The 72,089-nt window shown below is 42.6% G+C and overlaps 1 protein-coding gene across 3 annotated transcripts; it reads right to left on the bottom strand.

Moving 5' to 3' along the window:
* Window positions 1-28,405: 28,405 nt before the first annotated feature.
* ntn2 (netrin 2) lies at window positions 28,406-69,618 on the bottom strand. 3 transcript variants are annotated; one of them, XM_029528300.1, is made up of 7 exons: window positions 69,485-69,618; window positions 55,902-57,189; window positions 44,404-44,592; window positions 38,925-39,074; window positions 36,563-36,616; window positions 32,504-32,578; window positions 28,406-32,403 (listed from the first exon to the last, which is right to left on the bottom strand). In XM_029528300.1, the coding sequence occupies exons 2-7, from the start codon at window positions 56,950-56,952 to the stop codon at window positions 32,018-32,020; spliced, it is 1,905 nt and encodes a 634-aa protein (XP_029384160.1). In that variant the 5' UTR covers window positions 56,953-57,189; window positions 69,485-69,618; the 3' UTR covers window positions 28,406-32,017. The 3 variants fall into 3 exon arrangements, with proteins under 3 accessions (XP_029384160.1, XP_029384158.1, XP_029384161.1); XM_029528298.1 differs by lacking the exon at window positions 69,485-69,618 and adding an exon at window positions 66,963-67,240; XM_029528301.1 differs by lacking the exon at window positions 69,485-69,618 and adding an exon at window positions 65,952-66,076.
* Window positions 69,619-72,089: the final 2,471 nt, after the last annotated feature.

Here is a 72,089-nt window from a genome sequence, read left to right as displayed (position 1 = left end):
ATGGAGCAAATGTGTAAATGTGGACAAAGATTTTAGTGTTTAATAAAACTGCCTGCCGACCTCATGCTGTATGGAGCCATATATGAGTGCGAAAAGCTGTCACAATCTACCACATGTCTGTTAGAGTCACATTTGATGTTCTGTGTGACGAGCTTTAGGAAGACAGCGCTGTGGATAATCTGATGGTTCATTTAATTATCTGGGTTATGTGGTGTCACTGTAAAATTGGTCTCATGCCTTCTGTTCAGCTGCAAGGCTCGGGATAAGGAGGTTAAATGTCTTCCATCAGCCGTTTGCGTGCTGCAATTGACATAACCACAAACCATGTGTCATGCCATTATACCTAATGGTGTTTATTACAGGGAGGTTTTCCCAGCACAACGTGAATGCTATTTATGTGTGAAAATTTATAATCAGGATTTCAAGAAGGCAAGTATCTTGGCTGGCCACAAAAGGAATTTGTTCGCTGTGACATGAAGGGATTCTCATTACTTAGTGGGGTATCCAAAATGTTTGCATTTAATTAGCATTTCATTCTCAGGTTTCTTAAAAACAGCAAGCTGGAACAGAGGTCCCCAATGCTGCCTGAAAAGGTTCTGGGGTCTTTCTGTGTGGACTTTGAATGTTCCCCCTGTGTCTATGTGGTTTCCTTCTGGGTACTCCTTCCTCCTACAGTCCATGAAAATGGGTTAACTGGAGACTTTAAAGGGGCCATAATCCATTATTGTTTGTCTCTAGCTGTCAGCCATGTGATAGTAAGGCAACCTTTACAATATTGGTTGCACCCTGCTTTCACTAGATATGAGCTGGGGTTGCCCCCACCCCCCACAGGTGGAAGGAAGTTCATTACAAAAAGTAAGTGTATCAACACTGATGTTTTTAAATTTATTTTAAATGTCTGTTTGCTACAGGCACATACTTATTTCTACCTACGTAAAATAAGTAAATAAAAAAATGGTTAACATGTCTATGCTGAACTCAAACCAATGTTTCTGCTCACCTTGTGATGATGAAGAAAAGTGAGATAAAGGGATTGCATGAATGCCAATATATATATATATATAAAACAAAAACATGCTAGTATTATATTTATTTATTATTTCATTTGTGGCCTGACGAGCCGTCCGTAGAGCTGTGCTGCTGGTGAGGCTTAAAATTCTCCTTGTTTTGATATGAAAGTTCTTGAACGTGTCTGCTGCAGAGCAACTCTGCGTAGTGAAATTATGATTAGATGGTTTCAAAATAAAGGGATGATTGATAGAGGAAAAAATAAAAAACCAAGAGGAAACATGAACTTGTGCTGGGGTCAGCCAGACATGATGGAATGTTCCTGCTCCAGTCGAGGTTCAATAATGTTTATATGAGTGCTTTTTGATTTTACATGAGAAACGGGAACTCTTTGAGCCACACAGGGACTTTTCTCCTATACCTCTCAACTATGGAATGCAGTTGTAAATCAAACGTTGCTGCCAAGAAAAATGAGATCTTATAGGAGAAAGCAACAAGGTAGAGTTTTAGTTAAATTCAAAGATTCACTCCAATTCTCTACACTACTACAATAACTCAATGATGCAAGTCACCCATGTATTTTTCTTCTTGGGAGTTACTGGAAAATGTTGTATAACCACCAAGATTTGTAGCTGTTGCTGTATTATATTTGCTTGATTGTGTATTATGAATCACACTGTTTACACTGGATCCTCAAGTATTTCCTAATGCACTTGTCGTTTCCAGTCAAACACGACTGCAGATTGAACGAATCAACCTTCTTTTTCTAATTTAATTGGTTTACTGCTGGCCTCTTTTCAGCTCTTTTCCTCTCTTACTCCTCATGTCTAACTTTTCTTAACCCCATCTTTAGCCTGGTTAAAACCTTGTAATAATGATTTTGACATAATAAAGGACAGATCAGTCAGTTTTGTACTTAAAAGAGTTGGTGAAAGTGTTTGACAAAGTACCACTATAGATATTAATACAAGTGCAGATAAGGGTTAGGGTTAGGGTTAGGGTTAGGGTTAGGCTTAGCAACAGTAACTAGTTGGCACATAGGACATAGGAACACAGTTGTTTAATTAACTGCAAATAATTTTATTTGCTCCAGTTTCCACCATATTTTTATGTATTTATTTCTAAAATGCCACATTCCAAATGTTTTTTTATGAGATCATATCATGGTTCATGTACACCTCTACCCTCCTCTCCCCAGATCTGCAACAGCTAACTGCCGCCTGACGGGGGCAGTGTGGTCAAGCTAAAACAGCCAGCATCCCAAGTGACAGCACAGCAGTTGCAAACCTCAAAAATCTGCTCAGGGAAACCAGTGACAGATGAAAGCAAAAAAATATTTTTGAAAAGAAGGGAGTAATGATTTGCGCATGTTGGACAAGTGAGGGAAAAGGAGGGAGACAGAAATACTGCAGAGGTGTTAAAACACATGGAGACACCTTCTGTCCTCTCTCCAGGTAGCTTTCTGTTCACTCCAAACACACTTGTGAAAGGGTGGAGGGAAGAGTAACTTTACAACCAAAAGAAAGCAGCTGCTTTTATTGAAACCTGTTATTGGCGTGCCAAGATTACACTGAACAACAACAACCCTCCTCCATGGAAGCCAATAAAATGCTGACAACAAACACTTGGCTTGCCTACAGCGCTGTTAGAAGCCACAGAGGTTGGCCTTAATGATACTTGGTAACTATTACAGACTATTAAAATAAATGAAAGAAAGAGGAACAGAATGAGAGAATGAGAAAGAGAAGGAAAAGCAGAGCAAACTGATTCGTTCAGAAGTTATTTCCAGACATAATGTAGCTGACTCACTGGTCAACGGCCTCAAAGAGATGCACTACTTTGGTGTGTGTAGCTAAGTCGTTGGATGAAAAAGCATGTTTGTGTGTGTATACATGTTCATGTGTCAAGCAATGGCTGTAACAGAAAATGTGTGTTGCATCCATCAGCAACACAAACTGCAGACCAGAGAGCTGTTGTATATGCTTCAGTGGTTACTGCCTGACGCGAGCCTTTTCCTGATTTTCCCCAAACGCCTCATGTCAGTTTTCCAGGGAACTCACCACACCTGAGTAACTCAGGCAGATGGGATGAAGTTCACCTCACATGTGCCTTTGTGTTAGTGTGTGTGCTGCTATTCCCATTGTCTTTATGTATGTATGCCAGCGAAACCGCTTGGGGAGAGGAGAGGTCACATGAGCAGACAAAGATTGTTGCAAAAAGAGCTGCGATTGTTTAAAGTTCAGCAAGAATATGAAAGCATAGCGCAAAGGTACAACAGAAAAAAATGATTACATCATTTTGCTCTTAGTATATATCCATGTGGCCAAGGTTTTCATGACACTTTGCAGAAAAAATTGGGAGATCTTAAACCTTCTTGAACGTTCTGGTGGTCCTTAAATTCCAGACCATAGCTCAGAGGCAGCTAAAGAGAAAGTTGTGAAGAAACACAGAGCTACCAGCAAACGCCTGCTAACCCATGGAAAGCCCTTGTCATCTTTCATCCTACACCTCTGAATTGCCTTCATTTTCTTGGGGCCCATAAATTGGCTCTTATTGTCCCATAAATGGCTCCTTTAGGGGTGGGATTTATAGTGAGGGGTGGCAATGGGGTGTGCGGGGGGTATAAAACCCACCTTTTGATGTCCCCTCTGCTTAACAGGCAGAGCAGACGTGCTGGCCCATATGCTGCACGGTGCTTTTGCCACACATTGCTAGCGTGCGACTCCCACACACGTGCACACAGAGGCACATTAAAAGATATTAAACTGCATTTCTGCTTTCATTCACAGGCATGGGATGTAACAGCCAAGCGGGGTGGTACACTCTAAGCTATGCCACTTCCTTGGCTGTAATTAAAGCCACCCATGCAGGGGGGTCTCTAAAAGTCTTGTTTTGCTACACCTCTGATCCTGACCTTTTAAAAGAAGAGGGTAAAGCTTAATACAGGCTGGAGTTCATTCCTGGGTGGTGATGTGGTTTTCCTGTAGGTTTAATAGTAAATGTCCACTAAGCATTTGACAGGTTGTGATTAAATTCATCAGTTCTAAAAAAAAAACAGTGGAACTGTTTATTTTGTTTCTGATTTCACAGAATCAAAGTCTTTAGACTTTCTTTTCTTTGCTTTGCAGGTTGGTTTGAGCTTTAAAATTTTGGCCCACGGAAACCCAGAAACACTTTCAGTACTCATATATATGTTAGTATCTGTGCAGGTTAAATATGTAGTTAAGGTAGTAGCTCACTATTATGAAGTGTAACACACCTGTGTAACAAGGAGATCTGAATTCAAACTTCACATCCGTGGCTTGAATGTGTGAATAACAAAGTATGGCTTGTGTAATTTTTATACTAACCTCTGAAGTGGCCTCTGTGTTGCAGTATCTGAACTCAGTTTTTTTCAGGTGCTACCTTTAACATGTCGTATGATTGGCATCCTAACAGCCTGTGAGGAAGTGATCCATACTTAACCTCAATGTGATATTGAGGCTGACACCCAGAAGCTGCTGGCTGTGCAGTCAGAGGTTAGGATTCAGAAAAGCGATGAATCCCTCCTGTTTCCCTTTTCCCTTTATCGTTCTCTCCACCTCATCTCAACCACCTGCAGTCCTTTTAAATCTCACCTCTCTTCTTCCTCTGCTGAGCTCTCTCTCGCTCCCTCACTGTCTCAGAGGCAGATGAGTCAGGTGATAGTGACACAGCCAGCTGTATGTCAGTAACCACGGTGATGACAGCTGCCGGCCCAGGTGCACAGGCAGCTGGGAGGGCTGGGAATGTGAGTTTGTGTATAGGAGAGAGCGAGGTAGACGTCTGTGACACTGGTATCTGTGTGTGTGCATGCTGGGGTGTGTTCGAGGTTCAAGGTCAAGGCTGATTTACTCTCATTTGCATGTTTGGGCAGGAAATAATATCTCCACTCAAGTCCAGCAGAGTACAAGTAATACATAATAAGCCTAAAAATGATCTAAATATAATGTGTGTGTGTGACAGGTAAAAAGGGGAACAGGGGCATTGGGTGCTGGTGAGGACACAGGTATTGTAGCTATGAAGTGAGCATGACAGAAGGTTGGAAAAACAGAGCAGAGCAGAAGGGAGGTCGGGGAATCTGACCTTTCATCTCCCTGCATCGTCTGGGCCGTTCCCAAGATCCATCTGTGGCGACTCGGATGTATCTCGACATCAGCTCTTTGTCTAAACGCGTCTGTCATCCATTACTCGTCCTGGTGAACCTGATTGAGTCAAGACATGAAATCATAGCAGGAAAGATGAGGTGAGTCCAGTTAGAACTCAGGTGACATTAGAGTGTCTAATTGGAGCTTGCCAAATAAAAGTTTATGAGATGAACTAGTTAAGTGGAATCTGATGATTCCCACAGTGCTGGATGTTTTTTTCCTCTGCTGTTTCATTGATGGCTCATGAAGCATTGAGTCATCACAGTGAAGCACATTTCTCCCGCTATGCACCTGTGAGACAAGTGCAGATGATACAACTGCCTCTTTCTCGTCCTCTTTTTTCCGCTCGCTGTCCATTCTGGGAACATTCCAATCTACTCCTCTCCTGCACCTTCTCCTCGTCACCTCCCTCCCCCTCACTAACCCCTTTCCCTCTCCTGAGAGCGGGAGGCCGCGGTGCTATCACTCACCACTTGGTGATAACTGGCACAAAGGGGGCCTTGGTGGCCCTGGCTGAGGCCGCTCGGCATGCACCGCCGCTGGGGAGAAAGTAGAGGAAAGTCCCCCTCCTCTCCCAGTTCCCTCGAGTCCTCCGTCGTCCCCACCTCCTCATATGATGAAAACTCTGTCAGTGCGGATTAGGAAGGAGCAGTGTAAGGAATAACAATGATAAAAGCTGTGCCGCCGCACCTCTGCATGTCCATCCCGCTTTCAATTTACTCAGTGTTTGTCACTTTATACCAATTTTGGGATTCCAGGCCTCCTTATGCTGCTGTCAAGTTGCCAAACTGTTTTATGTGAAGTTTTAACAGGCTCCCCTTTCGCCTTGCTAGTGTATTTTGATGATTAAAGACAAGCTTTTAATAGTGTACCCAGGTTACGTCTTTGAATTCCCCTGACAGTAAAGTTGAATCTCACAGGTACTCCACACATACAGTTGGTAGTAAAACAGCAGGATGAAAATAAAACATAGCTTTTACTGAATGTGTGGTCTCAACACGTTGAAAAGATTGAATCATATTAACTTATGGGCCAAAATCGGACATATACAGAATAATATCAGTCCTCAAGAGCTACAGCAGGTGACAGGGAGGAGGGAAGACTGGCTACATGATGACGGTGGGCGATACAGGGGCACAGAACTGAAGGTTCTGCGATGGGGAAAGGGGCATTAGTTTAGGGGGGAGGGCAATTTTGTCCTCAGGCTGGCACAGCAACGGTCTCGCTTCATGGTGAGAGAAAATGGGCGCCGAAGAAGGGTGGTGGGAGGGTGCAGGCTCCGAAATTGATTTCATGCCGGAGTCAGACACAGCCCCAAGGATAGGAATAATGTGTGTGTGCGTCGTGTGTGTGTCTGTGTGTGTGAGGAATAGAGACAGAGCGAAGGAGTCCAGTGTGAATTCTGAGGAGTACACAATGGCAGAAGGAGAGAGCGAGAGACCAAATAAGAGAGGGGCCGACTTGCATCAAAGAGACAGAATCTGCATGAGAAAAAGCATGTAGCTATTTCTCTGTTGACATCAGCTGCAAGTTGCAACACAAAAAGCGAGTGTTTACAGATTCTTTCACTTCCACAGTCCATTCAGTGATATTTCCAGTGAGATTAGCACCATTATTTTCTCTAACATTTCAGCTCAAGCTAATTTGAGAAGTGATATGTCGTATATTTATCTATGAAATCAAAGTTCAAGTCGCTCTAAATTCAAATTTTCATTGAGGGAAGTGTCACTTTTGAAGGATCATTTTACCAAATTATCATATTTTGTCACAGGAAACGTGTCAGAATACATTGTCATTTATGTAAAACATATGCAGCCGACCAGCCCTGATCCCCATACACTGAAAATACTGTGACCTTGAGGAATGGATTAGAAAACTGAGTATACGTGCCATTAAACAGTCATTTGAAATTCAGACTGTTTCCGCCAGCAAATGTCTTTGCAATACACACACACACACACACGCACACGCGCACACACACACACTTCCCATGCAGTCTGAATCCATCTCATTTAAGTATTCTCACACATGCACATGAGAATACACACACGTACACAGACATGCTCACTAAGTGCATGTTTTCCTTCAGTCTGCTCCAGACCACAGACCTGAACTGCGACCTTTATTTCTGCTCATTACGTCTATCATGGACCCAACTCAACTGTTTTCTTTCGCTCTTCTCTCCCCTCTTTGAGTTTTGTCCTGTATAGATTGCCCCCACTTTTCGGTGCCCTCTTACTTTTAGTCCATCTTTCCCTTGATCTCCTTCCTTTCCTTCCTCAGCCTCTCTCCATTCCCTCTCTCTCCTGTGTCCTTTCCCCCCTTCTTGGCATCAGCGGCAGCATCTCTTTTAAGACACATGTCAAGGGAACTGTCTGCCGCTTTCAAAGGCCTTTGTGTCCGGCCTTTCTTCCCCTTAATTTGGTTTCCCCAAAACACTTTCCCATAGCATGGCTGTCTCGCCCCCTTTTCTCCCAGCTACCCCTCTCCCCCCATTGCCCCCTCTGTCTCATTCTTCCAACTGTCCTACATACGTTTTACTGGAGATGATATGTGTAACATCACGGTCTGTCAGATTTTTTTTTTTTTTTTTTTACTGACTTGATTTATGAATGTACGTTAACATATGTGGATGTAATCAGGAACTAAGTCATGCTAAATGTATTCAAAAGCATATATGGAGCTGCGTAAGTCAAAAATCAGTCACTTGTTAATTTTTTTAAATGTGTTTTTAGGAGAGATGAGAAACAAATGATTCAATTCCTAAAAGAAAGCCAGTGTTAGAAAAATTCCAAAGCATGGTAGACACACTTCGTAGTACCAGGCCCTCCATTGCGTCCTGGTCATCCGGTTTCATTGCTGCCCTCTTCCCATGACTTCTCTGACTGCATATGTTTCTTCAGGGAGCTTCTTGTCATGGCAACGCTCACCAAAGTATTGTTCTATTCGCAGGCTTTGTAAGAGGGAAGATGACCTTGGAACAGTAGACGGTATTTATTTTTTTGTTTTGTGAGACACATAAATGCTGTGATGTAGATGACATGCTCAAAGTTTCTGTAAGCAGCACAAAGTTGGTAGAAGAAATCAATTCTGGAAACAAGTGTGTCAAGCCTCTGGTGGGCGGATGTAATGGCATTCATTCTCCCTGTGTGTGTACAGTGTTGTGGTGTCCTCACCTCAGACAGACACATGTGGTTTTAATTCGCTGAATACGGACAGACTCCTTCACTCTATCTGCATCTCTTTCTCCTCCCATAAACCTCTCTTGTGTCTCTTCATCTATCCCATCAGTCCCGCCTTTGCTCCCATATCTGTGTCTTTGACAGCCGTCTTCCTTTCTTTCACAGTGCATATTTCCTTTTTGTTTTTCTCATGTCCCTTGCCAACATCTTTTCTACATTGTTTCACCTTTCTGCTACAGCCTTTCTTCCTTTTCCTCACTGTGTCTCTCCAGAGCACATCAGCTATTGCTATACTTGTCATCCACTCTGAAAACTTTGAACTATTTTCCTACAGGAGCATCACAACTGTGTCACTGCAGGATGTATTTCTTCCCTCTCACATCCCACTGCTTTGAGAGAGTCATGCCAAAAACATCTTTCTTCTCCAGAGATGTGCGAGTGTGTGTCAGTGTGTGTGTGTGATTATAGTTGTTTCCTAAACCCGGAAGAGCCAGAGAAACATACTGTGTGTTTTTATAACTGTCCAGGGACTTAAAAAAAAAAAAAAAAAAAAGCCAAGATCTGGAGCAGATAATCTTTTCTTTGAGGTGTTGCTCGTGTGTGGGAAAGTGGCTAAGCAGCTAACTGTCTTTCCAATAGACACTTTTAAAAGCCTAATTGTGACCAAGTGTGAAGGAGACATGGCCTCTTGGTGCTGAGAGCTTTAGCATGATTAAAGCATATGGCTGAAAAAGAGATGTCTTTGTTGACCTGTTCACCTTGTGGAATTTATTTCATCCCCTGCTGGAGTCTTGGTGTTTACAGAAATGCTGAATGTTTCCACAGTTCTGAAGGAAAACAATGAAATAATACATTTTAAAGTATGTCCAGTTTCAAGTTTGGTTTCAATTTTGACAGCCAGTAAAGGCGCCAATGCAAACTGTCTTTCTACCTCTTTGAAAGCTAAAGGGTGGGGGGGCTGTGGTTGAGTTGGACACTATTGCAGAATCAACAATGGGATGAAATTACCAAGACTATGGCAACCTTGTTAAAGCAATGAGAAATAAAATGCGTTTTTTAAAACAAACAAAAAAAAAGGTTTACCCAATTTTATGGCCTTTTCCAGATGGATGATGAATATTGGGAGTGATATGGCATGAGAGTGACAGAGCAGGGGTCAGACCGAGTCGTCTTGTGCAAAACAAAACATAAGAGAGGCGTGCCACAATGGAAGGATCGTGATGGAGGACATTTGCTTCTAATTGACCTCCACCCTCTAGACTGGGCCTCCCAGGCAGGCGTGGACTGTTGCCCTGAGTAACCCCACGCAGCATCTCCACATCCCTGACTGGTGAATTCTCCCACCTTCCATTGATACACACAGCCCTGTACCTTTGGCCTAAGAAGCTGGGGAGAGGTTGTTTTTGCTGCCAGAATTCAACCAACCATCAAACCACTCACAGCTGGGACTGAGTGTCATGACCTGGGACCAGAACGCTGAGGAAACTTTGCTTCCTCCAGAGTGACGTCAGATATGTTGGTAGTAACATATGTGATGTCGGACTTCACTAAAGGCTAGTAAAATGTTCTGAAAGGCTTCCTTTTCTGATGGCCAGAGACAGTTTAGATAACTTCCCAGAAAACAACTAGAGGCACTTGATATGATTATAGAGTACCTGGGATTATTAAACTGACATGAAAAATTTAAATCATAGTCCTATTTTCCACAATCAGTTAACCTGATGTCAAACAACTCAGTGAAATTGGCCATTTATTTGGTTTCCAAATGAGACAGGCTACCACTTCAAAGAGATTGATTACAGCTGCCAAGCATGCATGAAATCACGAGACATATTTCAGTTACAGTGAATGTTTCAAGCACTGTATAATGAAGGCTGATGTCTCCAGAGCACGCACAAACCTGCAAGCGCACACAGAACAATACAAGCAGCAACACACCTTCGACATGCTCAGACCGCCAGATCAGACTGCCCATACAAACCTCAACCCCCCCCCCCCTTCTTCGTCTGACTGTTTGTGCAAGCGAAAACTCAAAGTGGGGATTGTGGGGTTGGTGTGTGTGTGATAGGGTGAGTGAGGAGCGTATAAGGAGAAGAGCTGGTGATCTGACAGCCTTTTGCTGGCCGCAGGCTGGAAACAATTTTTGAGGAGGATGAGGAGGAGGGGGGTGAATTTAATACAAATTCCTCCCAGCGCTGCCCTGTGTCCCGGCCGACCTGAGCTGCCCCAGCACACCTCGGAAGAAACTCACACCCACCGCCTTCCCTCCCCCTTCCACCCAGCTCCACACTTTCCAGCATGTTTAGCTGTCACTCACAGCTGCCCGTCACAGTCTCCTCAAACTCGAAGTGTCCTTGTTTGTGTGCATAAGAAATGTGATGTTTGAAGAGAGGTATTTTGGGAGTCAATCATCTCACGGCTGAGAGTGACAGTTGATGGCCCTGCTGAGGGAATTTAGTTTCACAGTACCTGAAACTGGTTTGTTTCAGTAGACCTCACCATGTAGGACTTAGAACATACGGCTGTGGCGGCTCAGCTCCTGTCATAAGGTGCTGCGGCTGATCAAACGCTTTATTGACTTTAAACAGAGCTGTACTGTACGGGATTGGTTTACGGTGGAAAAATAAGACATCATTCTGGGGGAATTATGTAAGTTGTAGTTGACATTAAAAAAAGGCACGCTCATGTTGTCAAAACCTGTCTGACATTAGTGCATCATTTGTTCTCCTTTTGATCAAGTAGGTAATTTGTGGTGAGGATTAGACAAAGATTATACTTACCAGTCATTGTTCTAAAGAAGGGGGGCCTGCTCTGACTTCATCGTCCACTCTTCTTGTAAAGGGATACCCTACACTTTTCTGCACCATTGGCAAGCATGATTGACCACAATTAGGCCAATTACAGCCAATTTTAATGACTGGGACAAATTGATGACAGGGTTTATGAGAGCACCTGTCCTCATTTTAACCATATTACATTCATCAGGATGGACATCCCTGAACAAACTGGAGAGTCAGTAGAGGAGAGGAATGTACCGAACATGTGTCGAAGCGTAGGCGAGGGCCTGGAGGACTTCATCTGTGTGAATACAAGTGTTTGGGTGTGTGCGTCTATGTGTGCGTGTGCGTGTGTGTGTGCACCGTGCGTTCAGGTCGGTGTTGAGTCACGTCCAGGGCTGATCTGTAGTCACCGCTGTGCCAGAGCTGCAGGTGTCCCTGTGCCCCGTCGATTGCAAGCCGCCTCTTTTTCCCAGGAAAATGCTTTCAACTGGAGTTGGGTTACTGCAAAGCAGCACGGACATCTGAGAGACGCCAGGAATGTCCCTCCCCTTCAAAGGGCAGCATTTGGCCATTTTTATATCTGCAATTAAAAAGGGAACAATAAGAGGGAAGAGAGGGAATGAGGAGAGAGGATGGAGTGAGGAGAGAGTGAAAGAGGTTTGGAAGAGATTGAAGAAGCAGAGAAGGAATGTCAGCACCTGCTATGGCTGCATGAAGAAAAAAGAGTTGCAAAAAGAATGATGGAGTACCATTCTACCCCTCCCCTGTATTATTTTTAATAAACCCTTTAATAAAAAGGAACGACCTTTCTCCACCCCGTTTGCATCTGGTTGTAATGGTCGGGCGAGGCACATTGCCAACTTCAGGAACTGACACAAGGAAGTGGGGACTTGCGGAGGTAAACCAGTCTGCTAGACTGGTCTATGATCTGTCATGTTAGTGGCTCCTTTAGTTTGAAACAACCAAGTGCAGCGAATATGAATTCTCTATGGGAGAGACTGAATGTCAAAGCGTCTTTGTTTTTAGCTATTTTCCTTGTTTCCATGAATGAATTGCATTTTCTTTATGTCAGCCATCTGTGCACATTGGCTTAATTTTATCTTTTGGTTTTGGAAACACAAGATGGACATTTTGCACTAACAGCAACAAGGCTGCAGAGTAAGATTTTGATCCATTAAATGAATGTTTCACTCCTGGCAGTGGCAAAGTGGTGAACTTAGTTAACCCTTTGAGTTGGGTGTGACTGTGTTTGACAAAGCCAGTGTTCCCTTTTTTCCTCATATACTATATGAAACTCCAATGCAGATTCCCTCTGTTCTCACCACCTGCTTTGGCTTGCTCTCTCTCTCTGTGACTTGGGGATCTTGGTGTCGGCACATTGCGTGCGACAGTGGTGCTACAGTCTGTGGAGGCAGAGGCCAGGAGCAGTTAACTACAATTATGGTGTGTAGCTGTGTGTGAGCAGTATTGAAGCAGTAGGTACACCTGTAGTAAGGCAGAGTGGATTCAGATCTGCCAGTCTTTAATACATATGCGTGCTTAACTATCTGTCAAATGCCACTATTGGTCTGGCAACTTGTAGCTTCGCATGCAAAATGGACTTTCACCAGCTGCTCCAACGGGCAGCTGTGTTCTGGTGCCCCTGATTTTACAGTTCTTTCCTTTTCATCGTTCTCTTCAACTAAATGTGGACTAAGAATTAGGAGGGGTGAAGCCAGCCGTTAGGTTTAAGATGGACAGCATCCTGAGTCATCTGGTGATTCGTTCAGTATCACTTTGCAAATGAAACAACTGATCAATAACCAAACTGTTCCTGCTCAGTTCAGGCAGCAACTGAGCTAAACAATCCAAAAATGAGAGGGAGAAATATTCCAGCTTATGAAAACCATGTCATGAGAGCAGGTGATTGATCTATGACAGCTACTCCGTTTACACTCAAGGAACCACCATGTGAGCAGTCTGACGTGCACTACAGGTATATGACCTACTGTTATATTTTTCATGTATAAATTAGTTCTTATGAACCGAATGGACCCTTAAAATCCATAAAGTAAACACGGGATTCAGAAGGATATAGATTGGCTGTCCTGCTGCATGGCTTTTTATTGGAGGGTTTTTTTTGGGGGCGAAAGCAGGAAGTCCCTTCGGATGCTATAAAGCTTGCTCATATAAAAGAGTAATCCCCAGATAATTACAGGTGGGGTTCTCTGTATACTGAGGGGGAAGGCACCATTACCCGAGGTCAACTCCCCTAACCAAACTCCCCTACCTCAACGCATGGACAATAAACCACCAATAGGTTAAGGCTAACAGTTTATTTTCCTACTGTGGCAATATAAACTGAGCCCAGGATTTTTTTTTTAACCAACATTCTTTCATTAAATGCCCTCTAAATAAGACAAAACACAGCTCGTTTGATTTATCTTGTAGGTTTTGGGGTTAAGAAAAGGCTGCGCTATATTAGACAAAGACTTGATATTTGTGGTTTGACCCAGAAGCTGTACATACATTTTCCACAGCCAGTGGTTAACCCTCTTCCACAAGGGTTTCTCTTGCATCTCATCCCAGACATGCTGAAATCACGGTCACGGCTGGAATTACAAACCTTTTTGTGTAAAATACAAATTGATGGAAAAAAATGTTATAGTCCCTAATAAATGAATACACAATGTTGTTTATTTTACCATGTTGATCAAAATGAGAAAAAGGTCGATTTAATTAAGAACTTGAGTTTCCTCAGTTTCTTGAGCTGATCATGACAGAGAAGTATAAATACCAGAGTGAAGGAGGGAGAAGAAAAACAGACGGGCTCTCACACACAAGTTCTATGTTTTAATTACAGGCCTTCAGTGCTGCTGTGCATTAGCATTCAACAAGTTAATGCTCTCTGCCAGGGATTACTCATAATTTAAGGCCACTGTGTTGACATTTACTAAGGTGAAAATTCCTGATTGATTTGCTGGTTAAAGGCACAATTAGCAGTGGTCGATATAAATATACTTGCTTGGTAAATTATGAAATAATTATGATGTATTACAGTGCAAGGCCACATTTACAGGACAAGCAGATTTTAAGGCAGACTCTAAAACTATTATTCTTTTAAAGGAAGTATACACCATGCCAGTAGTTGTGACTGAGCGTTGACTGATTATGTGAGGACTAATTTGGTAAATAGCTTTCTCATTTTTCAGACACCAGAATCACTACTGTACATTCCCCTTCTTGCCTGAATTTTCTGCTGATGAAATGTCACTTTCTGCAGGTGGCGCTCTCCTCTGTATATAGGCTATCACCAGAAGACCTGCGTTCTGACCTGTTCTGTTTTCTCCAAAAACAACCTCTGCTGCTGTAGACAGAAAAATACAGAATACATCCCATCTAGGCAGTGAACTTTGCTTGGGAAAGATATGACTGCGCTTTTCAAATACAAACCATTATAATTTTAATTAACCTGCTACGTTGGCACTACGCGGCAGAAAAAGCGATACATTGTTATTTCAGAAATTTAGTGGATTACTACTTTCGAGGCTCCCACCCAGTCCCTGGACTCTAACCTGAATCTTAATCTTGTGAACTCCTATAACATAATCTTCTTAGGTTTTTTTTTTTTTGGTGTAGGGGAACTTCCCAACCACGTGCAGTTAAAAAGCCAAAAGCGCTGTATGCCTTTATTTACACTGAGCAGTAAGCTGAAAACTATATTAATTCATCCATAATTTTCTTTTTATGTGACATTGTTTGTTTTATATTTATTTGGGTGAAGGAGTGCCATCAAGTCTGGGGGCTGATGTGTAATTACATAGATTTTGCCCCTGTTTGAATGGCATGTTCATAATTAAAGTATGGATCTATGGATCTCTGTTTCTACAAGCTGATTTTCAGGTGATCGCAGTGTTGGTGTGAGTCTGCCACAGAGCACCAAGCTCTGATATAAGTAAACAGAATACATTTGATACATCATTTCAAATATCTGCATTTTGCTGCACTTGCTGCCAGGTGGAACGTCTTACTGTGTTATCAGTAACACCTGATACATATTTCCATGCTGGTTTTGCTTATAATCAGATAAAGTAGTCTTTGACATGTACCTTTTAGCAAGTTCAAATAGAAACCACCATGATGAGTGTAATCAGAGTGACTTCAGTATCCAGTTGACTGCACAATAACTGCTGCAGCGAAACCTTCCAGGAAAGCAAATGAAATTAATCTACTCGGTTTGGAAAAACAATATACAATATCAGTGGAGATATGATGTCCAGTGAGCAGCATGTTCCATATGCAAAAAAAAGAAAAAAAAGAAAAAGAAAAACACCGAGGAGGGTGGCAGTTGTGGGAGAACGGTATTCCCTAAAAACACTGGAGGCCAAGTGAAATTGAGCCTAATTCCCTGGAATGCCGCTTCCGTCTGGACATGTCGATAAAAATAAAGCTTTTGTGATAGTCGGGGTTCAGCCCCCAGGTAGAGTAATGAAAAGAAAACTGGCAGAACTCCCAATGGGAAAAGCTTACCTTCCACCCTGCTGGCCATAAGCTAGATATTCATATGGACGCATACCTGCAGGAGGAAGTGTGTGTGTTTCTGTGTGTGCTTTTTGGTGCATGTTTATGTGAGCACAAGCTGTTCAGAATGTTAAGCTGCACACAAACATACACTTATCCAGTATTGGTGGACAGAAAACCTTTGCAGGGAAAGTGAATGAAAGGTTTGGGACCACAAACAGCTATTTAACTGAGTGCGCAGGTGTTTGTTGTGGTGAACGGTGACAGAGCCTGAACGAGGATGAATTATGAAGTGAAACTGGACTTTGTTATGCAACACACATGAACCATACCAGAGATGGTCACTTGTTCAGCTACTGCGCATGACCAGAGCAGGTGATAACTTATCTGTCAAAGTGAGGGATGTGTAACAGGATGAGCCAGCGTTTACAAGCCTGAGGATGATTTTACACTGACTGCGTGTAAAAACCTCACACAACCCCATGACACATAAGCCGAACTATCTGCTTCAACCAAACCCCAAGCTAACCAGGGTCTGTTCCTCGGACCATTACTGTTTATTACTGTGACGATGACACCAAATGGCAGATACACCTGCTGCATATGCACACCCATGGATCACACCCGAGGGGTAGGGTTAGTTGACAAACAATCTAAATAGTTCTTTAGAATGGGGAACCCATCATTTAGTGGGATTATGCTAGTTATAAAACCTCAATTTCTATCGTGTGACATGATACAAAGCATCACTTAGATCAGTATAGAAAACAAAACTGTTGCGAAAACCTGTTGTGGACATTAACATGAGAAATGATTTGCGCCATCCAAAATCAAAACAAACCAAACTATCTGACAAAACAATCAATTTGATATTTGTTTCTGACGCTTTTGATCCCATGACACGATCTTTTCCAGTCGTTAGAATTCCCTTGTTTGTCATAAATTTCTTTTTTTTAGCCTAAAAAATATGTTGCAGCATTGTATGAAAACTGTATGAATGTTTTGTCTCTCTCCAATGCTTCATACGGCAATTTCGGGTTATACATGAGCCATATGAACTCAAGCCAGATTTTAATTCTGCAGCGTGCCTAAACACTCCCTTTGCTTTCAACATCATCTAATATTGTGCTAACATTGCCACACCATTATGGAAGCAAATCAACAGCCAGTCACTGATGCTAAGCAGGCAGACGGGGTGTATAGGAATGTGGGATTTCTGTATGTTTGTACTGCTGCAGCTGGGCTAGGCCACAGGTACAGTTGTGTTCAAAATAATAGCAGTCTGTTTAAAAAATTGAGTAAAGCCCAAAATCCTTATAATGGTTTTAATTTCCATGCATTGGGGACACTGCACATTATATTCTAAATCAAAACATGAAGAAAAAAGCAGAAATTCTTTACTCACTTTACAGAAAATGAAGAAAAATGAACATTGGGCTGTTCAAAAAAATAGCAGTGTCTGCATTTTACTTTACAAACTCAAATATTTACTGTATAAACTGAAAAATATCCAGGATTCAGCATTCCTATGAATCACTAAACTAATATTTAGTTGTATAGCCACTGTTTCTGAGAACCGCTTTACATCTGTGTTGCATGGAGTCGACCAACTTCTGGCATCTGTGAACAGGTATTCCAGCCCAGGATGATTTGACAACGTTCCATAATTCCTCTGTATTTCTTGGTTTTGCCTCAGAAACAGCATTTTTAATGTCACCCCACAAGTTTTCTATCGGATTAAGGTCCGGGGATTGGGCTGGCCACTCCATGACTTTAATTTTGTTGGTCTGGAACCAAGAAGCTGCTCGCTTACTGGTGTGTTTGGGGTCGTTGTCTTGTTGAAACACCCATTTCAAGGGCATTTCCTCTTCAGCATAAGGCAACATGACCTCTTCAAGTATTTTGATGTATCCAAACTGATCCATGATCCCTGGTATGCGATAAATAGGCCCGACACCATAGTAAGAGAAACATCCCCATATCATGATGCTTGCACCACCATGCTTCACTGTCTTCAGAGTGTACTGTGGCTTGAATTCAGTGTTTGGGGGTCGTCTGACAAACTGTCTGCGGCCCTTAGACCCAAAGAGAACAATCTTACTCTCATCCGTCCACAAAATGTTTCTCCATTTCTCTTTTGGCCAGCCAATGTGTTCTTTGGCAAATTGTATCCTCTTCAGCACATGTCTTTTTTTTAACAGTGGGACTTTGCGGGGGCTTCTTGCTGATAGATTAGCTTCACACAGGCGTCTTCTAATTGTCACAGTACTCACAGGTAACTTCAGACTGTCTTTGATCATCCTGGAGCTGATCATTGGCTGAGTTTTCACCATTCTGGCTATTCTTCGATCCATTCGAATGGTAGTCTTCCGTTTTCTTCCACGTCTCTCTGGTTTTGCTTTCCATTTTAAAGCATTGGAGATCATTTTAGCTGAGCAACCCATCATTTTCTGCACTTCTTTGTATGTTTTCCCTTCATTAATCAACATTTTAATCAAAGTACGTTTTTCTTCTGAACAATGTCTGGAACGACCCATTTTTCTCAGGTTTCCAGAGAGAAATGCATGAGCAACATGTGCTGGCTTCATCCTTAAATAAGGGCCACCTGATTGACACCTGTTTTTTCACAGATTGAATGACTTCACTAATTGAACTCCACACTGCTATTTTTTTGAACACGCAACTTCAATTCATTATTCAATTACACAGACTGAGGAGCATACATATCATGAATGTTGGCTCTGTTGGTTTTCTATGACCCTACTACAGCAACTGGTAAATTATTTGCCATGCAGTAATATAATTTCTACCAAAAACAGGTTATTCATGTTGGACTGCTATTATTTTGAACACAACTGTATGTATGGGACTGTGAGGTGGAACAGTGAGCTGGGGTGGAGGTTCATGCCATCTGCAGCCGAACTGCACACTTCACCATGGGGAAAAAAAAAGACGCAGCAGCAAGCACGGTGGTAAAAGATGTCAAGACAAATAAACAGAGGACGATAATAATCTTCGTGCTGGCCAGAGCAGAAGGAGTGGAGGTGAAGAGGCAGCTGTTGGCAGTAGAAACATAAAGGACAGAAATTCGCTGCTGACAATAACGGTACTAAAACTGCCGTCTGTGAAGCTACTAAAGCAAATTTACAATCTACAATCGCTGAGGTAAAATTTATTTCTTAAAGGAACTCTTGCTATGCAGCCAATTTTGGCATTTGCATCAGCTATTTATGTAAGAGTCTTGCCAAAAGCTTCAGTCATCATTAAGTTTACAATGCACAAGGTTTTAATGTGTTCTGTAAGCAGCTCTTCTTCAGGACAGACAACTGTGGATTAGAATAGGCAGGCGTTGGCAAGAAGCTAGCTCATTAGCATTCCAACTTAAATCAAAGAAAATAAATCATAGATTAAAAAATGGGTTGCTTTTCACACATTTCTTCTAACCTGCCAAGTAGCTTTTAAGGCTAATGTTGGATATGCTAAAATAACTTAACCACGTCCTTTAATTGATTTATTTGAAATAGCATCCTTACAAATTTGTTTTGAAAAGCACCTAGTCCAGGTCTGTAGATTTTCACCACATTGTGTTGCACCACTCAAACTCTTGAGCCTTCGACTCCGAATAAAAGACACCCAACCTAAATGTGCTCCCTTCTTACTGTTCATAACCTACCATCTTTAAACTCTCAGGTATAAAAGAGAGCACATGTGTAAGTCTCCATCTTTTGGGGGGGGTGGGGCGGAGGCGTATGAGGCGGGGGTATCCAGATGGCCCCTTAATTAAAACCAGATGTTGGCAGTTAAAAAAAAAAAGAATGGGGAAAATAAAAGGATGCATATATTACCCTGAGAAATAATAAAGACAGTCACCTGGGTAACGCTGTGTGTTTATACAACTCATTTTCTTCTTCTTTTTTTTTTTGAAGAATCACAACTAAGCACCAAAAAAGGGCAGTAAAACGTTGAACATTCAAGAAAGGGGTAAATAGATTGAATGATTAATTCCTTTGCAATGCTGTTTGATTGTGATAGAAGAAGATGAGTCATAAGGAAAGACTAGATGTCATGAAAGGGAGTTTATACTTAGTGTTGAACTTGTTTGCCCCGAGGGGTTTGGAAAAATATAAAGTTCTCTAAGATGATGGATGTAAGATTGTCAGAGTTTGAAAAACACATATTTTTGGTTTCTCTAAACACACCAAACCCATGTTTTGGCTAAAACCTCCCTACAAAACAAACATGCATGTCAGATAACACATCACAAATCTGCTTCAAATTATCAGACCTCAGGTCCTTTTATATCTGAGGTAACACAGTATTTGCTGCAAGTCAGTGTTAATTCACTCCAAAGTGCCTGACTTGATCAAACTCCACAGTAGGCTGCACTAACCACCGCTGAAAAGTCATAACCACAGTGGTTATTGTAGGGCTGGTGTTAGCCATATTGTAGCTCAACACCTTGTAATGACCGTCAACCTATAGCAGCTCACTTTAGATGTGTAATGTGATACTGCTGTTCACACCGCAAACCAACAGGTCTTCAGGGGCTCTTCAAAAAGGTGTCTTGTAATTGACTCCCACTAAAAGGCAGCCTTAAGTGACTACTGATTAGCAATACTTGATGAAAGATAAATAATGAACTAAGAGGAGTTCTGTGTGGGGAATAAATGAGGAGAGCTGCCAGAGGCCGATGGTCTTCTGTGCCTAAAACAAGCCGATTTTCTTTTATGAAAGCAAGTTTATTAGCTCTACTGTGATTATAATCTTGGCAATGTGTAAAGGTCAAATTCAACATTTTAAACAAGGAGAACATAAATAAAACCCTTCCTTCTTTCTTTTGTGTTTCTCTTTGTTCCATTCTGTTGTATTTTGAATTCCAGTTTTTAATTTTGTAATTGGTCGGGGGTGGAGCGGGGACTTCATGAGTCTGTTGCATTCCTCTGAGCTTATGAAGTCATTTCACCTGGTTGTTATTATGCATGCTTTTTGTGTGGTACGGCCACCACCCCCCACCCCCCTTTTCCCCAATAACCCTCTCTTCACCTCAGCCTTAAAATAATAAACTTTGCTTTGTCATGGCACCCTGGCACACAGTACCCCTCTGCGCGCCCTGACCAACAGATCTGAAGACCTGAGAGCTTGGACCCTAAAGATAACGGTCATTTGTAGGTTTTTTACTGCTGCACCAGAGGGGATGAAGTCGGATTTTGGAGTTAAGTGTTTCTTCATGATGCCACATTATGTTCTCCTGTGTTTTTGATTACGAGCAAAGCTGCTTCATCTCTCCGCAGAATGGTTTGCTTGTGTCAGTGGGCTGTGTAAACACACAGGCCATCGTATAAGAGCATCACTGTTGACTTTTCAAAGAACAGGCCTGAGAGCAAAAACATATAGAACCTAAAGGTGAAGCGAGACTGTGTGCTGGCTGAAGGAGGAGGGTGAAATACAAATCACTAAAAGAAGTGTTTTCACTGTTCCAAAAGAAAACAATGTGGGGAAAGATGAAGAATATTGATTCTATATCATCTGTGAGCTGGTTTCATTAAGCAGATAAAACTACATCAGGGTCTGCTGAAGTTCTTAAAAAATACAAGTTGCACATCTGGCTCTGTGACAATCCTGATTTGGTGTCTCCCCCCCCCATCTCTGGATAGTTGACAGGTGCACATTCAGGTGGAGCACAACTCAAAGATCCTCTCTGTTTTGCCTTACTGACAGTCACATAACTCAGAATATCATTGCTCTTTTATTGCCTGGTGAGATTTGAACACCTGCATTTCTCCTTTTATATGGCTGAGATGCTTGTTCTTTGTTTGCTTGAATTGTTGAAGCGTGTCCAAATAGTATGGAATTCACATTAAGAGCCTCACATCAACAGACATCAGAAACTCATTATCAGTTTTGCCCAGTGAAAATATGGAAAAATTACATTCTTTACACGTTGGAGATCATGAAGTCAGTATTATCTATGACTTTATAGTCTGTGTGTTCTTTAGCCTTTTGCACGCAATGCTGATGCGTCTCGTCTCTGTTTTATTCCTGGTTACATGTATTTAGCCAGTTGTTGTAGAGTTTCTGGTCTTTGCCACTGGTATGGGTTGTTTTTCCTTTTTCATTCGTGTTTATGTGATGAGGTACCTTTTCCTCCCTTTCCCAGTGAATGTTTGAAAGTAACAATTTGCCAACATGCTGCACAACTCCAAAGCCCATCAACTTCTTGGCAACAATGACTCTTATATTATGTCTGTCAGGAGGAAAAGGAAATAGGAATGGATCTTAGCTCTGTCTGAATGTCTAGTATGTCATGTGTGCATTTGAGCCACTGATGCTCTCCGTTGGGGCCGGTAATGCCGGCCTGAGGTTAGAGTGCCAAGGTAAATTGTGCAGGCTTTCTTATTTTGTGGCCTGGTCCTACCACTGGTTGTACTGCCTTGGCCATAGCTTGGCACCAGCAATTACCACTCAGGAAACAGGAGTAGAGGACAGGAAGTGTGGTTTCCTTTGGTTTTACAGCACCATGCCACCATGCACGGCTCTGCTAGCCACTGAACTGTGACATACACTCATAGGAATTTGCTTTTATTAAAAGTGACTGATTGCAGCCTCAAGGTTTTATTGTGTTTTGGTGTTTTGCAACTGCTTATGTTTTTCCTGACATGTCATGTCAAAGGGGGCAGCCACTACATGCTTGTTTTTCCATCCAGATCACTTCCTGCAGTTTAACAGTCATTCTTGTTTTGCTACCAGTGGCTCTCCGTTTTCTGCAGACCCGAGTCCGAATGCAGAAAATAAAACACAAATGAAGCCTCTATGCCATGATCTTGTCTCATTATACTGGCGAGGTGTTTTATTGGCCTATAGGCGCGGCTGTCGATTGGCATCTGTCATCAGAGCATGCCCTCACTTTGGGCCAAGGTGAGTTTATTTGGTTTGATACATGGTGTGCTGCCTATATTTTCACAGGTGCCTGTGTTGTTGAACCAAGAGCCTGATTCCTGCTTTCCCTGGCAGACACAAGGCCCTGGTTGTCCAGAACTTGCTCTGGTGGATGAGGGGGGAGGGCGTCCTTCTACATTCTCCTTCAAAATATCCTCTCTAAAATCTTACCCGTATAATTCCTTTTGGGGGGGTTGAATTTGTTTAAAGGAATCGTTTTTTGGTTTGATACCATCTCTATGATTCTGTGCTGAAACGACTGCGTGCTCATTGTCAGATACAGCAGCACAGTTTGACACCAGTTTTTAATAGCTACCAAGTCTGAAAATGACAAGATTTTATAAGGGGAGTGAGTGATTGGATGTCAAACACAACATGGATCAAGTCCTTTGCTCACCTACAATTTTATATATTACATCAACATATATAAAAGCAAGCATCCATGGCAGAATTTGACTGGTTGGAGGAGTAATGGTAATGGTCCAAATGCCAACAGTACGTCTCTCCATGGATGAGCAGCTGAGGCCAAGTCACACCAGCAGAGGCCTAATGGAGGGAGCTGAGTGCAGGCTGCTGCCTGTGGGGAACTTCACTCATCCTTTTTTATGACTATACGACACATGGGTCTTAGATTTGTTGATGCCAATGTACTGGGGAAATGCTGTCTATGCGTAGTATAATTCAACTTAAAGTGACACGAGTAATTTGCTTGACAAGTAAGTGCCTGACAGAATCTGAAAACCCATTCACACCCAGGAAATAGGAATTATTTAATGCTCCCATTACACTACTGGGTGAAATAGCATGGGATTTTCAGAGGATAGATTCTAATAACTTGTGAATATCCCTGATATTTCCTTTAGGAAATGAGTTTGTAAATTGCAGTTTTGAGTGTGTCTCAATAATTATTGATCGATTGCCAACTTGGGTAATGGACACTGGCACTGAGTACATTCAGGATGAATTATGATACGTGGTGATCCTCTAACTTTTCATCTGTTTCCATCAAATCACATTTTTACTTCGTCCAGTCAGCTGCATGCACAGCCTGGGCTAACTAATGAATGTTTGAATGTGATCATATTACAGATTATGCATGCTTTCCGTTGAGAATATGAAGTAAACCTACACTGTTGAGCTAAAATACAGATTCACAGAATTCCTGGCAGTGGAGTCCTGACTCAGGTTTCATGCAAAACCAAATCTAACAACAAAAATACTGATAGATACTGTCCATAATTTCCATTTGCATGCAATTACAGTCTCTTTTGAGAGCAGGCTCTCATCTATTTTTGGATTTGGTTAATCAAAGAAGAAATAAATTCCTTCTGCTCAAATTTATGGTTGGACAACATGTCACAAACATACCCCCTGCCTCAAGGAGCTAATATGAAACCAAATGAAGTCGAGCTTTTGGAAGACAATATGCTGCTCTTTATTTAATCTTGTTAGTTTACATGACTGTGCATGACTACTTACAAGATGTGCCCTGAAGCTTATCTGAGCACCAGTTTTCCACTTGTCTGAAACATGGCCACTATTCCCACTGGCATGGAAAGTGGCTTTAGAAATGTATTAAAGAAAAAAAAGGAGCAGCTTTTTCACTGGTCGGAGTGTGAGGGCAAAGGCCCCATTGAACTGTGGAGTCGGACGTCGCTTCAACTTGGACTCATTGCTGTCTAAGTTATCTCTGGAGGGAAATGTCTGTCTTCCCAAAACCACATGGGTGAGCTTTTACACATTCTTAACCGCTGCCCACGCTTCCCATCTTGTCTCCTGCTGTCATGTGGTCTTTATTCTTCATGTCATTCTCTAAATACTTTCCTTTCCCCTTTCTACCTCCTTATTTTCTCATACCCTAGTTGCCCTCCCTTGTTTTGACCTCCTCCTCTGTTTCTCTCCATCTCCACAGATAAGTAGACATCCCTCACTTTTCACATAGGATCACATGGTAGCAATCAGAGTGGGCTTTGGCAGACAAATTAGGGCAGTTAATGTAGACTGGATATCAGCGCAGGGGCAGGGGAAGTTGGTGATAAATGCCAGCAGATGGGGCCTAAAATGTATTGTAGAGTTTATTTATTGGCCCATGCTAATGCAGTATGGGACAGTATTGCTGGGGGTGTAATGCTGAAAGAGGACCTGAGCTTTGAGGATAAAGGAGTATTCTTACTAAATCCCCTTTTCATGGGAGACAAAGAGAGGACTGAAGAGAACAGAAAAGATGTAGCTATAAAAATATATACATTTTAAGCAGATTTTGATCCAAAAAGGAAGTCCAACTGCGTTTTGACTGGAAAAATTATTGAACCTGGGATTTATCTGAGATTAAACTCTGTCCAGATACATATTTTTTGAGAAAGGGTTAAAGACATATTGTCAGCACCATTCCTCTTTAGAGGACTACAAAAAAGCACTTTTCTCTATGTCCATTTATAAAGGAACTTTGTATACAACATATACTCCAAAAATGACTCAGATTTATTTTAAACACTGCCCCCTGGTTCACCACTGAATTATTCATATGTCATCAAATGTTTGGCAGAGACAACTACTGCAACTCAAAGCCAAATCCACACGATACTCCTCAAATGGCACATTTTCACCAATCAATCTGTCATCACTTGTAAAATATGAATGACTTGTGCTCCCTGAAATTATTTAATTCAGAACACATTTTTCCTGTAAAACTTAGGACTCATCGTGTGCTGCTCTTTGATTATTTTCTCATGATTACTTTCCAGATAATCTGGTTTGATGAAGTGCACGTTCTGTAGAGGTGATTCATCGACCCTCGATCATATATGTAGCCACTGACCAAAGTGAGTCCTCTCCATCCATCATTCAGCCCATCTGAATGATCTTTTTGACTTTTCTTTCTCCACTGGCTTTGGCAAAATCAAAGCGAAGAAACTCTCTGTATCCAATCTTTATCCCTAACCGAAATACTTGCCCCAGGCTTGATCCTGAGGTAGCCAACCTCGACAGATATAGTACTGGTCGCCAAAGACAACACTGTAACTTACTGAAAGGTTTTTTTTTATACATAATTAAAGTGAATGCATGTATGCTGAAGTAAAAGTTTAATAATTACTTGGGCCTAAAGCTATTAAAACATTGCATAATAAGCAAGACAACTCACAGAGAGCTTATGTGGAATTTACCAGTGTAATTTCTATTTGTCCATCTGCACACAATCCACTTTTTGTGATGACCTTAACATATAAACTGCACACACACACACACACATTCCTCTTATGTTACAAGCTTTGAAGAGGAAGACTCATCCCTATTTTCAACAGTACCCAATCAAAGACAAAGCTGAGGGGTGGATTAGGAGCAGGCTTGTGCTGCAAAATGCTCCTATCAGGGACCACACTGGTTTTAAATTACCCCCTACTTCTCATTCATTTTCAATCACTCAATGGCCCAATAAAGTTTGCTTCTCCAATAGAAAAGAGCAACAAAGGAACACTGAATCCCAGTTTTGTGCAACAGCAGCCCCCTACAATCCCCGACACTGTCTGTTTGTGTCTGGAAAATTGTCCATGAGTATCATGGATGTAATTGGCCCAATTGCAGGCTAAAAGATTGCATTGAATGAAAGAGCAAGTAGAAAATGTTTCCTTCGCCATAATGAACTGTGATTTTTTTTTTTTTAATGGAAAGATGGAGAGACTGAAAGATGACAGATGTGCAAGCAGAGGTGCGTTCATTGTCACGCATGCTGTCAGTTCCAGAGGGAGTGGTGTCTCTTCAGACGACAGCTGGTTTCACTCAGAGAAAAGACATGCAGCACAGAGACGGAGAGAGAGAAACAGATCAGACCTTCACCACTGAATATTTATGATCTTGGTCCACACAGATTTCTTGCCACATTTTTTGCGGTTTTCAAGGGGGTTAGTATTTGGTGACCCACACACATTCAAAAACTCCCAGACAAGCATACGTGAGTGTTCACAGATACATGCAGATATTCACACATACATTCATTGTCTCTGAGGGAAGAGAGGTGGGGAAAAAAGGAAAATAAGTCATAGAGATCATTATAATGGAAAGTCGTGAATGTGGCAAAAAGTAAAAAAAAAAAAAAAAAAAAGCACATTGGGGAAAAGAGTAGATTTACGCAACAGACTTGCACACGCGCGCACACACACACACACACACACACTATGCTGGAAAATGCCGTTGTTGAGCTTTGAGGTATGGTGGTAATGAGGCTCCGTTTAAAGCCAATGAAGCCGCTTTGGCAGCTTATGAAAGCATGACTGGTACCCCCCCCCCCCCCCCCCCACCCTCCCCACCCTCCCCACCACCACCCGCCCCTTGCCTGCCGCTGGGTGGTGTGTGCTTGTGTGGATGTGTGTGTGTATCAGATAGCTTCCTTAGGTAGTTGGGGTTGTGGGGGTTATTTGGCCAGATTCACTTTGCTCTTTTCCAGTACTTTAGGCAGCGGTTCTCTTACTAACCAGTCACTCTCCAGATTTCTTGACACACCATGAACGAGAGAAGTTAGTCGTACATTAACTTATGAAACTTTCTTGATCAAATTCAATATAGTTGAAACTAACAACTGGTCCAAAGACCTGCAAATCCTCCTACAGTACGTTACCACCAAAAATACTTTATCAAAGTGGAAAAGGGGGGTTCGAAATGTTCAAAACTGGTTGTTGATCTTCTAGTGCAGAAGTACACTTCCAACCAAAACAGTGGGTAGCCTGTCTTATATGTCTAATGATACATTTACGGTGGAAGAAGCATGAATGGAAATGTGGCTCCTTGGTTAGAGAGACTTTGGAAATAGAAAGACTTCAGTCCAGATTCAAACATTTATGAATTTGCATCGAGCGGTTGTACCACATAAGAGGACAGACACATGATGGTGTCACATATGTTATATTTAGGCATCACACGCAATCAACGCAAGAGCCAAAGTGTGTCAAGCCTGGAGCACAGACATGAAGAAAGCCCAAGTGATACTATTAGAGGATTAAAAAGGGAAATTGAGGTTTATATCAGCTTCAACCTGCATTACAACATCATGACTGGCAAAATCAAGAGCGCGTCTCTGATACGACAAATACACATTTTAATCAGTCTTGCAATCAACATAAAGGGGAGTGGGATCTCCAGACTGAGCTCTGTGGTGACTGTTTCTGAAGCTGAATCTCATGTAGGTCCATTAATCTGGATTTCTCCTGTCAGTTTTGGTTGCAGGCCATTAAACTCTCATGGTGCAGTGGGAACTGGACAGGAATGGCAAGCTGATGGGAGGCCAGGATGTCTTGGGTGGATGTGTTTCATGCAGACATATGTCATAGTGTGCGAGTGTGTTTGTGTGTGTGTGCAGTCAATCTTACCAATTTCTACTCTCAAAGCCTTGATGGTCTTGCCTGGGGAGAATGATGATAAATGGTCGCTTTCCTGTAATTTACCTTCAGGAGGATGGATGGAGCTGGCCTGTTTGGTTAGAGGGTGGGGAGACAAGGAGAGAGGAGACTGTAAGTGAGATGCAGGGGGAAGAGAGGAAGGAGTTTCCTGCGTTGGACCTGACTCTGTAGTTGGATTTCCTCAGAGGTAAGGTACACATGTGTGTGTGCCTCAGTGTTTATTTACAGAGCTCTGTTCATACAGGAGAGGAGCCGATATACCCACTAGCCCCTATGCCACCCCTCCAACCCCCCATCAAAGATAAGTGCAGGCTCTGTGAGTGGAAACACACCAGAGCTGCATGTCAGCATACTTTCCAATAAGTAACACACACACATTAGATATTTCTGCAGCTCAGGCTAATGACCGCAATTACACAGAGACGATCAACACAACACACAGCTCATTAACTAATAATTTATTTTTGATCATTTAGATTAAAAAGTCAGTGGTTCATTGCCTCAGAGGAAAATGTACAAATAAGATTCTGATATAACAGAAGTGAAGAGCAGGGCTGAACTAAGGGAAGAGCCCCTTTGGTGGGTCAGGTTGGTGGACAGTTTTGTGTGCGAGTGAACCATGATTCACAGCGCATTAAAATAACAGAAGGTGATGGGCTGTGGTGGACGTTCCTGTTTGTACCTCTATGGGGAAAGCAGAGTGTGAAATCAGCCCGTGTCACATTTTTTCGTTCCTTTTTTTAACTCCATTCTCCTCAGTCATTTACAGTTGGGCGGCTGTTGTCTGGAAACAACATAAAACCAAAAGGAATACATTCTGTGTAATATCTGAACCACATCTTCTGGTCGTGATCACAAAAGCATATGTTTCTGGTTTCTACATCCATATAACTTCATCTGGTTTGTACATCCATACACGTGAGCCATCCCGGGCCGAGTGAGACTTGACAAGAAGAACATAAATGGAAGAGGCAGTTCAGTTCATATTTACAACATTAAAATCGTGTCAAGGCCAGGTACAGACAGAAGTGAAACAGAAAAAAAACAAAACAAAACATGGGAACCAGATCAGAAAAATGGAAACGACACTTTATGATAGGCTATCCCCCCCAAAGCTTCACCTTTCAGAGGAGAGCTCTCTGCACTGACTGCTCTTTCAGGCCATGTATGTGTCACTTGTTTACACACCTAGGTTAATTAGACAGACACACCTGTGAATGCTATAAACACTGCAAAGGGAGGAAATAAAGCAAAGCAGTTATGGCCTCACTTCCACTTAGAAGCTGCTGGGTTTATTAACGTAAAACAACAGGGCAGCTCTTGCTATGAGGCTCGCTAAAAAGGCTATGTCCCCATGACAACAACAGGCTCACTCCGAATGCTTATCTTTATTACAACATCCAGAGTGGGCACTTAGGATGAGGAAAGCAGAGAGCCAATAGGAAGTTAAGAAGGCTTTTGTACATTTCTTTGTACATGAGATACAAAGTGGAGAGTCAATCAGGGATGCTATCACACTTGATGAGTGTGATGGGCGCTTAAGTTGAGCACTGCAGAGGCCTCATGGGCACGCAATTCGAACATCCATCATATTTTGTCACGCCATACTCACATACCAGAGCGCAGAGACTGGTGCTACTGACACCACCTGACAAAGCAGCCAGCACACTAATAATTGACTGTTTGGTTTTGCATTTTTGCAAAATACCATCGGTGGGAATTGCACCCTGTGCACAGAGCTGTCAAAACTACAGCACTTTTTTTCCTCTCTCTCTTTTCTTTTTTTGTGCACAACAGAAATCAGAGTAGGTGAAAACTCATTTTGGTTACATTTTGTTTTTGGACTGGATTATTAGGGCGTCAAAAGACACACAGATCATCTGAACAAAATCTAACTCATGGTTTCTAATAGCAACAGTTGTCATGGTGTCCAGATTCTTAGGCTTGGTGACATTATTTCATTAACACAATCAGACCATACACTTGTGTGAGTAAGTTTTTCACAGTTTGACATACATTCTTAAGACGTGAAAACAAGAACTACAGCGCAGTACAGTACAGCACTGAGGAGCTTTGCCAGCCTCAGTCTGTGCGGTCACTTATCTATGACACTCAATGCAAAACATGCAAAATGGGTTAAAATAAAAGGAGTGTGGGGAGGGTGGTGGCTGACACAGAGAAAAGAGCAGAGAGACACTTTTGGAGGAATGACAAACCAAACATACCACCGCAACCAGAGGAGCGTAACCACTAGCTAGCATGACATGCCTGTCGGCACACTCACTGCTACGCTTGCTTGATGTGCCCCTCAAAACTGTGTGTTTATCTTGTACTCTATTTAAATAAATTGTAATGCGCTTTACAGGCAGATAAAAAGCTTGAGAGCAACCAGACGGGTCTTTCTGTGGTTTTGGTTGGTCCCAACTTTCATAGTCTCTTAATTGAATTTAAAAACTGACTATGCTTATTTGGCACAGGATGACAGGGACTGTGTCTGTGTTAGTACGTTGAGGAAGATGAGTTGGGATGTTTTCCTTTGTATCTCAACGATCATAGTGGTTTAGTTCTTGCTCTGCTAACTGTAAGGTTTTGATGGACCAGCAAAAACCACAAACATGCAAACATAACAAAGCACATGAGGAATGAAATATGATCCTCTCATGTCATAATACAATCAGTGAGCAGAAAAACTTTCCAGCCTCATTCATTTAGTCAAAATATACTGGAGGAAAACACAACCATGTTGTTTATCTGGCTTTGTTTTCTTTTTACTGCATGAAAAGGAACTTGTGTATCAATCTCTTATTTTGGCAAACAAAAGTCTGCCAGTCGCTAGACATCAGAAAAATGTTCAGACATTTAAAGACAAAGAAATGACAGTGGCCACACAACATCTGGATGGCCACTACCCAGCGGAGCACATTACCCATAAAACAAAAAAAGTCTCCTTGGAAATATTGGTATTGTTCTGAAATTCCAGCCATTTGTCCACAATGCTCAATCTTTCTTCCAAAAAATTGACAATGAGTCATGATGATGATGCATGACTTTATAAACTACTCATGAGAGGGACTAGACGCACAGCTTGAGAGTCCTGGAATGTGACTCATACATGCCAGCAGGCTTTGTTCAGCACAAATGAAGCGACAGTATATATGGTACGTGTAATAAGGATATGGATGGATGAGATAACAAATAACCACGAGGAGTATGGACTCTTATGAGCAGTGGCATCAAATACTTGATATAAGAGCTTGCAAGAGCAGTTTATTCGGTTAGTGCTGTCTTGTGCAGCAGCAGTGATGGTGAGACTGGTGGCGAGGTTTGCTGTGCAAATGTCCCTGCAAATGGAGCCCTTGGTTCCTCACAGGACAAGAGTTTTTTTAGATACTGCCTGATGAAGTTACTGCAAAGACCTGAAGCAAGTAGGCCCATTTTTATGAACACTTTGCCAGTGAATGTTGAAAAGGTTTTCAGGTGCACTAGCTCATGCTGATCCAAGTTGAGTTTGTTTCAACAGTGAAACATGAGGCAGCCAAGCTGAGAGTGTGCAGCTTGTCTTGTTGCTGATATTAGTCAGTCTCTGAAGTAACAAACACTGTTGAATACAATCCTCAGAAGTGAATATATGAGCTGTGAGCACTGATAGTGTATGTGACAACTGAAACAAAGTGGTAGGAAGTGGTCAGTGTTGGCAGGAGGAGTCTGGGGGTTGGGGGATGAGTGGACATTACCGCTGTCGTCAGTGAAGTACGGGATGGCGTCTGCTTTTGTCTACACTTCATACCCTTTTTAATGGTCCCTTTTTAAGGCAAACCAATGGACAAAAAGACACGTGACAATGACAAATCATGAAAAATAAAAATGAAAATAATTATACAATATACACAAAATGTGGTCCTTAAAACAGGGAGGGTACATGCAGTCTTTTTAATGCGCAGTGTTCTTGCGATGAGGAGGAGCAAGGCTTCAGGGGAAGGGGAAGGGAGGGTCACAGGGCCAGGGTTCATGAAGGCTGGGAATGGAAAGAGGTAGGGATGAATACTGCTTTCCCATCATGCCTTGCTGCACTTCCCCTTCTTCTCTTTGCGCTGGAACTTCCTCAGACGTCTCGTCCAAACGTCCCTCCACTGGATCACCAGGCTGTTCTTATCAGCCACCAGGCCCACACGCTCCGCCCCTGGACTGCTGGCTCCACCTCCAGGCCCGACCCCTGGACCCGCCCCTGGGCCCGTTCCACCATCGCTACCACCCATCACCAAGAATCGTTTGCTCATCTGGATCTTTGGACATTTGCAGGCCAGGTCCTTCATGTGCACCCACAGGATGTTGTCACCTCGCTTCAAAGGCTCACCCCGGCTCTTGTACACAGACACCACATTAACTGAGAACTTGGCCCAGTCACCCACAGTCTCCATGTCAAGGACATTCACTTGGACCGCTGGGAAAACATTCATTAAAAATACACTCAGGTCAACACTTACAATACTGTATATTGAACAATTAGGATTAAACTAATTTAAAGTTATTTTTTTTATTACCATAATCTTTCTTGCAATATTTCTTCATGTTGATCTTCAGGTTGCCCTTCACAGGTTTACAATATGACTCACAATCTGTAAAAACAAGGACCAACATCTTTTAATGCTGAGGCTGTTACTCCATGAGCTTTTTAACTCTACAAAATGACTCTCACATTACACAGATAATGAGACACTTACACACTTGAAATTTGAATCTTTACACATTCAGGACTTTATCACACCATTTCATAGGGTATTATGTGACGCCCTTGTAGAGTATAAACAGACCAGACCAGAGCATGTGTGATACAAAGTTAGTGTGACTAACTAGTAAGTGTTGCGTACAGTACTGTGAAACCACCACGAACAACACTCAGCATAAATCAACATGCCATTGTACATGCACGCAGACCGAGGTTCTTCTCATCCATACCAACACACATATTGTGATGCAAGTATGCATTTTTGATAGCCGTATGGCAGGTATGCCCATTTTCACATCAATATTCATTCACTGACCAGGCCAAAGGCTCCAAGGGGAACTGGAGCAGGTTGGATAATGTTGCGCTTGGTTTAGTTTTTCTGTGCTAAAATACAACTTCTGACAAATTCCACATCAAACTCCTGCTACAGCCAGTGGTGGGAGGCAAGTGAAACATACCAGACGAGTTAAAGTGTTCAGTCTGACATGTTTTCTGCAGGCTTGAGAAAAAACAGAGCGTTGTGGAAGCAGGTCATGGTTGGATGGATGTGAATCAGCCTTGGCTGCCAGTGTGACGGCTTAGACCACACATCGGACCAATGACCTCTAATGACCATTTGCAGGTGGAGTTACCAGTGATGAGGTGTTACAATTATGACCATGACAGTTAAAATGGACTTCTCGGCTGAGTGATCAATCTCAGATATCTTCTTGAGTGGCTCTAAGACCAACCTTGATTCCACTTCGATGCCAAGTTACTACCACAGTTATTTTGCAAGTTGGGCTTTCTTTACTCAGAGTGACCCAGCAGCACCGGAAACAATGTTCCCCTCAACTTCCTGGTTAAGACGAAATTAAATCCTCTGCAGACTCTACGGCTCAACTTTTTACTCAGGTAGCAGGTAAACTTTATAATAACATTTTCTAGTGAATTTCATTTTAACATTGGTAGACTGTGATGATTGATTATCATCCTGACAGAGAACAGTTTGACAGGTGTGAGTACACATGCATGTGATTAAGTAACGATGTAATATAAATCATGTTCTCCATGAGCTGACATTAAAGACCCACGAAATTAAACAGATAAGATTTTCAAGGATGGATGAAAGTTCTCATGTATGAAAAATGTCCTTGATAAAATCAGCGTAGCATTATGTTTGGAAATTTTGCTGAAGGTAACAGCCAACGCTCACTGTTGATTATGAGTGAAGCTCTACTGTACCTCACTGAATGTCACTGAATTTTATGAAATGTGCAATTTGGGATGTACTTTTGAATTATGAAAGTGAGAAGGGGGGGAAAAAAAAATAATAAAAAAAAAAAAATTGTAGGGAATTCCATGAAGGTGGTTTCCAACATAGTTTTAATCAGTGGACACGAAAAGCTGACCATACTGCCTTGGTTGGAATGTCAGGGTGTGAAACTGAAAAACCACATGCTGGTAACTGGACAGGTATCTGTGGTCAGGCCTTTAACAGCCATCAAAATGAAACCCATTCAGTCATGTTGGTTTCCAAAGCAAACCAAATAAATTGCTGCATATGAATGTCCTAATCTGCCCCCCCCAAAAAAAATAAAAAAATAAAATAAATTATAAAGTTTGCTAGAGGGAGAAATTACAGTTTTTGGGTGGTGAGAGTAGGGGGTGTTGTGCTGTTCATTTTTTGGGGAAGGACGGATGGAGGAATGGAAGGAGTGGGGAAGGATGAAACAGGGGTCCAAGAAGCCCATAAAAATGTCCAGGAGGCTTGGCTGTATATCAGAGCACTGGAGATTTTATTAGCCAGAGAGAGGAGAGAAAAGAAAAGGGAGAAAGAGAGTGAGAGCTGACGGCAGCATCCAATAACCTTGAGACAGGATGACGTTAAAAAACTATGAGGTGTGTGTGTGTGTGTGTGTGCGCGCGCATATTTTACATTATTCACTTTTAATAAATGATCTTAAATATCTTTTTCATTATAAGTCAGCATGCAGTTTCATGTACAGATCATTATCATGCAAGTGTGTATGCAACTGTGACAGGCATGTGTTTGTATAAGATGTGTATGGATTGCATTACATCACTGCGGTTGTGTGTGTGGTAAACAGTGGCTTGCCTGAAGGTATCAGCGTGTGTTTTCCCATGAACAGCCTCTTACTGCTGGCTGTTCACCTGGAAAAGCTCTTGGTGAATCGGCCACTGACCCAGAAGACCAGCCCACTGAAACCATGCACAATTGGCTCCAGAACTTTCGATGCCCTCGTTCCCCTGAACCCTTTTCACTGCGCCATGACAAGGACAAATTGCATCCCCCGCCCCTTACACAAAAACATTTTGGGGCTTTAGGTTTCTGATGGTGACGTTGGCTCTATGGTAGTTTAGGAAGGAGAAAGATGGGGGAAATGATCTGGTCTGTTTCGTAGAGGCTGAGATGAATCGGCAATCAATGTCGCTTGTGTTCTCAGACCCTGTAACATTTTCCCAGGGAAGTATTAAACACAAGAATGAGCTAGACTGTGCATGTTTTTCCTCCTTTTTCCCCCCAAAAAGGCTCAAAGGCCCAAATAATGAGGGGAAAACAGACGAAACTTAACAAGAGGAAGAAAATATTATCAGTATCTAATCAACTTTAAAGGAATAGACAATCCACCTATTTACTTTCCTCTGAAAGATGGACGAGGAGATGCTATTATGGCTACATTTTAAGGAAATACTCTCCCATAACACTAATTTATATTAATGATCATCATATAAATGTGCAATAAAAGCAGATGACACATTGTAAGTGTGTAATGAGCTACCACATTTAATTTCATATTAAACACAGACTAAAGCAAAGTACATGTGAAGCAGGAGGTAGCAGCTGGTTAACTAATCAGATAGTCTTGCTCTGCCCAAAGATAGTAGAGTCTGCCTACCAAAGCTTACTACATTTGATGTAATGTCTGGTTTTTTTAATCTGTATAGTGAAAATTTGTGGTTCTATGTGATGGACAACTTGTTGGCCTGTATCTGTTTGCAGACTTTTTTGCTAAGCCAGCCAATTTAGCCGTATTTACTGTGCAGCCACAAGAGCGGTATAATTTTTCTCATCTAACAGCCAGAAAGCAAATAATGCTAGCCAGTTTTTCTCTGCAATGTTTATTGACTATGTAGAGCTTGAAACTTGCATCAGCCATTACAAACATTTTCAGTTCTGTTAATCAAAGCATAAAACTTACCATATTTAACCCTAGAAAGTCTATATACATATATATTATATTTCTGAATCTGAATTTGGATATAAATACCAAAAAATATTTGTTTTGAGTATTGTATGAGGGACAAAGTGGGGGTATAAACTGCAGCCTCAGCTATGATGTATGCTATAAACCAACTAATGATTCAGCATTTCCAATTGAACAGCGCCATTTAAAATCAAACAGCCGCAGAATGAAAAATGTGGGCAGAGTAATTGACCAAAGCCTAAATTGGAGAGTTCGAAGGAGAGACTGAACAAATTTCCCCCCAGTCACTTGCCAACACTCCCTTCACGCCTCAAAACTCTCCCTTCCACTATATCTCCCTGCTAAAGTGTAACTAATCACCTCTGCTGCCTATCTGCTGGCCTTGGCTTTAAGCTGCAGCTATACTTTAAACACAGCAAGGCTCTGCTAACTTGGGGCTAACAGGAAAGCGTGCCAAGGACACAGGTTTTGAAGACAATGGAAAAATTCTGCTGGCCGCAGTGCGCTCGTTTTCATTTTAGAACTTCAAACGAGGGAGACCCACTCTCCATTAATATTTATTCCACACCTTAAAATTCATGTCCAGCAATATTAAATACAATGTTTTTGTTCCTCTTGTAAAGCATTGAGTGCTTATGGGTGAGGTTCAGAGGGTGTACACTAACCTGCTGGTTCCTCTGTGCTGCTCACTACAGCTGTGGGATTGACCACTGGGATTTCTAAAACACACACAAGAAATACAAAGTTATTTGAATGGTTGAACATTGATCCTTGCATTTCAAGTACAGTTAGAGAACAGACTGGGTGGATTCTTACCAAAAGTGTCTGTGTGGTCAAATTAATGAAGTTTATCTCAATTCATTACAAGTCATTTAAAAGATTGTGTATAGGTCAGATCTGTATATAAATATAATATGACAAAACACATGGCACTGAAGAGAAATACGTGTCTTTGGTCACCAAGGCCAATAAGAGAAAATACCAGGCTCCTGCAGGAGATTTGATTTATGACATATGTCGACTCTGCGCATGAAAACATATTGAGCATTGCAGAGAGACATGCTAGATAAACACTGAGAGAGTGACAGGGATACTTATTGGTGGTGAGAGGGAAGACAGGCTTTACTTAATCATATGTTCCACGGACTAATGTGGTGGTTTCACTCTTTGTTGGAAGAACACATTAAAAGACCTTGAGACAATTTATGTCTCTGACTAACTAGATGCATCACATTTACACCAGTTAATTCACTTTAGATAAATTGATCCAGCAAAAGTTGGCAGACTTGACACATCAGAGAGAGAATTTGATTCTTTTGATTACCACTGATGATTCAAATTGAAAGGTGGCTGCAGTAGATTAGTCTCATCCTCCCATAACAGATGCGAGGCTAACACTGCTGTGCAATCTGCATGCATGCATGTATAGACAGATGGACAGATGGCAAGGGGGCAATTTTGGTTGGATCGTCTTAAGACAGATGCAACCATCCCTCACTGTGCCCGCTGGCTACACTAAAAAGTGCCTCATGGAATTCCTCCAGGACTGTTCTTCTAATCTTTTGCAACTTTACAATACAAATGCTAATGCTAACAACAGGCCCTCTGCTTTGACCGTAAGAGTTACTGGAACGCCAGCTTAGTATCCACCCAGAGGATCTGCTTTTGATTGGATTTGGAGATTGAGGGTTTGAACCAAGCGAGTGGGATTGTGTTGGTGGAAGGTGGGAGGGGTTCTTGGAAAGCTGTTTTGAGGCAAAAGCAGCAGTTGTCTCTGAAATTATGGACACCCCGCCAACAAAAACAAATGAGGGCACAAGCTTTGTGAAGGCAGGCGCAGCTGCTAGAAGCCACTTTTAATCTGTGTGCCCTCGTGGTCACATCTTGTGAAGATGGACAGATGATGAAAGGATCATTCAGATGAGGGTTGCTCCCATCATACTAATTGGCTGCTTAATGGTTAAGTCTTCTGTCTTAGGAGCCTAAGTAGGCAGTACGATGCTCACCATGAAGCCATATTGACACACACAGTTGTAACACCATTTGCAATGGATCCAAACATGTGCATGCACTTAAAAGCACATACAAAATTTATCTGGATGGCTCAATGGCATTGAAATGAGTTGGGTGTGTCATCCATGATCATAGTCCTTCTTGCACGTCCACCATCTGCTCCGGAGCTGCATGCGAGAGAAACAACATTGCACCATGTGGCACGGTGTCACAGAGTTTGGTATGGCACTGGGCGGTATGGTAGGGTATGGCATGGCTCGCTCTGGTGGTTGGTGTTGAGTGTGAGCACAGTGTGTCTGTACCGCCTGGCATGCAATGTGGTGGAAAGTTACTTTCAATTATGAACGCCTGCATGTGCCGGGGCACAGTGACAGTTCATAACTACCATGCGCGCACTCAGATGCGTGCATGCGCTTGTCACAGGAAATTAAAAACCTGTGTAGTCAGCATGCAAACTACAGCAACTGGAGAGTCACACATTACACGCCGTCAACAGCAAGTGGAGCAATAATAACCAAGTCTTGGGTTCGCCTGCAGCTCTCCACAAAAACCATATATCTAATATGGTTGGCTCAAAAAACTTTTCTCTGCCGCTTTGATAAATATCAAAGTTCAGTTAAACCTGGCTTCATGTTTGGGCCTCTGTGTATATTTTGGGTGTTTCTCCATGAAATTATCAATGCATTTTCCCAGGCCAAACAAACCAAGATAACACGTGTACTGTAGATGTGCGGCAGAGATCAGATTAGGTGTGTCTGTGACAAAGCCAGAGTGACTTTATGAACGACTTTAGGTTACAGGGAAGTTTATTTCACTCATCGTTTGTGTTGCTCCAGTTTGGGTAAGTGAGATTAAGTAAGTAAGATTAACTCACTACTTTATTGTAACTATTTTGCTATATTATTGATAAGTTCCCTTATCTATTTTCTCCATTCTGACAAGCTGATAAAAGGCAAATTGTGGAGTGTGAGTTGTAATTTATACAAATTGTGTGTGTCAGATTCAGTCACTCACTGATGCAGGGGGCCACAGGTGAGCGGCTCTGCTGGTAGCCCTTGGCACAGCGGTTGCAGGTAATGCCAGTCACACCATCCTTGCAAGGGCACTGGCCTGTGGTCTGGTTGCACGTCTTGCCTGCTGCTCCCACAGGGTGGCAGTCACAGGCTGGGGTGGGGGAGGTGTGGAAGACAGAATTGATAAAACATGTTAATTTTAAGGACTTGATGACAAGATGACACACGAGACAACAGCTTTTTGTGGGATTTCACAGCTTCAGGTACTTGAATTTCATAATATTGTGTTCTTGCCTGCAGACAACAGATCTGCATTTAGACAGAACATTTCTCCCAGATTGAGGAGGCCCTTTTTCAGTCTGCTCCTGTGCTTGAGATACCCTTTGAGGAAAAACACAGTGCGCATGTATCTATTTTTGTGAAAGAGGAAAAGACTAATTCAGGGAGAGAGAAAGTAATTCTATGCAAAATCAGAAGACAGCAGAGGCAGTTATAAACAGAGACATGCATTAAGTTCATCACTGTCAGGAGAACACAAACACAAACTGTACGCTCCTCACTCCTGTTTCATCGTTTGCACACTCCAACTGCTTTTGTGTGCCTTCCTGGTGACGCACGCGCTGCTGTTTCATTACTTCCCGAAAATTCAGTTGATGCCCAACAAATGCCAACAGCAACAATCAACACTCTGATCACCTCTCTCTGGCAAGACTTTTATGAATTTTGCCGGTTCTAGGTGATTTTTTTTAAGTCACCTTCAAAAACACTGTCAGAAACATTCTGACAGTGTTTTACAAGATGTTAGATCAGAGGGTGAAAGGGAAAGTGGCATTGAGCTGAAAGAGGTAGAGAGTGAAGGACTGCTGCAGTTTCATCTAAACAGAGGCTCTGGTGTGCTCACCAGCATAAACAAGAGTGAATCTAACCAAACTATGTACATGTTGACGCTATTAAAACAAAAAAACAAACATTTGTTCTTGAAGTAATAAACACATACTTAACATTTCACAAGAAGCCAGCCAGACAACACACATCAGTGGCATATAAAAACAAATGCAAGACTTTTAAACTTCTTGAACAGTCTGACTGGTTTTCACTTAATCAGTCTCAGCGCAGAATACAGCAAGTTAAAGGGAAAACAAGTATCCTCTCCTGTCTACCATCTATTTATCTACTGATATGCTGGCAATGATACAGCAAACAACTGTGAAATTTAAGTTGAACCCTCTGCCTTCTCCCCTTATTTTTAATCCAGATCTTTGGAAAACAGACAGTGCAGACAACAGTGCAAAATTACTAAAGCAAACTTAAGGTGACTTTACTGTAACCCAATAGCTGTAATTGTCCAAGCTTATCAGGAAAAGGCAAGAAAGGCCAAAATTACACTTGGGGGGAAAAACCCTGTAACCCAACATTTTGTCACAGTGCTTGCCAGGGAAAGGCAGCTGCTAGCACGCCACAGTTCCTTCCCATCGCTTGTCGGAACTGTGAATGTGTTTATTTGCACTGGACATTTTTTAGCTGCTACAACAGAGGAAAGCCAGAGGACCCTACCACCTGTTGACTGTGTGAAGGGAGGGTTTAAAAGCCCAAAAGTAACCTACAAGTGATCGTGTGCGTCTGGCAGCTGGGTGGGGGGGTGGATTAACTGCGGCAAAGACCTTCTGAAACATGTTTGCCTTTTTTCTAGCAAAACCAGCAGGACCACAGGTGTCAAAGTGGCTGCACTCTGTTTGAAGCTTGCACAGAGATGTAAATCTGACGTGAAATCCCCACGACTTGAATCAAATGGGCCTAACCAGGAAACCTGAGCTTTGATGACACTGGGTAAGAGCTTGTGACTCACCTAAAGGGAATTCACATCTGCATATGTCAGGATAAGAGGCAGAGTTACATTAGATGCTAAAGGTCAAGTCAACAATGGTCTCCGGACTGTCTGTTCCTCTGTGCCAACCATGTAACGTATATCCTTACCTCCATGCTCTCACCCTCATTCATCAGCCAAGGCAAGACTTCTTTCTCATGTTCTCAGGTGCCACAGGGTCCACAGACTATTTGAAAAATTAATTCCTGCAGGCTGTGTGCTTACACGTGCTAATGAAACCCAGCTGATTAGAGCACCAACAACAGTAGTTTGACATCATGATAATCACATCAAGTTATTTTGTCTCGACTTGTTTCAACAACATCAAATAATCCTCAGCCGATTTCATTTGAGGGTTGCTCTTACCTGTGAGACCATGTGTCCCACGTCAAAGCACATGTGGGATAAACCCCTGTAATTTGATCTGTCTGACACAGGTCTGATGTTGGTGTGTCGTGCCTGTCAAGACATGTGGCACAGCAGGGTGAACGTCAAGGCAATTGTTTCACAACTGATCTATGAAGAGTGCAGACAATCAGCTCGATCTGGTCAATGAGCAACAGATGATTTTCTCACTTCCTTTCTAAACATTCATAGGCTGTTAAGACATGGGATTTTACTGCCAATGTCCGAATTGTTCAGTAAACAACCAGCAAATACCAGATCTGAATGGGCTGTGAAGGGCTGGGGGGGAGGTCTGCAGTTTTATGTGCAGGGGCTCGGGCCAGTTAAGAAGCAGTAAAAACGTCCTCAGATGTTGATGACTTTTCAAGCCTGTGTGACTATAGACGTGACAGGCACTGTGTTGGGATTTGTAGTCCTTTGACACTGTGTGTGTGTGTGTGTGTGTGTGTGTGTGTGTGTGCACGCACGCGCACATGTGTTTAAGTACATGCAAGGGCTGCTCTTTGTCTGCAGTTGTTTGGCAGCTGCCACATTTGGAGAAGAGGGTGTTATTTGTACAGAGAGTTGGAAATATGTTTTTAACACCCAGTTCTGTTCTGCTGTCTAGTTCACAGTGAAAATAAACAAACGTTAATGTGTGCGTTGCTGAAGGACTGATAAGTTCAAACTGTCAACAGAGCAGCTCCACACTGTTCATCTCAGAATAAAATTATTGTCCATGTTCTGGCTTAACTTGATTCTAAAATGATGTAGAAGTGGTTCTTTTTATTACCAAGGATTTAATTTTTAAGATACAACAGCTAAAGCAATGTAAGCAATTCACTTTAAATTACTTTACTAAATTAGTTTGCATACCATTTTTCTACAGTCCACTGTGTTTTCGGACAGTGAATATCCTCACTCCTGGCTGCAGAATTGACAGTCAGAGTGGTTTATATTTGCTGGCTTTGCTTCACAAAGACTACTTTTTATGGCTTTTATCGATGTTCCTTGTGGTCAACATACCAGCAGACGACTTGGACCCACATAAAAAAAAAAAAACAACAAAAAAACAAACTTATTTTTTACAACCTCACCTCATGCACTGCCCGTGCCTGCCACCTTTCTTTCATTTCACCGATTGTTGCAATGTTTGTGACGTTGTAAAGGGTTAGTGGAGAGGCAGGTTTCTGCCCACTGGGCTGAAATCCTGCAGATCTACTTGGAATAGAGAATTAACAGACGGAAGACAGCCTGCGTGTTTGGCACACATGAGAGGTTAAGTGGTGGACATGATGGAGGCAGAAGTGAGGTGGTTTCTCCTCTTCATAATGCTCCTCAGATTGTATAGCGACACCCATCTAGAGCAGCTTTAATTAGAAACAGACATGGCCCATTTATCCTCTCCAAGCACTGCCCTCCCCCCACACCTCACAGTCCTGTGACCGATTTTTAGAAAACACCTGTATTTTATTGTCGTAACTCCACTTCAGAGGTGATACTCACCCCCCTTCCGCCAAACTTCACCTCTAACCTTTATATTGACCCCGACACTTGGAGATGAAACATGGTGGCAAGCAAAAAATCATGTTGGAAAATAAAAATCCAGAAAGCCAAAAAGGCTAAATCAAAAAATTTAAAAGCAGTGAACCATGGTGAGAGAAGACAGACATTGGGGAGGAAGATGAGATGTGGTTATAAATGAATCATGGGAAATAGACAGGAAAAAAAGAGTGAGGGTGGAGGGAGAAGGAAAATGACGGCTCCTGAAGGCTGTGAAATTGCTCTGATCAATCATGGAGCCAGCCGCTCAGCAGGCTTTTCGGACGTTAACTTTCATTTCTGTCACATCTGGGGCCTTTGTGAGGGAAGATGATAAACTGTTCACCTGATCACTTGGCTTTGATAAGGACAGACTGTCATTTCAGGGGGCTTGCAAGCATTTGTTAAAGTGCTGTATGTCCGGGAAATGGAAGATGAGTGGACAATTTGCACAGAGGGACACACAGATCTTACTACTAATCCCCTGTCAGGATTGAGGCGGATCTCTTTCTGTCAGTGTTTCGGTATAGCCGCGGGTCAAATGACTTAAGTTTTAAGGTATGTGACCAAGTCATAGTAAAGTTTTTGCCATTATATGATGAATTGCTTCACATCTCAGAACAACTAACATGGGCAACTATGGCTTGATATCGTGCCATTTCAAACCTCTCGGTTTTGGGTTACAGCTTGGGGTCGGCTGCAGAAGAAAACTGAGCGGAAGCCAGTGGGAGATTCTCACCAGGAAATTTCAGGCACAAGATCTTCACTGCTACGAGAGTTGGCAGCTCTCACCAATGCTGTTTTTTCATGTTCTGGAAGTGATTCTTTACCTTCATCAAGATCAACAAGATGAAAAACACTCCCTCTCTGCTATTGATTTGAATATTTTCCTATGCAACAAGCACAGGAAACTGGTGTTATGTTTGAGTCTGGCAAGAAGACTCAAACGCTTCCAGTATAATACCAGGCTGAAAAATATGCACTGCAAATGTGAAATAATAAAGGGGTAAAATTCAGTTTTCCATGAGGAATGGCTAAGTCGTTTGATAATATGATGTGGGGCGTGTGGTATGAGGAAATATTTGGTGGAACGGCCAGAAAAGTTTCAGGCGTAGTATCAATTTGTTTCTCTCTGCTATGGTATGGCAAGTCAGACACACTCACTTTTTATTGAGTTACCATGACCACGTATGTTTCCGATCATAACTTATTACTCCGGTTACATTTTCTCAGAAATGACATGATTACACAAGTATTAGTAGGGTTAAGATGTCTCAATCTGCCTTTGTTTTAACATTTTGTAAACATTTAGCACAGACTATTGCCACATAAAAAGTCAAAGTGATCTTAAGGTAATAATCTGTGGCATTTTCATTTAAACAAATATTCATTTTGCTACTCTATTACTGATTGATGTAGCCCACTTTTGCATTAGTTAGTATAAACAGCAGAAGAAGAACTAGAGCTGTGTAAAGAGTCATCGCCAACATGGACGGAGAGACATAGAAATGAACACCAGCTACAGAGACTCAAACTTATCCGTGGGAAATCCAAGGAAAGTTGCTTCGGGGGGGAAAAAAAAAAAAAAAAAAAAAAAAGATGCCTAAAAAGTAAACCATGTATCAAAAGCATTAATCGTAGATCAGGAGACACTTACAAAAAACAGTGTGGCCACTTTTTTGACTCATACCTTTGCAGGCTCGGCGGTGAGTGATTGGTCTAGCCATGTCTCTGTAAAAGCCCTCCTTACAGTAGTGGCAGTGGCGTCCAGCGGTGTTGTGGCGGCAGTTCATGCAGACACCTCCGCTTTTCCTTCCTGACAGCTTGTACAACTCCATGTTGAACCGGCAGCGACGGGCATGAAGGTTACAGTTGCAGGCTGCAAACAGAAGTGAAGTGAAGGTGAGGAAGGCAAATGTAAATTTTTACATTACCTTCATAGTATTTATCTAAGTTTAAAGGAAAGCTGGCCTAGATGGACCGTTCACATAGATTGTGCACTCCAGTAAAACATATGCTTATTACCACGTAGAGAGGAGTGAGAGATTTTCCAGAAAGGCAGGATTAGTTTATAATCTACAGTTCGACTGTGTGCTTGGCTGCTATTCCAGAAGTCATCAATCAAAAATGATATTTACAGAGCTCATTTTCTCCATTTCATAATTAATGAATTCAGCTCTTCTCAGCCCATTAGTTATTAATCACGGGAAAGAGACAGTAATTTCATGAATCACTGATGAATAAAGACTCCTAAGATCTATTAAAAGCGAGATTGATTCAGATAAAGGAGAGGGCTCGAGCTCACTGTCCTCTAAATGAGACGAGTGAGAATATATGGGACATGTGAAGTGAGGTTATATTTCTCCACAGTTTCTAAGTTTCTGGTACCTTGAAGTCTCTTTGGCTCACAAGCCTTTCCTCTGACTCCTCCTTATAAGACCACATCCACTAGCTCTGACATTATTGATAAACTCTGTTCATTCTCTACATGTGGGGTTTACATTTGAGAAATAAAATAAAAAGGCTGCCCTTCTTGTTTGTGTAACAGAGTTTGATCCAGAGCCCTGGTCTGCTTAAATCAGATTCAGACCTGGAACCTGAAGACTTGGCCGCAGCTTCAATAACGACTGTTACAGAGCTTAGTTCCAGTTCAAAGTAATCCGCAGATAAATTAGGAATGGGTAAACAATAGCAAAGTTGTTTGACCAATAATGTCAACAGTTATGGCAAACGCAGATTATTAGAGGATCACAACAGAAGGTGATATTAATTAACTTTAAACCGAGGGGCGTATGTTTGAGACAATAGATGTCACTAGCGCTGGATGTTTAGAACAGAATAAGACACAACAAAGGGGAATAAGTAAAGACAGACTCAGGGACCGGGAGGCTTTTATGTGTGTCCCTGTGAGTAAAGAGTGGGCAGATACAGAATCAAAACAATAGCAAAGTCTTAAACTGACAATGTTGTTTGAGATATTTTAAATGCTACATTCATGTTTTGCATCGTCTCATCACAGAAGCTGAAACCAGCAGTGACAAAGTATTTTGTTACATGACATCATTAGAGGAACTTCATGCTGAAAGCTAGATTGAAGGCTCCACACCACTTTCATCTAAATGCTAAATATGAAGCCACCTGAATCTGATTTCATTCCATTCTTTATCCTGAGCTAAGCTAACTGGCTGCCAAGTGCCCCTTTACTCTACAAGTAATGCATCCCATCATTAGATCAAACTTGCGAGAGAGCAAATAACCAAATATTTTAGACCTTGATAGATAACATATTTTACTCTGGCAGTTTACGAGTGCCTCCCTCATGAAAGATAACTGATGCTACATTTCTGGTAATCAATGCGTTTTCTAGAATTTTTATAAAAATCCAGCACTGTTGCGCGTTTTCGATTCTCTGTAGATGTTAAGGTCAATTCCGCGGTTGCAGGGAGTTCAATGATCAGTACGGTCTTAAATGAGCTTTCTTCAGTTGGTCAAAAATCATTTTTAATGGCATCTTGACATACATCAAGTTCTACATGAGCTGTAGACGATATACAATCTCTCTCCACACTGAAAAAGAAGCCTGGCACCAGGTCGGGAAAGAGGCCCGCTTTTCCCTGGTTGCAGACCCTGAAAAAAAAAAAAAAGGGGGGGGGGGGGGGAAGCACATTCCCAGACTGTTTCCCAATTCCTTCTGGTTATTATGCAGCCCAATTTGTTTGGAATTCGTCTGTTAATGAAATACTGTTTTATGTATAAATACATAGAGACAATGTTGGATCCCTTGGTGTGTTCTCATGGACTGGTAAGTGACCTTTGACCCCAGATAGTTTTTTCAAAGAGGACTCAGTCAGTATCAAAGCATGGTAAAGCAGGATGCTGAGGGATGCCTGCAAGTTGAGTGAGTTAAAAGCCTTTTATCTGAACTGTGGTCTTAGTGGTAGTGATCTGGTTTCTCCCTGTTTTCACTGGAAAAAAAAAAAACAAAACAAAAACACTAAATTGATGACACATTGACAGAAATTGGTTCATCTTCTGTGCAGTCAATATGTGTTTTGTGCGTATAATTTGTGTACTACATACAAAGTTCAGAACAACTGAACAGCCTATCGGACTTCTTCTAAGGGGCATATGACAAAGAACACACCAGCTCCAGTAAGTGGCTCGAGGTGGTTGGAGTTGGGGGGTGGACTAGGTGGTGGACTGTGATTATGATCAAGCGTCTCAAACACACTCACAGCTGTGAGCACTTGTGTCCATTAACACCTTGTAGCGGAACATGAAAGCGATGGATCATGTTTTTTCCCGGCTGAAGTAACGTCGGCCATCTCACAGCATCCTCTCGTTTTACTGCTATGCAATAAGAGCAGCCAACAAAGCGTGAGGTGAGGGAGGAACTGTTCAAGTATGAAGAATGTAAGGAAATGTGCAGTTTCAGAAATGTAAATTTTCATATAATTTCTGAATGAACTATTTGAAAGGAAAAAGAAAAAGTGCTCTACATGCTGCGTTCAGTTATCAGCTTGGAGCTGCAGCTGCCAAAAGGATCCTGGAATGTTTATGGGTTTGTTTTGAAGTGTTCACATGAACGTATGCACGCACACACACCCACCCCACCCTTAACCTGCACCCCCACCCAAATTAGGCTCAGCAGGGATAACTGAATACTGTTTGAAGGCCATTTTTCAATTCATTAACACATCAAAGCTTCTGCGAAAACACTCACTAATTCTTATCTGTTGTGGAAGAAAACAGACATTTCGCAGTAGAAAGGAGTTCCTTGGGTGGTGTGAAGTCAGCAGAGGGATCGTTTAGTGAATGCAGTTCCTTCATGGGTCAGTGTCCAATTCAAGGATGCATAAAGCTGGTTTCTCATGTTGTCGTGGAAATCAGACAACAAACACAAGCTACAGTCTTGCTTTGACAAAATTAAAAGAGGGGATGAAGGCTGAGGATCAGGAAACCTTTAGGAAAATGTTACAGGAGAGAATTGTTTCACTACTTTGTCATTGAACAAACAGTGCCAAATATAAATTTTGGTCAATTATGTGCAACAGTAAATGTTTGTAAATCTTCCCCCTGCACAATTTGGATATACGGTGTCTCACTTTCTTGTTTAGGTGAGAAAAACTTAGGCAACAATTCAGGTTACAGATATTGACAGAAAAATACCGAACTGGTCTATTTCAACTTTCTTTACAGGTGCCTCAACAAGTCAACATGCTCTGAACAAGCTCACAGGCTGTTCTGTCAAGTATGTTATGACAAATTGGCCTGTAAAGACTGCGCTCAACAAATAAAATACAAGGGTGTTTGTGGAGTGCACTGCCTCTCTGTTCCCCTCCATATGTCAGGGATAAATCTAACCTCATTTTTCCTTCAGCTCGACCAAAGCCAAGCCAGTAAGCACAGCCAATTGATTTTGGACGGCCGTGCAAAACCCAAATCCCATGGCTAAAATTGGTCCTTGAAAATTGTAGGACTGCTCTCCTACCACCACCTTTCCCCTCTTGGCCCAGGCTGCAGTCCAGACCTGCTGCAGCCCCCCTTGGGTGCACTCTCTGCCTGGCCAAACAGGCTCGGCTATAAGAGCTCCTGCCGTCGTGTGTGTGTGTGTGTGTGTGAGAAAGTGTGTTTGGGCTGAGTTCCGCCTGGCTGCTCCAGCCACCTGCTCAGGGCACCGGGGGAACACCCGCTTAATTAGCTCCTCATTAGAGCCAAGGCTGTGTATCATGTGGATAAACACACACATACTCACACATTTATGTACCCACCCACACACACACACACACACACACACCAGAGATGGCTGCTTCAAGAGGCAGTAACTGCTCACAAAACGACAAGGATCAAGTGGCAAAAGATCTGAAAAAAAGTTGAACAGAACTGAGACAGATGTAAAAGATGCTGGGTCTGTACATTGTGAAGAGCAGTGGACAAACTGCGAAACTAAAACTCCTGTATCCCTTCTGTGTGGATTACATTGGCCATGTTATGCTTCTATGTCTTTGTAACTAAGCCACCTTAGCCTCACTCGTTCTTTCCTTTCCTTCCACACAGATATATCTTTCACTTTAAGCCTTGACACCATGTCCCAGCCTCCCCTCCCTCCGCTGGTTTCTGCGGTTAGCCTCACGCCGTGTGCTTAAGAGCCAGCTCTTGGGAGCCCTTTTGAACCAAGAGTCGCCTTAATTCCTCTCCCACCCCTCAACTAAGCCTCCTCTTTCTCCCTCTCGTTTTGCTTTCATGAGACCCAATCTCAAATACTCCCACCGGTTGCCTGTCCTTATTTTTGCCTCTTTCCCTCCCTGTCCTTTTCCTTTCGTTCATCTTTTCCTCCATCGTTCCAGTCTGGTGGGCTTGCCAGATTTGGGAGGGGGGGGGGGCAGTGTCTGTGGATAGTTCATTTCTTAGCTCTGCCCCCCCTTTCTGGTCCACTTCACTTCCCTACATCTAAACATTGTTATCTCTGTCTTGCCCTTTGCCTTTACTCTCTGTCCATCTCCGCTCTTCTTTTCTTCTCTCCATAAACTAAAGTCTTACGCAGAGGCAGAATCAAATTATCATGGAGAATCAGTAAAAACGGACATAAAAGCAGGTTTACTTTTGACATGACTCTTGGCATTTCATGACCATGTGGTCCACTCTGGAGATGCATGTGATGCCTGAGCTGGTTTAGAAATAGAAAATGACAGATGGAATAGATTCACCACTGTGTCCTGGGACGGCAGTGAAATAGTGAAGAGGTGGGGGCTGGTGGGCATAAAATGTTTAATATATGAGTTCAGGTTTTGATGCAGGCTTGTATGTGAATGCACAGCATTGAAGCAGTGAATTCATGTATTCAGCAATGACATTTATGTATTTTTTATGGATTGTCCAGTGAGTGACAGCTTTCATCAAATCAAATGGTTTGATGATTAGGAATTTAATACGAATAATTGGCATTCTCCTTTACACTTATCAGGTCTCTGAGCACAAATGAGAAAGTTTGATCCAACATAAAAAAAATAAAAAATAAAAAAAAAGGAGGGGGGGGGGGGTGAACCTTATGCCACGATATTGTGATTCTTGACTTCAGATGTTTTGATCCTGAAATTCTCAAAATGCTACTGATTAAAAAAAAAAAAAAAAAAAAAAAAAAAAAAAAGATTTTCCCCAGATGAAACCACAACTCTTTTTCTTACTCCACTCCAATCCTAGCCACAAAAAACTTTATATAACAGTTTGCACAAGCTAAGCAGTATTTTGTTGGCAAGTCAATCTCATCAATCAATCCTGTACTCATGGACAAGTATTTTATACGATTCCTGTTTTTGTTCCATAATCACAATGAGACTTTGAATGGGAAGTAGAACTGGGTTGGCTGTTCCCTGTAAAGATATGATCATAAAGTGAGAATAAACTGCTCCAAGTTTACAGTTTTATTTAAGCTGTTCACATACACTAAAAGACAATACCCATCCCAAATGCATTAATGTGTGATTAGACAAATGCGATTTGAAACACTGTATCAATGACTAATGAGTTAAATGGTCTGTGTTGCTGAAAACAGACATAATCCCATTTCTCTTAACTGCCTCTGAATCTTGCTGCCACCTTCAATGCCAGACGATATCCAAAAAAAAAAAAAAACATTTTTTCAGAGCACATTAGCCTTGAACAACAGGAAAACAGGATGAGACAAGAAAAAAGACAGATTTCAACAAAAACATAGAAATAGCTGAAATAAAAGAAGAGGTGGAAGAAAGAACACGTCCAGGCATAGAGTTAATCTTGTTACACAAGGATAGAGAGGAAGTGAGCGCCGGCGGTGACGGGCACCTCGGGAGGTGATTGCTACCATCTGTGTGAGAGAGCTGACAGGGGTCTGGGAGAGCGGGGTGGGCACACTGCACACTACAGCTCCAGCAGTTTGTTTTGGCACTGGGATGAAACACCACATTGCACTACTAGATTACATGTGGCTCTCACACATGCACAAATGTAAGGAGATGAGCATGCACACACGCACTTGGCCTCAGGCAGCCGCGGAGCATGTCCAAGGTTTTAACCCAGCTGACATGTTATTGGACTCTTTGCTGTCCTTAACATTTGTTTGACAATGCTTCCTGTTTCCCAGAGAGCCTTCATGAGACGCATCATGGAACAAAAAATAAATAAATAAATAATAAAACTGTATCAATCCCTCGACGTTAGGCCAAGGACTGAAGTTGCAATACTGACATAGGAAATAAAAGTAAACTGACCAAACCCTTTCTTCTTAGCCAGATAAAGATGGCTACTTGTTCTCCAAGCCCCAAAAACACAACAGTACACAGCACCAAAACAAAACTCACACAACTCATGTTTGTTGGCCACATTGTTGTGTAGCCCCATCATCTCACGCCAGCTACCCCAGAGGCATCATTTCATAGGACTGTTGATTTTAGAACAACATTCCTTGGCTGTGTAATTATTTCAAAGCACAGGAGGTTACTTTTTTAAAAATCACTTTCTTTTGCATAGCAACCCCCCCCTCTGTCCCGCCTCCACAAACACACATTTCATGTTCATTTGAGTGTTGTGCCATAGGTAATTGAAGTGTCGGTTCCCTGTTAGCCTCCAGCAAAAGGCAGCGGGGGTGGGGGGGTGGTGGTTAATGTCAATTAGGAAAAGCTGAAACATGGCACATGCAATACATGCAGTAATATCAAGGCAGTTCTGAGTTTGTTCATACTCATCTATATTTGGCATCTGACTTCAGATTCATATCATGATGCCCTCTAGGGACAGACAGTAAAATTTCAGCTGACCAAGGAGAATAAATTTAGAAAGCTCTGTGCTGCAAATACAGATTTAGTTCAAAAACAAAAACACCACATTACAGGAATAACAATAGGCATCCTGCTACTCTCCAGGATTTGAGTGAGAGGCTAAAAACTGAAGTCTTTTTCATGTTATCCAAATCATGCAACCTCACTGTGGCGCACAGTCTCATGTGCGGTGTGTTTAAGAATGAGGTCATTTCTCATTTGCCAGGCCTAAAAAGTGTCTTGACAAATCTGCGCCTGGAACATGGACCTGACCCCTGCTTGGCCTTGCTCAGAGATGTTGTCGGGGGAGTGGGGGGGGCGGCTGCTGTAAAAGGATGGAGGCCTATTTTGAAATTCAAATCAGCATTAAATAACCATCTGCCCCTTGTCAGTGAGAGAAATGAAGAGAGAGAGAAACAGAAAAGAGAGTTTGTACTTCTGTGGTCTTCAGAGTTTCCATAGCTCTGTAAAGATCTGAGAGCTTTTTCTGAGCCCTGTTCCCAAGCATGTGCTCCTAGCTGGCTCTTCCTCCAACACACACATTCACACAAACATACAGGCGCATGGACACACTCACCTCTGTTGGAATACACTACTCTCACTCAGAAACCCATATGTCAATGTCTGTCTAATTCCAGCTAATAGTTTCCAAAAAAAACAGAAGCTGAGCCCACAAAAAAAAAACAAACAAAAAAAAAAAAACAACACAAAAGGTTTGACCATTCTGCAACATGAATCATAACTTCAATTGTAACTCCTCCTTCCATTCACATTTTAATGCAACTGTTGATTCATTAGTGCAATAGACATGATCTAATAACATTTATTATACAACACCTAATAATTTTTGGGGCGGTATTAACTAATTTGTGGGAATTTCCTACAGGTCATATCATGGACTGATGTATAATGAGTCTCTACAGTGAACAGTTATTTAGCTGATTGATTTAATTTCAAAAGGAAACACCCCTTCTTGCGCAAAAACAGAATGAAGTACCATATCTCTCATTCCCTGCTGGTTTCAATACGTAAAAATTTACAATGAAAAATATTCACCACCGCACCCAAACACTGCAGCAGAGCAGGAACCCAACTCTAGTCCCAGCCACAACTCACCTGCATTTCTGGCAATTCAGCTCAAATGTCAAATCAAACAGCCTTCGCATGACCTCTGTTTAATGCTATGAATGCATCACAGCATGCTTGGCGCAACACTGGGAGCAGACCTGGCTTAGTTGGTCCATTAGGGATGGATGTTGTCTGGCCTTGGGCTCATAGCACCTCAGAACAGTACTCTGGACTTCCTGCTGGCTGAGTCCAAATGAGAGAGAGGAAGGGCTGAAGAATAGAACAGCTTGGTGCCACAGCCAAGCAGGGCCAAGATGGCTGCAAACACAGCCAAGAGTAGGGAACTACTACGCCACCATAAATTATCATCTACTCAGGATGTCACATTGTCGATGACTCCACAAGAGGCCTCTTCATCATATGCTGCGGCTGTGGCAGACTCTATTATGGCATGATATAGGGGCTCACATTTTTAAGTCAACATAAAGTATTTACATTACTGTATCGGCCGTGCCAACAGAAAAGCCAATACTCCATCATGACTAGTAACCAAATAGCTCTTATCCATCTGTTTCCTCAGTCTGCCTGTGGCTTGAACTCTGGGCAGATAAATCAAAGTTTTTTCCATCATGTCTCCCTCTATGCAAACAGACACGCTCCTTTACGAGACTGCCCTCTCTGACTACTAGAGTAGGGATTTGTAAACCAATGTCTTGAGGCAGGATTCATTGTGATGGTGGCGGCAGATGGGCGTGTACGTGCATGGCTTGTGTCTGGAGACAGTACACGAGCTTGCCAAGAACACAGACAGTAATCTTGGTGTGGTGCATGTTAGACATTTAGCAAGACCCGCAAACATTTAAACTAGCATGTCAGAGACAATGTTCTTGGTCTGCAGGTTAAAGATTGCTGCAAGTGTGAACATCTTTAAAAAAATCTAAACAATAAGGTTTATAGTGCCGAAGTCCTACTACCAGACACATAATTTCTCAAAAGCTGACAGACTCAGCAGCAGGGTGTGAAATAACCATTGATTTGGCTCCACATCTGCCCACTCTGAATTCCTGAGTTACCCACAAACCACCTCCCCATCAACTTAACCTTGTCACCACCCCACAAAGGCTCATGACCTTAGAGCAGCCGTCTCAGACCTTCCCTCCAATCCAAACATCCCAAGGGCCCCACAAAAAGCCCTGGTGACACCTATGGGACTCCTCAGCTCTGTAGCTTGCCACTCTTCCACACTTTCATAGTCTAAATACTTACACCTCACTGCCAAATTGGCATGCCTTAAGGCTTTCACCACAGCCCGCTGCCATTTGACACACTGTGTCAGGAAGAAAAATCAAGCTGAAAAATCTACAAGAGGCTGGTGCATTTGGAGAAAGGGCTTTAATATACACTGGAGAGGCTTTTTGAAAGTTCTACTGCTACTTTGAGGATATTATGGAACCAGCTCTACCGGAATAAGCTGTAAAGAGGCTTATGGAACATAAAATTGGGGACATCTGGGACTAACATTTTTGGCATGTCCGGATGTGTGATCAGGTATAGCGTGCAACTTCCAATAGGCTTTAACTGCCCTGTATCAACAGTGGGATTAGGTCATCCTAGTTGGCCAGAACAACCGGATGGTTTAGTCCAGAAATCATGGACAGAAGTGACATATCAATCCCGCAGAGAAGAAATCTACGGGAAACGGGTGTAACATTTCGGAAACAGCTATGGGACATTTGACAGAGGGTGTGTCCAAGAGTATGAGAGGGGAAAACACTAAGGCATTTGCAGGATATTGTTCTAGAAGGAGGGTAGGTCCGTGTGTACCTATATGAGCTGAATAAGTGAGGGTGTCAAGAACAGGTGAGAAGCCAAAGTCATGTAGTGCTAGCATGGAATGTTCCAGAGCAGAGCTGAGCCTTTTGGCTGGTCTCTCTTTGTCACTCTTTGTCCCCTTTAAACAAATCTGGCACGGTTCAATGCTAAATATGATCTCAGGCCAGCTGAGATCAGGCAGCTAACCCTAACAACAATCAAAATCTGAACAATTTTTTAGGGTTCTGCTGTGTTTTTCCCCCCTTTTGCTGTAATTTCATTACAAAGAAAGGTTAAAATGGGGACAATGGTTTCTAATATCGTTTTATTTTCCTAGACTAACAAAATTTTTTTTGACAAGCAAAAAAGACGAATTGGGTTCCACCTTTGTCCTATTATACAGAGACATACTGTGTAAAATTTGTGACTTTTTTCACTTGTGAAAGCTATATCCTAAATACCATATCAAAGTCCCCTTATCATAGATAAATCTTTATCCAATACAAAGTTTATCCATTTATATTAAAAATTGCCACAGACATTGCTGTAATTCTACTTGGCAAGCTCTCAGAGCATGTCTGGATGACTTTTACAGAGCATGGCTTGAGGTAAAGGCAAACATTGCCAAATAACATTCTTGGAGGACTTAGCTGTAGCTGCATGCCAATGACTTGAGCAGTTGTCATCTACTGTTTAGACTTGCTTGAGAAAATTTGTTTTTTTGAGAAGAAGACCTGAAAACATGATTTTGAGAGTAGCGGTGTTTCCCTGCAGTTATTGTAAACAGAAAAGGCTGATGGGAAATGAACGCAAAAGGATGGGTCAGTGTGTTTTCAAAGATGTTGGTGTAGTTGCCAGCCCAACCATGACATGCTACCAGAAACGCCTCACCTGCATAAACAGAAACCCAACTGGTCAACACTATCAATTACCAAACATTGTCAAACATCATAATTATATTTCTTCATTTGTACCTCCCTTTGCCTTCCCTTTGAGTGCATCTCAAAATTTAATTTGTATTGTTTTTTTTGCCCTGTTTCCACATGTCTATCCTCACTTCCTGAAACTGAGTTGTGGAAAAAAAAAAAAAAAAAAAAAGGTTATGACTCTTGATAACTTTTCCTAATTCCTTCAACTAAGAATGGGATGTTTGTAACAGTTTGTTCAGTTTCCTGCCTCCGGTTCCATCTTCTCTTTAGGATCACCGGAGTGGGGGCGGTTGGTTATAGAGGAGGAAGAGAACTGTAGAGAGACGATGTGTCTCCAAAGACTGCATTGTGACTTACAAGAATACATTATTTCGTTATTGTCCTCTCTATTTTCTGTTTCTTACAACAAACATAACTCAAAGAATTAAACAGCCAATGTGTTAGGTCTGCTTCCACACATGTATGATGATAGTGTAGATTATCAGAAAAGCGCTGTGCATTTCCCACACAAAAGACCTATCTACAATATGTATCATTGCAAGCTAACTCAAGTGTACAAAATATGACAGATAGATGGAAAGACTTACGCAGACACTCATTAGCCTCGCGGGCGTTGGCCCTCTGCCACGGTCGGTCATAGTGAAAGGGCTTGCAGCGGTCACATTCAGGTCCTTCTGTGTTGTGTTTGCAGTCACACACCAGTTTTCCTTCTTTGTCTTTCAGACAACGTGAGGCATGTCCATTGCATTTACACCTCCCGCCCACCTGGAAGTCTCCTACTGCATAGAAGTAAGTTGGTAGTGTTGATGTCACTGCCATGGGGTCATCATCCCGTCCTCCACTATTGCTTCCAGCCCCCAGCCCTAGCTCCCGGGGCAGCTGGGGCCGGTTAAAAACCACACGAATATCAGTGACAGTCACCCAGTCCTGGAGGACAGGGCTGTTGTCAAAGTCTTTACCAGAGGGCCGTCCATCCAGAGTGCTGAATGCAATGAGTCCTCCTGAAAGTGGGTGGAGGTCAGTGTGTCCATCTGTGCATAGAGCCTCCTGCTCATTCTGTTTAGTAATAGTTGCTTTGTTGGGCCGGTTGTACATACGCCGGCACTGTGAGGAGTAGAACTGGTAGGGCATCCAAGTTTTGCCATAGTCCATGCTCTTGTATATGGCCAAGGACTCAGGTCGTGGTGAACAAAACTGCAGGCTGACGTAGGTGATTTCAAACTTTTTACCCAAAGACAGGGTGAGAGTCACATTGTACGGAGAGGTGTTCAGATTCTCCGACTGCCAGCAGGTGAGGTTATGGGCTGAGTTGAGGTCGGTGAGGTAGGAAGCAGGGTGGGCACGCCGAGGGTCAGCTGCATCACAGATTTGACATGTGCGTACTGAGGGTCTATCATCCCCCCGTTCAACCACACTACAGGAACGGGATGGAGGGCGGCCACAAACGCTGGACACCAACACATCCTTGCCGAAGGCAGCATTGATAAACTCTGGAATGCAGCGACGGGCTGCACCTGTGTCATCATAGCAAGGGTCTAGAGGGGTCTGCTGTCCTGCAAAGGGATTGGTGGCACTGTGGGTGAAGACTGAGCATGCCAGGAGGCACAGGCCCAGTAGGCACCTCCAGGGTTCCCTCATCCTGCTACGAGGGTTGTTGGTGAATGTGTCTGTGTTTGAGAATGGATAGGTCTGTGTGTGTGTGTGTGTGTGTGTGTGTGTGTGCTCAATAGTCTGTATTCGTAAATGTGAGTGACTGAATGTCCCTGTGTGGATTTGTCTGTTTTTCTGACTGTCCCTATGTGTATGGTTGTGAGTCAGTGGAAGGAGAGTGTCTGAGCACAGTGACCCTTCTCTTCAGACTGACCAGAGCTCTTCCTGCAAGAGAGAGAAATAAACACCAAGGTCAATGTCAGACACATTTTACCATAATTGAATATAAAGCTGAAAATGGCATTGATTGTATTAAAAAAAAAAAAAAAAAAAAAGGCTTGTGCAGCTTCAAAAAAATTTTTAATTTGTCCTTCTAAGGGAAATTAGCCTTTACACTGTGATACTGAGTCTGTTAAAGGAGAAGACAGTTACACGAGAGAGAGAGAGGATGTGACCATTTAAAGAGAGACATTAGTGGCTGCAAGTGACTGCACCCTGAATTTCAATGTCTGCCTCTCATTCAGCACTTCCATTCAGGTCAAAACTGGCCAAGCCTTCTGGTCATGCTTGAGCAGAATGTCAGAAGTCACCCTATAATCCTTGGTGATGTTGCAAAGCAGTGGACCGTGCGTGACCCCAGTCAAACCTATGCAGAAAGAGCTGGCCCCCCCCCAAAAAAAGGAAGTTATCTTATGAGAACATGCCTCCTATCGATTTTTGCAGGAATTTGAAATGAAATCAGCCATATCCACAATATTGTCACACAGTGCTGACCTTGTAGAACACAGCATTATGTTCACTCACTGAGGCAGAAAATTCTCCAAAAGAGATAGCTATTATACTCTGTATTAAAGGAAGTGAAGCTATGACACTATTCAAGCCTTTCTAAATCTCTGGCTCAAATAGGTACCTGGATGACATCATTGATAAGCTCAGAGCGAGATGAGGGGCCTCCTGGTCCCAGAGAGAAAAAGGCTGAGGGGTGCAGGGAGAGAAAGCTTTGGGGCAAACAAAAAGACAGAAAGAGATGTAGATGGTCTGAGGCTTTTCCTCCCATAATCCCCTCTTTACTTCCCTGGGCGTCAAATCTAGTGGAGCCCCATTTCAAGACAGACAGCTGAGGGGTTGCGAAGGCTCCCCAACCCTCTTTGTGAGGCATTTATTAAATTACAATGAATCACACCCACCTCCTCCTACCCCTTGCTCTCCTTCTTATACTACAGCATTGCTCTTCATCTTGGTAGAACAAAAGCCTGCCTCTGTATCTACTTCAGTCAAGCAGGGAAGGCAGACAGACAGATTTAAAGGGAGTGGGGAAAAACAAAAGTTTCGTTCTTTTCTTTTGTGAAATTTCCAAGGCTAACAACCCTCAAAAAGAGCCCAGTGGCCTGGTAAATGGGACCACTCTTCTGTGCTTAAGGGTCTAAACCCAGACCACTTGGCCTCTCCTCAAGTGCAGGTTGGGTATTAAAGGAAAAAGGTGTGAGGAAATCACAGGGCAGGAACAAAGTAAGGATGAAAATGTATTCTGCAAGATCAACTTTTGTTTAGGTAGCAACGCCCTTTTTTCCGCTTTTGAAACTGCTTTTTGAACTACACTTGGCATAAAGAGGTAGTTTTATATATCCTGTAATTTCGATTACTGAAATGGGCACTTTAAATACCTGAGCATGAAAACATGGTGAAGCAAATCTTCTATTACAATATTTGCCATTTGCAAAAAATTGTCAGGACAATCATTTGACATTGATACGCGCCTGACGACAAGGAGGGGAAAGTAGGCATACTAGCAGAGTAGAGTTCATCAGCCAAAGCACTGCATCAAAGGCTGGTCCATAGTAAATCTGGCAGGCCTGACACCCGCTGAGGAAGGCACGGAGAGACGGCTGATAGAATTAGTGACTCTTTAGCATCCAGGAACAGCTAATACGAGCAGCACACTTATCTGAGAAAAGAGACAGTGGGCAGGCTCAGAGAGAGAAAACGGGCAGGGGATAGAAATTATGTCAGCCGAGGGAAGACAGAAAAGACAGGAAGAGGGGATCACTCAAACACAAGGTTTAAGGGCATGAGCATTACCAAGAGTTGTATAAAAACCCCCAAAACAAAAAAAAAAAAAAAAAAAAAAAAAAAAAAACCAACAAAAAAAAAAAAAAACAGGCTGAAATTGACTTGAGACACAAGAGACTAGAAAACAGGCAAACAGGCTCAAGGAATGAAGCGTTCCAGTCTGTAAGGTTGAGAAGGATACATGAGGGACAGAGAAACAGTTAGGGGCATGGCAGCGATAAAGCAGAAATGACTCAAGGAAGGGCAAGTGAGGACAGATGAATGGAAGCAGTAGCAAGGGGACGGAAAGTGACAGAGATGGAGAGGGGGAGTTGGGACAAGGACATTAAAAATGAGAGAGGTAGAGATGGAGGGAGAAATGTAGGGAAGACAGATTAAGGTGGCGGACTGCGTTGGTCTGTGTCTGGTCTTTGGATGACTAAATATGGTGCGGTCCGTGTGCTGCTGGGCCTGCTGGGAGATTCTTCCAGTGTCTGGTGCTGTCAGGCGCGTCTGGCAGATGAGCATGTAGGTTAAACAGAGAGAGAACAGTGACAAGGCTGTTTAATTCCTCTCTATGTGCCCTCTGAAATAGATGTGACCCCGACAGTAAGTGTTAGCAATTCTCAGACAATCCAACAACTCTGCTCTGGCAGAAAATCTGGGCCTTATTAAAAACTCAAAACTTATTCTATATCACCATAAAAATTGCAAAATGTGAGCCAGTTCCACAAAAATCATTCTGAATCTGGAAGCTGGTCAGGATGTCAGCACAGTGGTGTAGCTGGCTGACCTTTGAGATACTAAGACTGTGTTTCAGCAAGAAAATTCTTTGCTTTCAGCATTGACAGTCTGTTTAACAAGCCACAAGTTTTCCCTCAGTGGGGGCAGACATTGTCTTTCATTAAATGTGGTTGAAGTAGCAACAGCTGCAGGCCCCAGCCTCTGTCTCTGAGGAAGACGCTCAGTACCACACACACACACACACACACACACACACAATTGCTGAGTTAGTTGCAACATTTTCAGGAATCTAGCAAGGAGAAGATAACACTCTGCAGAATTGTATCTATAATGCTTGTTTGACTTTGGGGAAATACACTGTTTCCTTAAAGATTAATGCACTGTTGGCACTTGCAGGACAAAGATGATAGAGTTGAACACAGTCCGACTATCTGTTTCCTGCCGTTGCCCGTCTCTATGCAAAACTAAACCAAGCAGCTAGTGTTTGTAGGTTGTATTGTGCAGATCATACTGGTTTCCATTCTTATGGCCAAGTGCATGAAAATTATTACTTTAATGAGTTAGCGTGTGGTATCAGCTTCTAATGTAGCTTTGATTTTGATATTTGCTACCTTTTTTTTTTTTTTTTTTTTAAACATTTACATTTTTTATTTTAACTTCAAAGACGGATGTGACTCCTGCAAACAAACCTACAGCCATCTGGCCAGTTCCACATAGATGGCTGCTGGGGCTGCAGCAGGAAATATAGTGTTACTGTGTGGTCAATTCATCACTAACATTCCTCTGATTATTAATGGCAAGGTAAATCTACATGTGCTGAAATTCTGCAATCTTCAGTGGCTAAAGCCACTGTAGTGTTAAATCATTTGTCAGTAATATTGAGAAGTATGTAAATTGTTGAATGAATCTCAGTCTTCTCCATGGAAGTCCCCCACATAAGAAAGCATGCTTAGCCACAGTCGACTCAGGCCATTTGGCATGTGGAACAGATTAATTGGCTTTAATCAACCAGCAACAGCCCAATTAGAGAAGGTAGATGATGGAGGCCAAAAGGAAAGGAAATTAGATTAAGAAGAGGTGGGCGAGGACTAGAGGAAGCGGGAGAAAGAGAGGCAGAGTGAGAGATAGATGGGAACAGTGAGATGACAGGGTGGTCTGCTGATTTCAGTGGAGACATTCCAGGGAACGTTTTTTCAGCTTCTCCCTGTCACCAGGAGATCATCCCACGTTGAGCTGTCTCTCTTTCAAGCGTGGGCGCCTCTGTCAGAGTTCACAGATTAGGAAAACAGAAGTTGCAGAGAGGCTTTATTTGGCTTGGGTATAGAGGAGGGTGCCGGGGGAAGTGAGGATAGGAGAGGGACAGCTGAGCCACTTTGTATCCCAAGTGGGAGCCTTTCAAGCTGCTCTAGGGAGTTGGCGAGGTGACCCTCTCAGACTGGGAGTGAATGGAAGTCTTTTAGGTTGCCTTTCTCAGATGACAGCAAGCTGAGGCCCCAACCGGTGCCCTGCTGTCCCTCCAGCCTGCTGTACAGTAATCCCTGATGGGGTTATTAGTGGCTGGACAGAGCCATGGAGGACTTTTTAATTGGCTAACAACAGGCTTTCCTCCATTCTCATTATCATCATGTAAAGATGCATTGTAAGAATACGCAAGAACAGTGAGAGCTGCAACAGTCAGAAATCCTCCATGAGCACTGATTGGGCATGAGTTGATGCTGCTGGCCATGACAGTTGAACAATAGGTAAAATTTTGGTAAACTTGCTTGTCCTCTGTTCAAATCATAGGTGTCATAGTTAATGTGTCACTCCCCCCCCCCCCACCACGAGGGAAAGTGACAGATGTGGCTTTCAAGTTCAGTCAGCTCTCTTGAAGCAGAAAAGAAAAAAAAAAGAAAAAGAAAAAAAAATATTTGGTTGATCAACTAATTGCTGAAATTAACCAATTGGAACAGGATTAATCAGACCTTGAGTCATTCACACACACATTCATCTTCTACTGCTTATCTATTTCGATGGTGGGTGCTGGTACTGATCTCAGCTCACATTGGGCAAGGGTGGGATACCCCTGGACAGGTCATCAGTCCATCACAGGGCCAACATACAGAGAGAGACCAAGAACCACTCATTCTCAGACCTACGGACAATTTAGAGTCAACCTTGTCCAGATGAACTTGCGTGACTGACAGGCCTCAGCTAACCGAAGTGAGACAGCGGCGGTCTGAATTTCACTTGATGTCCGCAGTGGTGACAACAATCCTGCTATTATGGGAAGCGTGCATGTGTGTATGTGGGTGTGGGTCCGAAGCTTATTCAGAGCACCTCTTTGGCATTCATTAGGGGCTGAGGAGGAGGGGAGCAGGAGCAGGGAGGGTCGAGGGCAGGAGGGGGTCAACTCTCACAGCTGAGGGCGTCATTAGCAGGGAGATCAGTGACAAATTTCAATCTCATTCATGTCTTCTCAGAAGCTCTGTGTGCTTTCTAAAATATATCCACTTTTTAGCTTGACTGTAGCTCTGATGTTGAATTATACCACAGGTGAGCAGCTGTGAGGCTGCAGAGCAGGATCACAAATGACACAGTATCTCCCTTTCCATCTGTCACTGACAATGAGAGAAACTGCAAGGAGAAATACTTAACGCCCAGCAGAGGAATGCCGCAGCTTCTGTGACCCAGCCCACACGGCTGGCCCTGACAGTGGTTCTTTAGATCAACAGAACCTGATCCAGAACCGAACAGGAGCAGGGTCGACCGACAGCACGAGGTGGAATATGAGGTCAGGCCAGTTAGAGAGATCCGCAGACGGGACGTTGTGCTGAGCCACAGTTCTGAATTTATGCACATATACACTTAAGTAGAAAAGCAGAGGAAAAATGCTGATATGACAAGTCGTGGTGTATTTTTCTGTTAATGAAGTGTTCAGTGAGATCAGTGTTTTTCCTGAGAAAATGGGAGGTGTAGGGAGGGAAGAGGACATGAGCAGGCAGAGAGTTCTGGGCAATAGTGAGTCACTAGACATTAGGTTAAAACAGAGCTAATTTGTTAGAAACTGATCAGGTAAAAATACTGCTATGTATAATAAGGTTTCATTTTACATGCATGAATCAACACATCCAAATCAGTGTTTTCTCTCCTGAAGTTATAAACTGTTCACTGCAGTTTATATTAAGGATGAATTAAATTAGATTAAATAATTTAGTAATGATGTGCTTGAGGTTCATTTTTAACCAAGATTTTTATCTTTGTGTGTACGCACACACACACGAAAATAACAGAAAAATTATTGTATGCTTCCAAACAGTGCCATCTTTGCTAAAAATCAAAGCAGGGGTTTGAAACGACTAAGGAGGTCCCACAAGGCTTCGGTCCTGAATAGCTATTTCACAAAAGAAAGAATCGGTTGTAAACTGGAGTGTGAAGGAGAACAAAGTCATACTTTGATTTAGATTTTTAACTGAGAGCAATGGCCCTAGGAGTGAAGGGACAAGAGTTCAAAAAATTTATAGCCTCCAATGTCAAACTATGATCCGTTTTCAAGCACAAGAAATACTCTTTCAACATGTGCTGTCAAGATGGATCTGAGAAAGGGATGACACCCAGAACTCCACACTAGCATGCAGAGCCATAGATTCTGTCTCAAAGCTTGTTACTGAATGAAGGCCATACAGTTACAGAGATCGTAAGGTCAGATGGGGGGGAAAAAAAAAAAAAAAAAAAAAAAAAACGCAGGTTAAACTTTGCAGAGTTTACTGTTCAACGCATGTCGGTGGACTCCATGATTGAGTATTTCCCATGAACCTGAGCATAACCCTGACCACAGGTTTGCAGCAGTGTGGTTGGATGGTGGTGGTCGGAGAGAGGCAGGCGAGGTGTTCCTGGGTACGAGAGGAAGTAGCTCGTTTAGAGGGATGGAAGGATTTAAGGAGAGGAGAGGTGAGCACTCCTTCAAAGGCCTTTGAAGGCTGGCTGCGGTAGGCAGAGCCGCGGTTTGCCCAAAAAGCCCCCCTAACAGGAAAACAGTCCTTTTTTTCCATTGCACAAGAACAACGTCCACCCCACAGCCAAAAGTGAAGACCCACTTTGAACTCACAGGGGGAAAAGCCCAAATCACTTTATTAAGTGCTAAAATAGTCACACTATTGTGTACATCACACTTAAATACACTCGTTGCTGATGGACAAACACATGCTCGCTCGTAGTTAAATTCACAATATGTGCCTTCACTCACACAGAAAGACACTCTGCAGAGCAGGCCAAAGTTTGTTACTCAGCAGACATCCCCCCCCCATTCTCTCAGTGATGTTAGTGCATATTGGGCAAACTCTACCTAGAGGTTAAAGGTCAGTGGTCTCCAGTGAAAGGGGAGGAGAACCTAAATGTCTTTAGGCTTGACTCACATTAAAGGAAGAAATCTTCCAAACTATACAATAAATATTCATTTTTTCTTACTATCATCATTTGTGCCAAAGCCTTGGATATCTCTCAAGTCAGGGCTTAATACATTTGACAAAAGAACACACACAGATTTGGGAAAGATTATGGTTTGGGTACCTTACCAAGATATCCAATTGCATGGTTGCAATATGATTCACATTGTGGAACAGTTATTGTCATACTCAACAACAAAATGTTAACTCTGTTACGAAATTTAAACCAAAACGATAACTGCCTTGTCCAAAGTTTTGTTGACTCATCCATCCCTGCAGATATCCTCATGACTTTTATTCTAATGTTTACTTCACCCTCTGATCATCCGGTAATTACTGCCACTATAGAAAGCCGTCACGTACTGGCACAACTGATACTGTCATTTTTGGGATGACTCTCCATTGTTCACAGGTCACATGTTTGTTAAAATCTGGTCCAATGCACATGGATAAGCTTGCAGTTAGCATATATAGCTGTCAAAGTGCTGCAAGAGTCAATTACACCTCCTGATCATTGCCAGTGTGAATGACAAAGTAAATAAATGTAGTTCCTGTAGAGAAACCATTTGTAAGCTCATCACATCTGAGAATACAACCAACACAGAACATCAACTATGCGTGCGCAAGCATACACGCACGCACCTCTGCATCTGGAGCAAATGTGTGGCTGACACATGCAGGCCTAGCAGGGTGCGAGGAAAGGCAGGATGAAGCATGTGAAATCATTGCCCCTGGATCCTCTTCCCACAGTGGGAGACATCTTGGATGTCATGCTGACGAATGACAGGTATTTTAACAGGAAAGATGAGAACACACACATGCACACCCAATTTTTCACTCAACCAGAAAACACACAGTCACTTAAGTCATTAGTAAGACAGCATTTCCACTTCAGTTTCACCCTGAAGCAGATACAATGAATGTGTGAAGATATTAATGTGTAACTTGGGTACTTTATCACGCCAAATCCATCGTAAGGTCCAAATCCAGAAAATATGTAAACTTTTACATGGAGTCAAATTAAAACAATCTTCAATTAAAGAAAACAGACCATTATATATGCTTTGTAATCAGGTGCCACAGCCTGATATGGCAGCTCCAGGAAACATCTGCATTATGAAAGTTGATCATTCGGATATTTGGGCTCAGTGACAACTGCACTGTTTTGCTTTTTTGTTGTTTTTAAATTTTGGCTTTTAGAAATATGTTAAGACAACAAAAGCTTGACCCGAGATGAAAGGTCACATCCAACAAAAATGGCAAAAAAGCACTGACAGAAAGAGGGATCCATCATTACTGTGCCCCATCAAGCTGCTGAGGCCATACAAGAAAAATATGTTAGATATGTTGATTTTAGTTGCTCAAGGGGATGAAGCCAAGTCCTGAGGAATCCTGCTCCTCAAAGGAGAAAATGATCTACCTAAGTTTCTGCAGCTTTCTCCATCTTCTGCTCCATCCTCTCACATCACTCACACACACACACACAGAGAAAAGGAAAAAGAAAAAAAAAATAATAATCTACTATGCATTATTTGGATTAGCTCCCACATCATGTGCCTTTAGCTGCTCCTGGCTCTGCTGCCCTCACTTTGTTACTCATGGATTCAGGGTATAATGCCATTAAATAATGATGATTAATTTCCACAAAACAGAGAAGGATGACTGTGCTGCAGAGGAACACAACCTCGCATCCTCAAGTCCAACTCTACCATGTCTCCCCTTAAAGCTGATATTCTCTCTGACCTCAGTGAACAGTGAACGTTCAGATACCTTCTTTGTGGAGTGATTCCAGTCATTTGCGATGAGAGTGAGAAGTAGGTCAAGTGGCTGACACTGTTTCAGTGTGCAGTAGGGGCATACTTTAAGTCTACTGAAGCAGTTAAGATAAGCAATCTGTATGGGTCTCTCGCTTTCATTTCCAGGCTTGTTGCTGCTTGAGGGCAGAGAGCAGATGAGCTTACAGAGGGTGGAGCTCATTATTATAGTCAGAGCTATTGTTTCCTGTCACACCTTCCACACACTGCGCTTCACTGTCAAATCAGCTTTATCATCACTTTAATCCTCCATAAACCACAGACAAGTTTGAGCTGCCTCACTTTTCTCCTGAGTTGCTTCAATATTCAGTGAGAAAAATGGCATATTTCTGGAGTTTGCATGACGCTGTATTTTTAAGTTGTGCCTTATAAACAGCGGACAAAAATATCCAATTCCTCTTTTTTTCACACAAATGTTTTTATGCATGCAGTGGCGTCAAAGTGAAATGGGAAAATATAAGAAGTGACAAACGCATTGGGAGACTTGGCGAGGGCAGTGCCGAGGAGGACGGGAACCGAGAGGCGCACTGCTTGCTTTGGCATCAGCTAATGGCTTTGAATCCAAGTCGCTATTAAACCTCACTGGCTCTGTACCTCGTATTAAATCCCCGGCACGGGCTGTTTTTCTTGTTTTTTTTTTTCTTGCTGCGACCAACGGGCCAGTTGTAAATGGAGGAGGCTGACACCTGTCTGCGTTGTCAGCCGCTCTGACCCTGTGCCTCCCGGTGAAACAGAGACTCAAACACCGGCTGACAATCACAGCACCTCAGCCTTTAATCAAGACAGGATAGTCATTTCAGTAATAAATATCATGGCAGACTAATGGGCAGCCCGACACAGCGAGCGCACTGAGCAACTGACTTCTCCTCTAGGAACATAAGTGGTGCGTAAAATTGAAACGAACCAAAACACGAACACGCTGAGTGCGTAATAAACAGAAACCGTGACCAGCAAATGATGAACTTACCTCAGCGGTGGGTCTTCGCTGTAGACGTCCCCTGACAGAGATCCACACCAATTACCCCCGAGGTCGTCTTCCGACTGAGATCGTCCTATCCACACGTGGAAGCGTCTAGTCTTTTACGCGTTTGTCTCCTTAAATTGTTTAAAGAAACACATTCCCCGCTGCACAGTCAGAAGACAGGGGACACCGAGAGGACGCGACGCACTGCACCCATCCGTGTCCGAGGCTCAAACCAACTAAAAAGCGTCCAATACATCCATAGGTTGTAAAGCGAGCCCGACGTAGGCTACTCCCCATCAAAACCCAAATCAAACCCAGATTTTCCCTTCATGTGTGCGAGAGAGAGAGAGAGAGAGAGAGAGAGAGAGAGAGAGAGAGAGAGAGAAGAGAAAGGAGGGGGCGGGGGTCGTGTGTCTCACTGTATTTTGTTAACTCTAGAAACTTTAAGTTTAATTTCAGATGTAATTTTGGTGGTGCGCGCAATTTAGTCAAGAAGCCAAAATACGGCCCAAACGAAAATAAGCACTTGACCAAACTACCACTTGCTTCGAGGTGTCCCCCCCCAAACAACACAACTGGTCTCACTTTTACTACAAATACCTCCGCCGCTTTACGGAGTGATTGTTACTGTGCTGCCTGCTCTGCCGCCCATGACTCGCTGTGCTCACAGGCAGCCATATGGAGGTCGTAATGAGAACACAACGTTGAACCTGTTGAAACAGAGTGGGCCTAGCGGGGCTCCAGGGCCCGGAGAAACAAGAGGCAGATGCAGAATGTTAGAACTTATTAATCCCAATAATTGGACCAACACATGCTGGATTTATTAGTGCGCGCCTGTGCGTCAAGGCACCAAAATGTTGGTGTTTTATTAATATGGAATGACAAAAGGGGCATCAAATTAAATGTACCGTTGAAATTGTGTCGTGGCGTCATGAAAATGGCTTGCTATGAGAGTGTGTGTGGAGACAGAAAGGTTCATTTTGGCACAGAAGACGTGGCTGTGCGCCCCAGGCCCTGCCAGCAGTACATTAACTCATTAACTCAGTTCATATGGCAGTGCAGCCCGGTGTTAGTGTGGAGGTTAAAGATCAGCAGCTAAATGTGGTTTGCCATGATGAGCGTTTGCACTTACTCCGTCGGTCAGTTGACAAAGCTCACAGATCCACGGTGACTTAACAATTAAGCATCTAGCTCAGAATTACTCACATGTTTCTGCACGAAGCGACCAGCCAACACGAAGGGTGACTGTAGTTGGATGCGGATAATGGGCTTTTTGGTTCTTACAGGTTGTCACAGCAAAAAGTCATCTGAGCACCAGAGCTACTTATTTAGTGAATGCATACCGGAAAACACATGTTTAACTAGTAAAAACCAGCCCAGCAGAACCGCGAGGACGGCTTCAACACGTTTTCTAATTCCCGTTAATTTATGGGCGACGGGCCGTGGTGCTGTGTTATTGCAGGTGCAGCCTGACTACCGGACGGTCATTACCCCGGCATCAGACCCTGTGCACCTCCTGGCTCCGCTGTAAGCCGATCAACATTCCTCCTGTATTTACTGTGCCATCCACTGGGGGGAACGGGCCGGCCCGGATCGGATGGGTCCGGAACCGAGGAGCTGCATTTTTTTTTTTTTTTTTTTATCTTGGTGGCTTTATTCCGACGACTAATCTCAAGACAAAAGGCCGTTCAGACGGAGAAAGCCGAGAGCTTTAACGGCAGTTTTTTTTTTTGCGTGCGCCACACAAATCAGCGCACACCTGCAGGCAATATGGAGCTAATTAAAGATGACAAAGAGCGGGACGGCGCACGAGGAAACAAAGTGACGCAGCCGGTCCACCAATTTAAATCCAAACTTGCGTCGGTTTCACGAAACATTTCAACTCAATTCAAGTGCATTACACTTAAGTCGGAACAAATGAGGCGAAATGTTGTGCATTATATGAATTACATTTTTCACTTATTTACATATCTGCACATCAGCACCCACCTGCACATTATTACTCCTTTTGTCTTGTCTGGTATTCTATCATTTCAATTTATCTCACTTGTTTAAGACCAGTTCTGCACTTGAGAATTTATTCTCCTCTCAAACTTTTTTTTTGTCGGTTTACGAGAAGTCTAAATTCAATTTAGAGTTATCCTGTTGTGCTTAATTTTTTTTCCACTTCCACTCTTATTTAAATTGTTTTATTTTATATGCCTCCATGCTTCCAATTAAAATACTTTATTAACCGTGACATTTATTTGTAGGGTTTCTTAGAATTGAACAGAATATCCTGTAAATCACTGGTTCAGTTGCAGGACAACAGGTCAGCACAGTCAGTCCTGCTGTGTGCTCACTGACTATGGACCCTTATGGTCCACGCGTTTATCCAAACAGCCAACACTGATGCGTTTCTGGGAAATAAAAGAGCTCGGACAGAAAGATGCTGATCTAGGTAGATTATCTCTCCGATTACATGAGCAGACTGCTTAAAAGACAGAATGAAAGAAAGCAAGCCGAACAACAGGAACCACACTCACTCGCTGTCAGATGGGATTGAAGCGGGGAGCTCTCCTCGGTCCTTTAGAAGAGTCGCACTTGGATCTCTCTGCCGTTTTTGTCTGCAAAACAAGTCTCAGCGGTGTGTCTGTCCAAATCCCGGGGCTCTCGGCGCTGGGTTCCCTGCGGCGGACACCCTGGAGAAAATGTCAGCCTCCGGCTTTTTCCTCGCTCCATTTTTTTGGCACCCCTGCTGTTGGGCGCAATAGGAGATGCTTACCTTGTCCAGAGGGAAGCCCCCACCTGGTCTTCGATGAGGGGAGGGTGACCTCTTGTGGCTGAACACCTGCTAAACACATTTTGAATCCCACGCTGTGTAATATTCCGGTATGGTGTTCATGTTCACACGGTAACAAAAGATAAAGTCAAAACCGCTGTGCGTCAAATCCACATCTGATGGATCTAATTGGCCTCTTAGTGCAGCACAGGTGTTACCATTAACAGTAATGATGCTCTGTTCCAATTAGTACACACACACAGGCACTAAAACACTAAAGTGAATGCAGCCATTGTTAATCTTATTAGTCACACCTGTGTTGGACAGTCAAGATTTACGCTGTGAAAATGTTTTTTCTTGCCCAGTAATAAAATTTAAGGCTGAAACCCAAACACGGAATGATTTTCTGTTTTAAAACTACATTTCTTACACAAACTTTCTGTCGGTCATAATTGCTCCATCGATGCAAATGTACTTTTATGGGGCACACTACGATTTTTGAGGCATTTATCATGTATGTTCATCAGTACAAAAACTGTGTTCATCATTTGAAATTGAAGACACCACAGTAACTAATTGCATTATAATTTTCTTTCTTAATTTACAACTTCTTAAAAAAAAAGTCTTAAAACATTTCCACGCTTTGCATAATTTGTCTCTGACACTTCACCAAAGCAGTTTTTTTTTCTTTTTTTTTTTAACAGGACTAATGAAACCATGTTTTTATGGCTAAATCCTAAAAATAACATGGAAACAAACTTCAGGTCTGATGAATAATCTTTCAAAATTTTGCCCCAAAATCTCTTCATAGCCTTGAGGAATTAAAAACTGGAATTAATCACAACACTTGATAACTTAGACTCTTCCATGCTGTTAAATTATAATGTAACAATACACGTCTTAAAGATATTTCTGATAAATTGATCAGACTGTTTACCTGATCACATGTCTGTATCATCTGTTAAGGGTAACCCTTGGAGGAATCTTTATGCCTTTATTGATAAACAAGGCATATTTAAAAAGTGGGTCATGAATTATAATTAATTGATTGATTGATTAATGGTTAATGACTCTTCTCTTAACAATTACTATTAATTAAAAAAAAACAGCTTTTAAATAAGAAATACTATAACAACAGTTTATACTAATGTTGATCCGGGCAAACTCCATTTGGCACACTTAAAATTTACTGTAGATATTATTTGCAAGCATACTTTCTCATATTCAACTCAGCTGATGGGTCAAGGTGAATAACAATCAGTCCACCGACAGAATGCTGTACTTCACCAGCTCACACACCTGAAATTTCTCCCACTGTGACTGGGCTGTTGGGCTCCTGCTGGTGTCCTTCAGTAGAGCAATGAAAACTCTGTCACTGTACAGAAAAATGAGGTACTCTGCATATCCATATGCCTATAGAGAAATGGGCCAAACACCGGAGCACAGTGGAACCCAACCGACTGATAATTAGTTGTTGCTGGCAGAGAACCCCATAGAGAACGGGTGGGTGGTTGCAGGGGTGGGGTTGTGGCAGAGTTTTGAGGGAAAATGGGAAAAGAAGGTCAGAAGAAAGAAAGAAAGAGTTAGAGAGAGCACTGAGGACACTTCAAATGACATTGAGGTCTGGTGTAAAAATAAACAGCTTGAGCCCCTCTCAGCACACCCCCTGTTTATAGTGACAGCCTCTAGGGGAACCCCGCCTGTTTACTTTCCCTCTGCCGACTCATCTTAAGTCAAGGCGGCGTGTTGCCGTTATTGTATACATCCTCTCAAACACTCAGTCATTCAGGACTCAGCTGCCACTCCACTTCAAAGAACCCAAGTGGGAACGGAAGAGATATTGATGGCTATAATACCCACATGTCCTTGTGCGCTATGTGTGTGTGTCTGTGCAGGCCTAAAGTCTCTGTATGTCTCTCCTGGTGTAACACACACACTTTAATTTCTTGGGGTGTGTGGTATCAACATGTCATCATTAAGGAAAGAGAGCTATCAATAGCTTTCTTCCAGTCTCATGGTCCCATCCATCATTTTGACATCCCACCACGGAAGGTGGTCCCTTCCCAGCTCACACTGATGACTCAACCACAGAGTTTTTACATGAGGATACCTTGAGGCCACAGCAAGGAATCTGCTGTAACCCAATCTACACCCATGAAGACTCAGAGGATGTGTGCTGGCTTCAGTGTGTATGTGTGTGTGTGGATGGGGGGATACTGTTGACTTGCTGCAGGATTACTTTTGGGTTATCTTCTTACATTTGACAGCAGTGACTGTCCGGGATGATGGTGGGAAATTAGCTTTCTCACTCAGTGTGTAGTGCACATATGATTATCCCACAGAGAGGAGGAAGATTGCTGGGAAATATG

This window comes from Echeneis naucrates, chromosome 19 (genome assembly GCF_900963305.1).
Source record: "Echeneis naucrates chromosome 19, fEcheNa1.1, whole genome shotgun sequence".
Classification (NCBI taxonomy): Eukaryota; Metazoa; Chordata; class Actinopteri; order Carangiformes; family Echeneidae; genus Echeneis; species Echeneis naucrates.
Note: the sequence above shows the minus strand (reverse complement) of the source record. Positions and strands in the feature narration are given on the sequence as shown.

Coding starts and splice junctions, on each gene's coding strand:
- ntn2 (XM_029528300.1), bottom strand. CDS start 56,952: ATGAGGGAACCCTGGAGGTGCCTACTGGGCCTGTGCCTCCTGGCATGC. Junction 32,579..36,562: donor CAGCACAGAGGAACCAGCAG/GTTAGTGTACAC, acceptor TTGTTTTTACAG/ATTGTGAGTCATATTGTAAA. Junction 32,404..32,503: donor ATATTGCAAGAAAGATTATG/GTAATAAAAAAA, acceptor ATGTTTTCCCAG/CGGTCCAAGTGAATGTCCTT.